Source organism: Dipteris shenzhenensis, chromosome 33 (assembly GCF_047967505.1).
Source record: "Dipteris shenzhenensis isolate YYH24624 ecotype China chromosome 33, Dip_SZ_1.0, whole genome shotgun sequence".
NCBI classification, from domain to species: domain Eukaryota; kingdom Viridiplantae; phylum Streptophyta; class Polypodiopsida; order Gleicheniales; family Dipteridaceae; genus Dipteris; species Dipteris shenzhenensis.
Genome location: NC_141628.1, coordinates 12,282,124 through 12,344,434, shown reverse-complemented (window position 1 = coordinate 12,344,434; position 62,311 = coordinate 12,282,124). Strand labels below are relative to the sequence as shown.

General features: G+C 42.2%; 1 protein-coding gene and 1 non-coding gene across 2 annotated transcripts; one reads left to right on the top strand and one right to left on the bottom strand.

Moving 5' to 3' along the window:
* Window positions 1-10,880: 10,880 nt before the first annotated feature.
* Window positions 10,881-10,960, bottom strand: TRNAL-CAG (transfer RNA leucine (anticodon CAG)). Its single transcript has one exon. It is a non-coding gene; the product is annotated as a tRNA-Leu (tRNA).
* Window positions 10,961-23,329: 12,369 nt separating this feature from the next.
* On the top strand, window positions 23,330-47,298 carry LOC147879701 (uncharacterized). The gene is made up of 3 exons (XM_087372092.1): window positions 23,330-25,345; window positions 25,472-25,509; window positions 45,929-47,298. The coding sequence occupies exons 1-3, from the start codon at window positions 23,458-23,460 to the stop codon at window positions 47,003-47,005; spliced, it is 3,003 nt and encodes a 1,000-aa protein (XP_087228218.1). The 5' UTR covers window positions 23,330-23,457; the 3' UTR covers window positions 47,006-47,298.
* The last annotated feature ends 15,013 nt before the right edge of the window (window positions 47,299-62,311 follow it).

Below are 62,311 nucleotides of genomic sequence, written 5' to 3'. Positions count from 1 at the left end.
GACGGTAAACAAGATATTATCATGCACATTGAAAATTTTAATTAAAGGAATAGAGGTCGACATAGTCTTGCAAGGCATGCAATGTTGTCGTTAGTGGCAATGTTAATCTTGGCAGTTTGTGCACATCATGATTAACTCATGCGATTAACTTCTAACCTCACTACGACTTTTACACATCTACAACCTTATTTTTGACAAGGAACACAGTCCATACAATCCATTTTGTAACCTTACTATGACTTCTGCACGAGTTTACATTCTGGTTGGCCAAGCATCCTAGTTATATAAGCTATGTGTATGCTCTTCCTTCTAAAATGACAAAAAGTATTCATTCCACAGAGATGTCTAAACCCTATGGATAAAGCTGCCTAAGGAAATTCAAGAAAAGCTAAGCTTTAGGAAACCTAAGAGCTTGATGGAAAGTGAGCTAGTCTAAAAATTTGGGCCAAACGCTAAGATAGTAGAGCCAAGCTTACACATTCTTAGCTAAAATTACCTTATATATTTGTGCTTGAAAGCCAGAATGAATATGAAACGTTATTCCTTTATTTAGATGTTGGGATTCCAAATTCTCATCATAGAAAGAGTTCACATTGCAATTGTCTGTGACCAAGTGTCTATATTCTCTTGCTTTGCTTATACCATGGAGTATCCCTAGCATTGTTTTTGTTTTCCCCCTTTTCTTTTTTGTGAAGGTTTTATCTAGCACAAATAGGAGACCATGGATGTTGTTGGCACTGTGTAGTTATTAGAATTGGGAACTTGGTGAGATTGAGTAGATTAGCTGTGGAGAGAGAGAGAGAGAGAGAGTTGCATTTAAAAGCTATTCCAAAGTAGTAACTAATTGAACAAAGATTGCTAAGTAGATTAGTGCTTTAGCGAGCCAATGCTAAAAAGTCTCGTCATACAAAAGATGCATACCTTTTGTTACGGACATTCAAAAGAATCCTAATTGAAATTAAAATCATTTGATGGAGTGTGTATAAAATTTATACAAGTATATCTTGTGTATCACCAAGATTATTACTGTTTTTTTTTTTAAAGTGAGTAATTGTTTAGGAGTTAACAAAGTTTTTATATCAAAGTGATTTATCAAGTCCTACTACTGAATTTTGAATAACAAGCTGTCTTTTAGAGGGTCTATAAAGGGTAGATTATTTAAAAATCAAAGACGACCTTCTATGCACAATTGTTGTGACAATGTAGTTAAGTATATGTGAATATGGAGGTTTAACATAACAAAATTTAGCTTGATTTTCGATGTCTTACAAGAATTTTGTATCTTCATATACATTTTCCTTTGTAATTTATTTGAATGTTTGTCTTTTAGGCAAACTTATAATGACCTATATTTTTCCTTATTTGTCTGTGAGTTTCAAAGCTACATTATATAATGATACAATTTATGTAGATCAAGGGTAAATCCAAGATTGGTATCTCAATGAATTCAAATTTGTTAAATTGGGCACTCTTGACATCATAGTAAGTGTAGAGTGGGCTTCTAGGGCTATCTCATATCTTGAAACATAGCTTCAATCGATTTCTCTTAGCATGCATTGAATACTAGGCGACTCTTCTTATGATTTTTGACAAAATTAAGATCTTGAATTTACAAAGTACTTCTAATAGATATAGCCTCAAATTATTTTTTGAACACATGTACTTTCTTTATTTTTGCATTAGTCGTAAAAAGATGAAAACTTGTGTCATGTGAATATGTGTGTCTAAATTGCATTAGACAATTCTCAACATTTTTTGAGATCGCCATATGGGATTAAAATTGCAATGTAGGAACCGTAAATCTTCCTTGTTAGCACATCAACTTTTGTATCCCGAAGCTATCTTATAACACTAGAACATGTCACTTCTTGGTACACAAGTATTTTTAAAATCTTGCAAATCATAATATCTTACAAAAGAGATGTTCTTATATGTGGTTTATGAGCTTCTACATAAAACAGTTCTAATTGTTATGTCACACCCAAAGAAAACATCTTGCTTGGGATGTAGGCTTAGGTTTTAATCACTATAACCTTCGATAATATGTTTTTCTAACCCAATATGCAATTTTCTTCTTGATGATTTCTTACATGAGCATACAAAATTATGTAAAAATTCTTCGAGTGCCCACATAAAAATAAGTAAATCAAGTTTGGTTTGTTGATAACTATTTAATTTCTTTCACCTTCTATCGTGTTGGTAGATTCTTCTCATTTAGCATTGGCTCTACCTCTTTGTCCCAATAACATTATTTGCATGGGGTACACTACAACTATCTTCCCCAACTAGCTGAAACCCGTACCTTAGGTTGAGTCTGTTCCACATATTAGATCAAGAGGTGATGATGGTCTTAGTAAGCAAAAAAGAGATTCTGGAGAGTAACATCAATAGGTGATGTTTTCCTACTCCCAAGGGCAAGAGTCTTGGGAGGATGTTCTTAGTAATATATCAAAATCTTGATTTAATAATCAAAGGTGTCATAGCTCTATACTAGAAGAATGGGAGTGGATTCCCACATCAAAATTTGTTCAATTATCCAACCTATGAAAATAAAGTAAACTAGGACATGTATAACATAATGTGGAGGAGATTATAGTTTGGCAAGAAAGGCAAGGTTTTCTATTGCTAAAAGATCCCAAATTAACCCCATAGGAAGGGGACTTTAGAATAGGTCCTTTAGACATGGCGTTGTCATCCCACATAGATACCTTGGAGATAGATGCCGACTTTGCCAAGCGAGTTTGCAGGAAAGAGGAAGAGCATGGGTAGAAAAAATGGCTTGCACCCAAGCCATAGGAAGTAGCATTAAGAGACAAATATACATGCCATGCAGATACGTATGCACTGGGATGGATCATTGTTGAAATGATTTAATTTTTGAAGATGGCTGGAGTTACCTTGAGGATGATCGCAAAAGGCCCCCCTTCTCATGTCATTAATGCCATTAAGCATCATGCAAAAGAACAAATGATGGACCGTGCTGATAAAAAAAGGTCCCTTGTAGAGACCAATCTTATCTTAAAGAGAGTAGGATGTGAGGGACAATTGGCTATGAGGCCTATGGATGAGATGAGCCTTGGACCTAGGCTCATGTGTCAAACTTGCTATAATGAAATTCTTATTCAAAAATAAAATTTAAAATTTGCCATTCAACATTTGCCTAGATGCCTACATGCTGTTGTTCATGTACATGAGTTTCAAATGATTGGATGGGTGGAAGATATGACATATGCAACATCACCGTGCCTTTGATACATCACTATGCCTTTGATCCATAAAGCATATGATGAGATCCGAGCCATTGTGGATGGTGGAGCAAGTGTGAATGTCCTATCCAAGGACCTCTATGATGAATAGGGTCTCCCCCCAATGGAAAAGCTAATTTCAACATATTATGTGTAGATGATTCAAGTGCAAATCCCTTGGGAATAGTGAATGGAGTGTATACAAAAGTATCACGAGTCTACTTTACTCTTCAGTACAAAATATTGGATCTCCCCAAGAAATCTTATCAAATCTTGCTTGGACATCCTTGGTTGTGTGAAGCTTCAATCCTCCATGATTGGGGAACTGATAGATTGACAATACGAAATTGTGACACAACAGTAAGAGTCAATGTGGGGATAAATAAAACCCATTGTGCCTAGAGAGTTGGATGAAACCTCTTCAAGGACAATAGGTACATTTTGTTAAATTAAAGTAATTTTGTTATTTTACATAGCATATGTAACAGTTTACATGTTGCATGGGATATGTAACATCTTCATCTTGCATCAAGCATATTACATGTGACATTTTCTTCTTGTGTCCTACAGCAGCTCACAAATGTTGAATTTGATGCATGCAAACCTTGCATACTGTTGTACATCGAGCATCCAAGTGCACTTTGCTCTTTGCACCAACCAATAGTTTCCTGTGAGAATGTCAGAAGGAGAGGAAACTCCTCCCCCACCTAGGGAACCAAAAGGTTCCAAATGAGCAGGCAAGCATTGATTGACGCAAGAGGAGGCTGAAGAGGGGTCTCGATGTGCCGAGCATCAACGCTTGCAATTCAAGTAACTACACAGGGTTGTGAGTGTAGTGCCCAAGCACATGCCTGACACTATTGCACGTGCATCCATATATGCTCAGCTTGAAGGTCTGTATGTTTAATATTACAATTTTTTGAGCTTCTAATTTATCATTTCTTAGGTATTTTGTCACTAATTATCACATATGAACTAGCAACCAACACCATGGGCACTGGTTTTGTAGGCATGCAATGGAAAGAAGTCAATAAGCTAGTCTTGAAACAAGAGCTATTGGCAATCTGGTCCTTAGAGGCCGATGAAGGTGAAGCCTCAGGTAGCCAAGCTAGGAGACGTAGGAGAACAATGGAGGAAGGTGGAAGCACCTCGACCAGAGCTTTGGACTAGCATGGAAGATAGAAGATCACAAATTGTTGAGACGAGCAGATTTGGCAAAATGCCATGCAAACATATATCGAGGTATATGGAAAGCACCGCACCATGATGAAGTGGCAATGTACTTTGCCAAATTCTTGTATGTGCGTTTCATAAACGAAATCTAGGTGGACTTCTCATCTCACAAGGACAAGCGTACGCATGGTCTTCTTGAAGTGACAAGGGCAATGAAGGATGCATGTGGGCCACTGGAGCAACAAGTGGCACAGGTCCGTGAAGAGAACGTATCCTAGTTCGAGCAAGTTCAACGCTTATAAATTGAAAGACCATAGACCAAGCCGGAGCTGCAGAATGAGATTGCTACTCTACGTGCCCAGCGAAGAGCCTCGAGGACCTCAACATATGGTTACGATAAGAGGCCCACGATGCACTTGCATCATTGATTGGAGATACAAGCGTGGAGGTGCAATTAAGTGTTCGTCGGCATCCATCTGCACAACCATATGCCGTGCAACCACTTCCCTTCAATAGCCCAGATAATTGTTCGATAACTCAACTTGCTACTATGCTTTACCTTGTGGCCATAAATTTCATATTTATTGTCTAATAGATTGCTTGCCAACCAAAGCATTATGTTCACTTTGTAAAGGCCAAAGACCGATAGCATTGTACATGGTGTTGGGCTTAGGACAGGTGTATCCAAGAGCATGACTTTGAACTCTTTACAATGTATATGGTCTCTATGATGGATGTATACGATACTATGCAAACTATATGATGTTTCAAGTTTATGTTGATCTATGACTATAATATATGTCCTTTCAAGTTATACTTTAACACTAGTTTATATGGATGGGAAACAATAGTTCTTTCAAGTTATAATTTAATAATTTATATGGATGGGAAATAATAGTTCTTTCAAGTTATATGGTTGCAATTATGAATGAAAATACAACACTAAATCGCAAGAAAATAGCAATTGAAATTTATAGATAATGCAAAATAATGTCAATCAATTTATAGAAGAGAGTAATTTGTAGAACTCCATTCGACTTGCTAAACTAGCAATTCTAAATTAAAATGTAGATTGCAATTCTAAATCAAAATGTGCAACTAAATGGAAAAGCATTTAGCATTTGCAATTAAAGTTTATGGAATAAAGGAAATCCTTACATGTGTATTCCATCCGAATTGGCAAACTATCAATCCTAAAACAATATGTAAGTTGCAATCTTGCATTAAAATGCTAAAATCCAAATGATTTTTTTCTCTATTTTCCATTTAAATTTAAATTTAAGATTTAAAAACAAAGCATTTTCCATAAACGTTGCCATAAAAATTAAAGAACTGACCCAATCATGGATACTTATATGCACTTATATAATAAACACTCTCTCTCTCTCTCTCTCTCTCTCTCTCTCTCTCTCTCTCTCTCTCTCTCTCGTAATTAAAACTAATCTTGAAAGTGAGCCAAATAGAGTGCTACCAAAGGCAAGAAATATCACTTTGCATATGCTTCTTCCTCACACCATTGCATAGGTTTCTATTGCATGTGACAGTGAGTGGCATGCCAGTTGGCGTGCTCTTGAGCAAATAAAGCTAGTCAAGAGCATTGTAATTGGCATTATTACCCAGAGGCCTATGCGATGGCGATAAGGAAGAATCAAATCTTCAAAGCCCGAACCCTAAACACAAGACATTTACAATGCACGATGAGACAACACCATGCTGCCACACTCATGGGTAGCATGGTACTCTCTTCGTGTATGCGTGTTGTGCTTAAGACAATGGTGCTCCAAAATTCTCATTCCACCCTAAACCTACAAACATCAATGAAAAAACAACAAGACATTCAGAATACAATGAGACATTCAAAACCCACTATCATTATCATTGCCATCATTGCCATGATTCACGAGTCACTATCATCATCATGTTCATCATCAATGTCCTCATCTTCAGACCCATGTGGAAGGCGAATATTCTTTCCATCATCTTCATCCGATTCATCCTCTGCATCACTATTCTCTTCAGATGTTGCACCATCAGTCCCTTCCCCATCCTCTTCTTGGGGTACTAGGATTTGCAACGATGGGACTGCTTCAGGTTGGATAGCATCAGGTGGGATATCGTAGGTCCATTTTGGAACTTTCTCCTCATATCCCACATCTCCTAATGTTTTTAGCATTTTATGATTAGCATAGATGTACACTAGCTTCTCAGCCCAATCCTCTAGAAGTCTATTTGGTAAAGTACTATGAATGTAATTATAATGACTCCAGTTTCTTTCTGAGCCCGAGTTTGAGCATGTTTGAGAAAGAACTCTCATTGCAATCAGGTGTAGAAGCTCACACGTGTCACCATTCATCATTCACCATTTCCAAGCAGATGTGCAAACAACCTCTCCTTGCATCGATACTTGGCTAACTCATTACAACACTTTGTAAACTCATGGTTTTGGGGATAATATTATCGCATGACCTTATGAAAGTCATGCATAACAATTGGCATCTCTTTGGGCTTCATATTCCACCACTCACGGTCTAAAAGGTAACCGACATTATGCAAGGGAGTGCAAACTTACTTCCATCAAGGCCAAAATATTTACCATAATTTTTTGCATTTTGTAGAATTAAATGGTCTTCTCTCATTCTCTTGGCTCGGGCAAGTAGGGGGATGCCTCACAATAAGAGCTTGCTCAAGACTCCAAAAGTGCATCCATGCTTTTTCGATTATTGGTCCAAATCCCTAAGCGCATATAATACAGGTTTCATAGCATAAGCAGCATCCTCAAACCATTTCCATAATTAAGGGGATCCCAATGTGTCTTTCAAGTCATGCATCTTCTCCTTTGTTGCCCTATTGATCAACTCTGACATCCATCGTTCAAATGCATCACAATGAAATGTCTCTACAAGAAAACTCCTATTCTTCACCAAGGATTGCAAAGTGTAGAAGTACATGGCAAATCTCAGGGTTGCTGGTAATTGCAACATGGTAGAATCATCACGAGACATAAAGATTGCTTTGAGACGTTGCTTTGATCGTACTAACTTCACAACGTCTTGAGCCTCACAAACAATCTCTTTGAACCATAATACTTGTTTATATACCAATATTTCAATGCAAGATTTAAAGTATGCATACAACACGCAGATGCATATAGATTGGTAGACTCCCTTTGCAATATTCTACCCGCCTTTTTATAACTCTTGGTATTATCCATGACCACTTGCATAATCTTTTCAGGGCCTCTAACTCTCTTATAACCTTTGATAATACACTAGCTATATAGGTCACCAAATTCTTTACATCTGAGGCATTAATTCAAGTGTGGAAGCCCTCCCCATGTAACGATATAACCATCACATTCAATAAAGCATTCTATTTTATGCTTATCCACCCGTATGAGACAATTATACATCCAGTGTTTGCCTAGTCACAACTTGTCTTGAAGGTTGTGGATGAACATTTCTAATTTTAAATATTTTTTATAGTGCATTCGTATTCACAACATGTGTCATGTTTCTGCGCAAATCATTGCCATCTTGTCTTTCCCTTCTCTCCATGCCTTAACTTAAGACTCCTCACTAACAATCACATTCATTGGCACTCATGATCGTGGTCCACAAGTCCCCCAAAACACAAGGAGTTAGAGTATAGACCCCACCCTCAGGAGCACGGAAGAAACACTTGCATTCACTAACACTCGCATTCATGGTCTGCAAATTTTCCAAAATGCAAGGAATCGGATTAGCGAACCACACCCACAAGTATAATGAATATTGACTCAACCTCTCCCACTCAGCCTTACCACTATTCAGATCTAGATCGTGGTTCATCTTTCTATCCCAACTCACCAAAGTGTTTAGCAGGATATGAACCACAATTGGATTGAATAACAAGCCTCTATTGCCCTTTCCACCAATATATAGTGTCAGAAACTATGAATCTACAACCAACAATACCGCCAATACTTAAGCTAATACTGGCGGTAATATGGGAAAAAACTATCGGTAGTATAGTATTACCACCAGTTATAATATTAGAGGTAATAGTTACCATCGGTATTAGTAATATTACCACTGTTAATGTACATATTACCATCAGTTATGTGAATAATACGGTAGTTGTTTCCCGATGATTTTTTTTGGTAAGCAACATGATGACGTTGTTTTCAAGCTACTTTAAAGCGTAATTAACAAAAATTAATAACCCATTAATGCAAATGTGAAAATGTGAACGTAATCCTAGTTAATTAATTTATCGATGGATAATATAATCTTACTCGAGACAAGTCCCTGTGGTAACGAGCTTGATATTGGCTTGGCATTCAAGGTGTTGGACTAGCAAGCTTGGTTGGGAAGGTAATGGTACCTAGGCATTTCGTCTCCTTATAATTTTAGACTAGCTAGATCTTTTCTCCTTGTGTGCTAGTGTTTTGGCTTCTTGTACTTTTGATAAGAAATCACATTGAATGCCTATAATCTCTTTCATTTTGCCTTTTTTTTTTTTTGCAAAAAATTCATTTTGGCTTTTTGTAAATTTAATTGCCTAGATCTCCTCTCCTTGTATGCTTGTATATCAGCTCCTAGCGATTACATTGAAGCCTATAAATAATCTCTTGCAAAATTATACCTAGTGCTCTATGTCGCAAGAGAAATCTATCTTACTCCTTGATTCTATTATGCAACCTCCTCACTAGGTCTCTCAGTTAGAGTGGTTAGCCAAAGCCTTTAGACTTGCCACCATTCTAAACATATTTTGTGTATATTTAGTAATATCATACCCTATTGTATCAGATTTCTTGGGCGAAAATTTAGTATGCCTCTCTTGTCTTTAAAAGCATTACATTGTGTTTTTGGGCCACAATAATATACCCAATCCTATGCTTGAAAGCATGTTTCCTACTCAAATATTATTGTCAAAGGAAAACTAATATTCCCTCTACGATAATTCCAAGTTTTTAAACTTATTCTCAACTAATTATTCAAATGCAAGTGTGAAAACAGGTAAGGGGAGGCCAAAGGAGGCACAATTCGACAAGCACAACGGGCATGGCAATGTCCTTAAGGTTCTCTGCCTATTTTTTTTGCCTTTGCTATCTGCTTACGAACCTTGTCATGCTCCTGCACATAGAACATTATCTCACCCATTTTTGCTTTATTCATCGAATCATTCAAAAGAAGAAAAGTTCGGCCTCCTGTCCCGGGAAGGCAAGCTGTCAGAAACTCAACTACATACTAGAGAAACCTGGATGTTTTTCATCAACATCCTCTCAAGGATGCACTGACGGCCTCAATGATGACCTCGTAAAGCAAAACTATCCCAAAGTTCTTCTTGAAGATCAACTTATTGCGAAATTTCTAGGCAACTTTGTGTGCCTTTGTTCTATTGAACATATTCAACCTTTGCATTTGAGCATCATCAACTATATTTATTGATTACTACCCTCTAGAGAAGTAGTTTGGGAAGTCCCTTATTTTACATATTAGTTGAATGTTGTTTTCCACTAACTTTTATAATCTCTCTCTCTCTCTCTCTCTCTCTCTATATATATATATATATATATATATACCATTTCATGTATGTAGAGTTTTTGTGTACATATCAATTTTCACCCATGAGTTTATTTTTATTGCATAGATTGAAATTCCTCCTAACCCAATAGTGCAACACACCACTTGTAAGTGTAAATGGAATAAACCTTCAAGTTTCTCAATGGATGAAAGGCCAACAATAGCAAGCACAATTAAAATGTCAATTCCTAGAAATATGAAATGAATTGTTTGCAGACCTTAAGGACATTGCCACGCCCATTGTGCTTGTTAAATTGTGCCTAATCCGTGAAACTGAGCTCGATGTGAATGCTTCCAAACATTCATCCGAAGATCAGGAGCCAAAATCCGAGCTCACCAATCTCTTTTCCCATCGACTTCCACACTCAGACACGCTATGCCGCTTCTTTGGGTGTAGAGCCACTCTCCGATCCTCAGTTCTGCGTCGACGCATTGCCTCAAAAGCAAAAACAACACAGTGCCCCTCTATCCCATCTTCTTGCTCAAGATGTTGCACAAATCGAGTCCGAAACTGCCAATTCCACATCATTTCGATCCACTTCCACGTGAGAGCGTTGCGACACCCTCTCACCCCGCTCCTGCTTCCCCTTCGGGCGTATATACGCCCAGGTACGGTCAGTCCGTCGTTTGCTGTGGCTGTGGAATCGCCGCTGCAGAGTGCCGCATCTTGGAATTCTTCGCAAATTCAGTACGCTGCGGAGGCGCAGATACCTCGGAGCCTGCCAAGGGGTTCAAAAGATTACTAAATTTCGCAAGAAGTATTGATAAGTTCTCAGCGTCGACTACATCGGAAGGTAAGGAAAGCAGGACTGGGTGGGCTTCTTACCGCTCGCAAACTAAATTTTGGGTTCTCGAGAAAAATGGACGGGAAAGTGTACCGTTACAGCTCGAAAAATAATGTCAGAAGTGGGATTTGAACCCACGCCCTCTCGGACCAGTACCTGAAACTGGCGCCTTAGACCGCTCGGCCATCCTGACTTGTTCGTTGCCATCAATTTACGCAGTTGATATATTCACATAAATTTTACAGTGGTACCCTCTTTGCTTTCCTTGCCTTATTGTGGGAAGATCCGTGATGCGTTTTTTTTTTCCTCGTTTGGACCAAATTCCACTTCAATATTTCACGGGCGCCCATGCTCAAAGACAGCTAGCAATTTCCAACCTACGAATCAAATTGCATAGTCATAGAATAAGACTATGAAAGGCTAGATCTAGGTTGCAAGATTTGAGTCCAATAGGTCAAAAAGGACGTGTCGATGTGCAATGTTTACAAGAAGGTTGCCCTTGGGTAACAACAATGAGAACACATTACAGGCAATACTACGTTCTGAATAATTTTCATGAATCCGTAAGTCTATAATGATTCAAAAATGGGTTATCTAAATTTGTAAATGCAAAATGGGAAGACTCCGCATTTAAAGTATTTTGCATTATCATTTTCTTGCTAATGATGATTGCAAACTAATCCGTAGAACTGCACTAGACATGTTGGGGTCCAAAAGGATGCATTTTGCAAGGTTTAATTAGGGATGCCTAATTAAATATATGTTTCGCTAAGCTAGATGGTTGGTATTGTGGGTGATTCCATGTTAATACTAATGTCGCTAGCATAATAAGTATGATTCCAAGTGGACATATTTGATGACTATGTGTTACAATGTTCGCATATCCACTACTATAGATCGGTACTATAACGACCCCTCTTTTGATGATAACGCTGACAAAAAAAAAAGTGTAGGTAAACTAGTCGCACTTGGCATGTCATAAAATGATGTGCACAATGATGCTTTTCTATTAAAAAAAAGTATGTGTGTTTAGTGACACTTTTTAATTAAAAAATTGTGTCATTTAACAAGACCCCCCAACAGTGTTTTTTCCCCTTGGGTATGTAAGTGTCTAGCTAGGAATTCTTTCCTTGTGATGTGAATTGCATGATATATTCTACTAGCCATCTTATCCCCATCTCCTATCATCCAATCTCATTCGCATCTCCTTTAGCTATTGAGTGCATTTTTTATCAAGTCATCTTTTTCTTTTAGCTTGTGATAAGTATAAATGATTCACATAGTAGAATACAAATTAAACTACAGTTACACATACATCTATTTTCATGTTAGCAATACAATGAAGAAATTGATGCCATACTAGAAATTGTGGAGGTGCCTTAATAATATTGCATGCATTATGGTAAGTAGTAACTACTTGTAATGGGATTTTACTTCACAAGTGTAGGAAATATGTGGTAAGCAGTCATCAAATAGACAAAATTGTGTGATATTAAAAACCACATGAATTTATTATTCATTCACATACACTGGTAGCATGTATAGACCTTAGCCTTTTCTCTAAATCACCATAGCTTGACATGTGTATTGCCACACAATGTGACCATAGAGACACACCTATTGACCTTTGCACTCACTAAGAGGTAGGACCTTTGCCACACACACACACAAAACAAACCCCCTTTCGGAGCATGAAAACTACTATTTCCTCTTTTAAGCATGCTCGTGCCATCTACAAAGTGTATAAGAGTGAGTGCTACCTCAAAAGAGAGACGTAACCCTTTAAACATGCATAGTATCTATTATCACATACGTATAACTAATACATAGTGGAAGTCTTGGGCTATGTAAACTATCTACATTATTACTAGTGACTTGGATGGGCTTCATAAGTAAGGAAACATGGCCATAGATGGGTTATGTTGTATAGCACTAGCCATCGCCCATAGCACGCCACTGTGGCAAGCTCTTCTACTTTACCTATGTGGCCAGCTACATGGTCACACACGAGACTCTAAACTCAATAAACCCAACATGTAAAGGAGGTACCTACCTTCTAACTCCATCATATGCTGGAATGGAGTGATCTAGCCATGCACACCTCTTGTGCTCACACATACATACACACAGATAGACACAAACACACATATGGACACACACATGAGACTCTAAAATACCCATCAAACATTGTATTTTATTTTTTTGTAAGACTAAAAAATATGCTAGTCCTACATATTAAAAGAAAAATTGTTTTGAAATTTAAATCTTTTTGTTTTATGTACAAGGTTGCGCTTGCAGCATAATATACCTATCTCAAAATATATTGATGTCCCCATCCTTGATCTACTAGTGGTGGCCCCAACCCTTGAACCGCGATCATCACATGAACTAATCCATTATCATCACTCTATTGGCGTTGGTGGAGACGTCACCGTCATCTTGATGTCTTTGCTTAGCTTCTACAACCTTTGCATTTTGGTCATATCCCTCTTCCTCCACCTTCTACATCCTTACCATAAATAGAAAGCTTCAATATATTTACTTAGTTTAGAACATTTTTCACTATTTTGGTGCGTAGGTGGGGGTTGCTAAGATCTATATGTCTTAGCAATGATGGAACCAATAAAATAACATGTATGGTACTATTGGGACAGTTACAACATGTGGTTTCACTATCAATGCATATAATTATCTTTATTAATGCAAAATAGCCATGACCATTCTAGCTATATATATAAGCATGGAAAATCATATACTAGTTCTTGAAAATGTAATCATCGGAGAAACTAATTGATGCAAAGCAATATATAGCACCAAAGTAAAATGGTGATTTGTCTAGATATGATGTGCTTACACCAAAGGCTCCATGTCTCTGTCTCATAAGATCTCTCAAAGAGCAATGTATCATAGTAATTGGCTTGGTTCGTCTCTTTGTTGATTATAATCAACTTTAAATATATTAGTTTTAAATGAATATAAATGATTAGATTGAAGAAGAAACATAAACAATACTTATCCTTACACATTAACCAATGAAGGTGTGACTTCCTCCTTTGCCTAAGTGTGTTACTATTTCCTTTTGAATTCTTTTTTTTCAAATTGGCCATGTCTCCATTTTCCTTAGTATGAGAAAATAGCCAATGACGTTTGAAAAAGCACATCTTTGATGTGTGGGAATAATATGAAATTTCAACATGCATATGTGATATATGAAAAAGCAATGTTATCCAAATTAAACTAGCTATTTAGATCTTATTTATTTTTGAAAGATAGTCCATGATGCTTTTGATATACTCAAAGGTCTCGTGGGATACTCCATACGTGCTTTTTTCTTGCATTTGATCATGTTTGAAAACTTGTAAATTGTTAGGATACAAGATGACTTAGAAGAATATTTTGCAAATAACACATTCACATGTATAACAATCTATTTTTCATGAGGTGTTTCAAATTACATACAAAGTGCCTATATAGACTAGCCTTCTAGTCTTGTGTTACAATAAAGGAATCACTTTAATATGCAAAATTAATTAAGTGAATGTGACACATGAGAAAGCTCAATACATACCTCATCTATCTTATTATCATTTGAATTATGATTTTGAGTTTATGTTGTGACCATAAAAACAAGCATTTTTTTCACATGCATCCTAGGATTGAGTTATCAAATACATCATCGCCACCACCTATACATGTGCCCTTTAGTACCTAATTCACCACCATTATCATCATCATTAATATTGAGGAGAAGAGTACTTGTTGGTGTGTGGATTGTAGAGGCCTACTCTAGCACAAGTTCTAAATATGTTGGGCGCATAAGATGTTTAGAAGAACATGGCCAGATGCTCCTGAAAGGAGCCATGTTGCACTAGTACCCCCATAATATACATATCTGTAACACATTTTATTTTCCCCTTCTTTGAATTTTGGATGCTTTCTTAATTATAAAATATATAAAAATGTATGATATTTTAGTTAAAAATATGAGTTGACCTTTGATCACACTTGAGGAGGAAGGACAATCATCACATGATCATGACGAGGTGCATAGTGGATCTAGTGGGCCCTTGAGTCATTGTAGGCATGCAATTGCATGTCTGAAATAATGAGGTGTTTCTAGAGGTGACTCCTTTTCATCATCTATGAGTATTGTTCATGTTGTGGCTGATATCAGGGAAAATATCCACTTACTTCTTGGTTGAGGGCACTTGTCTGAAGTCTTGACCGTACAACATATGGTGCTTTGCTACAATATAAATTTCCTTGTGGGCATGAGGGTTTCTCTTATTGGGCTCATCAACACTTGATAGATCCATCTACTATCAATGGTGTTGGTTGAGGATTATAACATTTGTAGGACGTTCATGCCTCGAGTGATCATGTTGTCATATTGATGGCATTTTTTGGCAATGAGTAGTCGTGGGGTAATTGGCATCAACTACCTACTTACATCCTCAACTTGGCAACATATGGCATATATATAAATGTTGCATTGCTTTGTGAGGGGGGGAGAGAGAGAGAGAGAGAGAGAGAGAGAGAGAGAGAGAGGGAGGGAGGGAGAGGGAGGCAGGGAGAAGGAGAGAGTGGGAGGGAGGGAGGTAGATAGGGAGGGGGGGAGAGAGGGGGAGAGAGAGAAAGAGACAGAGAGAGAGAGAGAGAGAGAGAGAGAGAGAGAGAGAGAGAGAGAGAGAGGTTGTATCTACTGCATGCCTTATATAGAAGGACACATTGTAGGATTAATATATAGCTCTATGAGAGATCTATAGATAGCACCTCCTCGAAGAAGATGAGAGTTAGTAGGATTTCCCCTAGATGTTCCATTGGGGCATCCTTGAAAAAATCATAAATTTTGTTTGATTTGCATACTCTATATGAATGGTTTTGATTTGTTACCGATGCTTTTCACATGAATGAATTTTTATGATCCTCGGCATGAGTTGCATATTTATTTTTCTCATGTGAAACCTTTTATTGGTACCTAATGTTTTTTATATGAATGCATTTGCATGAGTGGTTATGAACGTGTAGATTGAACATGAAGATAATTGGATGGACTGTAATGCAAATTTTTGTTCATGATCATCAACATGGGCCTCATTATCACAAGAATATGCTAATTTAATTAAACATAAGGCACTTGCACTAAATCAATCTCTAAGGTCTAGTGTGGTAGATCCTAACCCAGTGATGTTTAGTGAAGAGGAGCAAATGTATGATGATGGGATGAATGATTTGTTTAGGGATATTAATCATGCCAATAAAGAGCATGATGCATATGACATTTCCAAGTTGAAGAAAGAATATACAACTCAAATTTATGAAAGTGCAACTCTATCAAGGCTGTTGGCAAGTCTTTTAATCTTGAATCTACTAATAGAATTTGGGTGGAGCAATACGTTTGTATTGACACTCTTCAAGTAAATCAAATACATCATTCCATGGATTTATTGTCCTTAAATATTGTTTTTCCAATCCATGAAGAATATATATGTGTTCCAAGTTCCTTCAATTTTATTTTTAAATTTGTTTTGTTGATTATTGCATATTAAACTTTTGCCACAAAATAATGCTCTCCCTAGAGGCAAGTCATTCATTGACTTCATTAGGGATGGAGTATAAAAACTACCATGCATGTGTCAGGGATTTCATTTTGTATCGAGAAAGCTTTGAAAACAAATAAGTTGTCCCAAATGTGGAGAGTCAGGTTACAAAATCATGGCCAACAATGCTCGATCCTCTACTAATGTACCAAGAAAGATCTTGAGACACTTTTCCAATAATACCATTATTGTGGCACATGTTTCGATTCCAAACACTAGGATAGTATACAAACTCCCATGCAAAGAATTGGAGTACAAATCGGATGTGGATATTCTAGCTAATTGTGTAAAGCATTTCTACATATTGAAAGAACATGGCCAATCTTCAATGATGAGCCTCATAATGTGAAGTTTGGACTTGCTCTTGATGGAGCTAACATGCTCAACAAATTGGTCTACATGGCCAGTTGTGTATGTTAACTACAATATTCTGCCACTTATGGCAATAAAATAAGAGCTTTAAGGCTAATCTATATGTATATGTATATCCTATGAATGCTTTAATACCTATACCTATACATCACATGCATGCTCTCAAGAAAATATCAAGTAAACCTTGGATGTGAACTTGGAGCCCGTAATGCTAGAATTTGAGGCTTTTATGGAATGGAGTTGAAATGTTTGACATTTCTAGATCTCCCACTACTAGTCAAAGGCTTACACTACATGGCATACTAACATGGATGATCCATGATCATCCTAACCTCTCATTATGTTTAGGTATTATGTCATTATAATTTTCAATTAAAATATCTTTTTCAATCGTTAATAAAAATCCTTTAAATTGTAAAACAACTTTTGCAAGCCTCTCAACAACAGGGCATCATGCATGTTTGACATGCAATAATGAATTAAATTTCAGATATAGTAAGAACTTAAGGAAAGTGGTGTATGAAAATTACAAGAAGTTTCTACCAATGAAACATCCCTTTTGCTCAAGGGATCTGCATCATGTTGGTGGTACTAGAGAAACAAAGCCATGCCTACCTAATACAACTCCAAAATGTTGGTATGAGAAGCAAATTTTGTTTCAAAGGTGGAGAAAAAAAACCTAGATATAAAACCAAGGCTATGAAACCTAACATATCCATTTTCTATATCCTTCCATATTGGAGGTCTTGATAGATGCATATGCTCAAGAACAAAGGGGAAGCATTAAGGAAACATATAATAGATGAGAAGGATAAAATAGCTTCAAGAAAAGATCTCCAAATAGCCAATACAAAACCTCACCTATGGCCAAAACAAAATAGTCATGATGATTGGCTTACATGTGAGTTGGATCCATGGATCTTATCTAAGAATGAGTGTCAATTATTGAAGGAAATTATGATAGTCATAAGAACAACTACTCGACATGGAGCATCCTTTAGAGACTTGTTTAGTAATCATGATAGCTAATCTAATTTAAAGAGCCATGATTGACAATCTATTTTAGGCCGGCGTTATAATTTATGAATCATAAGAATATTATTGGGTCACCCCCATAAAGATATTTATCTCACCTAATTTTTGCCTTATTGTGTATGGCATCATATTTTTCCATTGGCCATCCAAGATTACTTGACTAAAGGTTTACTTGAACTAGCACATTAAGTTGACATGAGAACAATTAGAATGACTTTTGCCTCTACCAATGTGCTATAATCATTCTATGAAGTTGGTAAGTTAAGAGGGCAAAGTGTCTAAGGAGGAGGGTTTGGTTGTCCGGGAAGTGTCCCCATAGGGCTGGCTCCACCATCTTCATTGTTTGCAACGCCCTCCATCAACGAAGGTTTAGGGGGTGGGGAGAGGTGCCCCATGAGAACATTAAAGGTATTTGCTATTCCATAAAAAATCTAGCACATTAAGTTGACATGAGAACAATTAGAATGACTTTTTCCTCTACCAATGTGCTACAATAATTCTATGAAGTTGGTAAGTTAAGAGGGCAAGGTGTCTAAGAAGGAGGGTTTGGTTGTCCGGGATGTGTCCCCATAGGGCTGGCTCCACAATCTTCATTGTCTGCAACGCCCTCCATCAACGAAGGTTTAGGGGGTGCAATGGGGAGACGTGCCCCCACACCTCCATCCCAAGATGTGCCAATTAATTGGAGCCGTGCATCGTCAACCCGCCTTTCTTGGGCCACACAAAGTTTGCAGTTAGGTAAAGTTTGCAGGGGAAGGTGACGAAATTTATTGAGAGTCCAATTGCATCACCGCCTGTAGCTAGCCTCTTATATATCCTTTTATCAAACTAATGCTGATTAGGTAGGATTCACAAACGGGCACGGATATCGCAGCAAAAATGACATCCCCGAATAGCATGCTACCATTTCGATTGTCCGCCCTCATATGGGTGAGGACATACTTATGTGACATCCCAATAAAGTTTGGGGGGAGGATTTTTTCTTGGGCGGCAATCCAAGGGTGCAAAAAAAAAAAAAATCGGGAAAGTAGATGACAACCAAGTGGCCACTTCTCATTTGCTTGATTTAATGAATGTGCGTGTGCCCAAGCTCCCCTGACATGTAGGGCCGATGGTTCAGTGTGCCGCCCCTCTTTGTGAAACCTGTTGGGAATCTCTTATGGAAATGTTTAGAAGCTTCTATTCAAAAGGCCTTGTAAAAGCTAACTTGGAAGTTCCTGCTGGGATTCTCAAGGCCTCAGATTGACTGTTGTTGCTTGGCCATGTCAACGAGGCGTGGGCTTATTCGAACATTTTCATGGCCTGCGGGCACCATTTCTTCACTCATCCGAGCCTCATACCCGGCATCTGAGGGCGCTCTTCCAGCTTCCAGGGGATCCCACAGCAGGTCGCTGCTTGTGGATTGTTCGACAGACTGTTCGGTAGCCCCACCGCTTACCTCTTAGTACAATGAATCGATGGAGCTCGTAAAACTGGAAATGTGCTGGCGCAGAGAAAACCATCGCGAGTTTTGTTCAATGAAGCAGCATTTGACGACTTCCGTCTGGTAGTAAATTACTAAATCCTGCGTCGCGACATTCCATGCCCGAAGCACAGTGGTAGTACACTACAGCAACTGCCAGCTGCGAGATGCGCTACCGGACTCCCAAAGTATTTCAAATCTCAAATTTCAATCTTCCGAGGAAGGGTGTAAAAGGACAACAGGTCTGACCTGTACAAGAGGAGGCGGCGGGGTGCAGGAGCAAATCAGATGATCGGATCGTTCAATTCACAACGTGAAAGAAGAAGAGCAGGGCGCATCTGGTCATTTACGTGGTCGCGAGGGAAGCAAGTTGCAGAGTGTTGTTGCGAGATACTCTGAATCTCCACGATAAGACAACGTACACGATGGGAGCGGACGATAAGGCAAGACAGCTCTGCAGGCTGCTTTGAGCCTATTCTGGGTGGCGACGATAAAGGCAGTCAGATGGAGCTACATTTGCAGATGAGGTACACTTGATGCAGATGAGCTACATTTAATGCAGATTAGCTACAGAAGTCAATGACGGAAAATACGCAAAACGGAAAAGCCTGTGTTTGCTATATTTGCTTGTTGTTGCTTGCATATCTCTTTAGTTGCAATACACTCGGAAAAGTGACAACCCTCACGAATGCTCTTATTCAAGACAATTCATATCTATGGAACGACCCTTCTAGGTACTTTGCTTATTGCAGACAAATGCATCTCTCTTGACAGAAACTTCTTGAAAACAAATGCATCTCTCTTGAGAGAACCTTCGGTGGCCGGGAGATTCTTCGAATACTTTCCCGCGTTGTGTAGCCTCCTTTCTCTCTCACCTGCCACAACGGGTCTATTGTCAACATGAAACTTGCAAATGGACTGGTTGCAGCAACAATGGCCTCGAACTGCCCACTGGTGGTAGACTCCATTTTCCTGCCTCCAGTGGTGGGGTGCTGCAATGCCATATCATAATATGGCACATAGATTAATGGGGCGGCTCGTGAGAACAATCTTGCCATGGAGAAAAATCGCCACAAAGTGGCATTTCCAGAACATCTTGTTAGGTGCTTTCCCAGACTGCGATGGCAAGAAGACTACAACTACGATAGTTTGATGGTGACAGATTATCATTTTCGCTCATGGTGCCAGCGACTAGAAATCATTTTCAACCGATTTATTAAATGTTGCTTCAAGCGGCAACCTTCACGATCTTGCATGGCTACTTGCGAAAAGGGTAGATGCAACTATGGAATTGCAGAGGTAAGATTGCATTCCCACTTGAGCATGAGTGGTAGCTCAGGTAATACGGTGTTTGCCTACCCAAGCAGTTGCCCTCGTTCGAATCTAGCTCAGAGCACGACAGCGATGTCCCATGCGTGAGAGAAAAAAGAAGGTGAATGATATTTAATCATTCATAAGGCCTGCCCAAGATTAAAAAAGCAAACAAAAAGCAAATGGTGTGGAGGAGGAGATAAAGAGGGGAGAGAGAGAGAGAGAGAGAGAGAGAGAGAGGGCAGGGGGGAGGCAGAAAAGATGGAGATGGTGTGTAAGAAAACTTGAGGAGATAAAGAAGGGGAGAGAGACAGAGAGAGAGTCAACCACTTTAAAGTCTGCATTCAAGTCCAATGAAGAAGAGTCCCAATAGGAAAAATGCACTTCCAAAAATTTCAAAAATTCTAAAAATGCATAATTTCTGCTTTGCCAAATTTGAAGTGGTGCTAAGACTACCCAGAGGGCAGGCCAAAAAGGAAAAACAAAGAGCTCATTCTCGTGGTGCCCAACTCAAGGTTCGAGGTTTTCCAACCCACACAAGAACGAAACAAATTTTCTACTCTAAAAATGTTATGACAATTGCAACTACATTTGAGGTGAGAGTAAATGTTCTTTATTGGTTGCAATGTTTCAAACCTATTTTCAAGCTTGTTCTCTTCATTTTTGCGATGTTAGATTGGAAAGTTCAATTTATAACTAACCTAAAATTTCAGGACAATGGATTTAGTATCGTGGGAATACAATGGGTTCTCTCGCGGAGCAGAAGAGAAAAGTGGAGAGATGTTGCCATGTTCTCCAAGTTGCGAGATCCTTGTAGCAAATCCATGCACACACATAATAGCGATCAGAATGGATGCTTGATGGCTACATTCCCGAAACTCATAACCTTAATTTGTTCTCCATAAAAATCTGTAAGTGAACTCCTACAATGCCCAACTCCATGCTGGAGATTTTTGAAAGCTGTGTGAGAGTGCATTCTCATGCATTGAGAACCTATTTAGAGTTGCGCTATTGCGGGTTTGCTCGACGCTAATTGCAAAGATAGGGAGAGCTTGATTTTCGAGCATCTCCAAGTGCTCTCTTGCAAATTGGCTTTGTTAGAATCAGGGCAATCTCAAACTTGGCCGACTTGAGGGAACTGGTTGCAAACGATGCAATCGGTGTGATTGTCAAAACACTGAACAATGAAAAACCAATGTCGATAAGTGTGGTAGGGTGACTACCTTAACATTCATCAGTGACATCATGATGCGAGAATGCGCTGTGAGAATGAAACAATTGAAAAGCTCTTCATTTTTTCGCACAATTGCGATCAAACTCCACATTTTTTAGTATCTGCAATGTTGGGAAAATGAAGGACACCCTATCTCATCATGCTTCTTCTCTTCGTTTTTGTGATGTTAATAGGAGCTCCTAGAATGATTGTGCTCAGTACTCCAAAATCACGAAATGGGTCAATGTTAGTGGTGCTTATAGAAAAGCTATGCATCCATGTCAAACCCCCCATTTCTCCATCTCCCTCTTGACACCTCTCTGTTGAGACTACTTTCTTAGAAAGGTGAGAACATTGTGTCCACATAACAAGCCTTTTTTCAAGGCTATGTTAGCCCCCCCATTCTCCATCTCCCTCATGACACATCTATGTTGAGGCTACGCTCGGTGCCCCATTTAGCAAGCCTTTTTGAAGGCTACTTAGCCGTGGAGGTTCATCCCTATGTTAGAATATGTTGAGAGTATGGTTTGAGGAGAGAAAGCCTTAACTTAACATCCACTTGTCAAAATTTCAATTGAATTGGAGTCAATAAAGAAAACTAGTCACTTATAATTTAAATCATTTTTCTAAACACACATATGGCCATCTGTAAGGGCTTACGATCTACGTCGACAGGTAGTAAGGGGGCTTCTTGAGGGAATCAAACATGAGGTGTGCGAATGCCTAATTGCTTGGATTAACAATTTAAGAATTTTTAGTTATCTTGCTAGTCAATTTTCGGTTGGAATTTTGGTTTGATTGCTGATTGATTGGTTGAGCATTTTTGTTTCTTGACATTTGGGAAGGTCATAAGGAAAGCGTGTAGGAAGGCTTGCCATCGACCGGTGGTAGTTGGGAGTCAGTTAGGCTAACCTATGGACTTTCTTGAGTGTCAAGGGGCAAGCAGCAGCCACCACCACCAACACCACCAGACGGCAAAAAGTCGGGGAGAGAATAGGAATCGATGGAGTATGCAGGTCGTCCCACGAGTTTCCGAGGGATGCTGTGTGTGTGTAATTCCGATGAGATCCCAATGTGGTGGTGCCAAACTGAGCAAAACTAAAACTAGGTTGATTGGCAAGGTAAAGGTTGGACACGTGTGCGAAAATCTTGCAAACAACAAATTACATCGGTCGGCGGAGGATCAATGTCCACCGTCCGATCAAAGGGCGTTCCGGATCCAACTCAGATAAGGAGGTTGTCGGGAAAGTGAAATTGACGGGGTGAAGCGATATCCAATTGACACATCAGCATGCTGGAAAATTGAAAAGGACAAAGGAAGCAATTGCAGGTTACCAACGCAACGATCTGACAACGCGAATGATGTGGATTTTTACCGTACAGTGTTTGCCGTGCGGGGCACAGTCACCACCTCAGGAAAGCGGCCGCCAATAAAAGCCCTCCCGGCGGCCCGTGACGGCCGGGAAAGTGCTCGGAAAAGTGGCTGGAGGTGGCAGGAAAGTGCTCCGGGAGGACTTTCCCTCCAACCTTATTATTGTTGTGTCAACTCCATGATCGTCTTCTTCGTTCACCTCCATGCCTCCATCTCCACGCCTCTCTTCGATCTCTCCCATCATCTCATTCCGACGGACATCGAGCTCTTTTCCCTCTCCAGAATCTCACCCTTCCAGTTCCTTGCCTTACGCTTTCCTCCCTCCATGGCTTATCGCCATCTCCCCGACTTATCGACCTCCCTTTCTAGCTCCGCTTCCCCTCCGCTTGGCTTCCCCCCCCCTACGAGTCAGTCCCCTCTCTTGCCTTCCATTGCTTCGGATGCCTCCACTTCGTCTTCTCGAATCTTGAAGTCGTATGCCACTGTCGAGGGTTCCCACACCGCGTCTGCTCTTCATTCGTCGTGGATTCAGCGCCTCATCCCCTCGCCTGTCTCCTGCGGGGTGCATCAGCTGCCAACTGCGGACGTTCTTAGAGCGGGAACCCATGCCTCGAGCTACGCCGGGAATCCTACCGGCAGGCTTGCCTCGACGACTGAAGGTCTTGTTCCCGAGAGCAGCCATGCAAGGAACCTTGGCCTTACTGATGACCAATGTAAGCATTTGTATCGCAGCCAGAGAAACGGGGGAAGCGCCGGCACTGATGCCGGTGATAGCCACTATGGAGCTTTCGAGAAACGAGAAGGTTTCCAGCCCGAAACGCATGTGTGTCCAAAACCGCTTCCAATCGTGGAATCTTTACTTCCTGGTCGTGAGGGGGGGGGAGATTTTCTTGCATCTACGGAGAGACGTGTCGCTGCAAGGTTTCATAGTCCGTCGAAAGCTTCGAATGGCGGATGTTACTCGAATGAAAAACAAACAGGTCCGTTTCCAAGTCATGTGAAACCAAGAGAACACAGCAGCTTGAGTGAGAGCTACCACTCTTCTGGCTTCAAATCCTTATGGGTAGTTAAGGCCCCTTCCAATCTATCGGAGTCCATGCGTGACTCTTTCATTGACACTGCTGCCCGTAAGTCTGCGTCAAGCAAGGCTCCTTCGGGGCTTCCTTTTGGTGGCAGGGAGTGCTATATCACGAGTAGGGGAAGATCGGATCTTCCAGAGACAGGGCCTGTTGTTTCACGGACTGAAAGCCCTAACGACTCCGATAATGAACGAAGGCAGGCTACTTTGAGTGCAGAGTGTATTTCTTCTACAAGTAAGTTTGAATCTGTAAACTCCAGGCTGCCTTGTGAAACATTGGGAGAGCTCCATACAGAAAGTAGAGGTAAATTGCTGTATTCTGATGGGGGGGATAGAGAATTTATAGCCTCGAAGACAAGAGGCGGAAAATTCTCTGTACAGAGTCCTGATTTGGTGAAGAATCTGGAAGCATCGGGAAGCAAGAAAGACTATTTGCATACGTGGAAACGCCATTTTTCTGAACACAAGACTTACTTCAAACCAGAAGCCTATGCGTTCGGTAAAAGGCGAAGTGCATCTAATATTGAGAGGCTAGGGGCAAAGCAAGCACCTGAATGTGATATAGACTCTTCTCCTCTTAATTATGGTAATAAGTGTGCAAAACGGGAATTAGGCTCTACTACACCTAGTGGAGAAGCTCATCTGGATTTAAGTTTCTCTCATGGATTCCAGCATGAACGGCCTGGGACTTCTGCTTCATTCAGCTTCAACCTTGAAAACGTGCCCTTGGATAAAGGGTCAGGTGCAGAGACAATGGGTGTTGAATGGCCATTTCCTTTGACATCAGAAAAGAGCAGAATTTCCTGTGAATCATCTGGAACTGCCAGCCTTCCTCGAGAAGTTTGTGCAGCCTTGCTACAAGACAATGAATTAACGAACATACACCTCTCCTCCGAAAGAAGAAATGGAGGTACTACATTCACACAGCAGTGTTCATGGCCCTTTGAGATCAGAGGCTTGTCGAGCCCTTTGCCCTTGAGTCAGGTGCTGCTCAAGGATGATGGACCTGACAAGACTACCTGCAATTATCCTAGAGATGCATTTTCTGTTATTGAGGGTCACAATGTCCATGGTTGTGCAGCAAAACAAGCTATTTGCAACAAATTGCAAGAACCAAAAAATAAGCTTATTTCAGGTAATTTATTGCCCCACTGCAGACATGTGCTTTTGCTCATTTGGTCTTTGTTAGTAATTGTTTGGTACAGAGTGGCTCCCAAATTCAGTTTGACTCTAAATTATATGATATTGTAATGTTTTGTAGGAGTAGCTGCTCGGTGCTCAGGACTGGAGGGGATTAAGGTAAATGGTCAATTGCATTACTATTCTACATTCATTCTCAAAGTTGCTAGCGCATGCCCCCCAAACAAACCCTTGCACACAGGCATTGCCCAAACCAACCCTTTTAGCGTACGTGAGCAGAGGGAAGGGGGGAGAGAGAGAGAGAGAGAGGGGGGGGGGTGCCAAACTCATTATGCAAAATAAACAGTGCCGTTATGATTCACCATGTATAGCAGGGAATGTCAATGAATTCTCTGCTCACATCATCAGTGCCCATCATTGGATCCAGGTAAACATCGAGTTCCGCTCATATCTTTGGTGGTATAGGGGAAGACTTACTTATGAAGGCTAACACTTGACGTGAAGAAATACAGTCCACATCATGTCATCCAAGCTACAATTGCTTGTAACTACAGGGTTTGACTAGAGCAATGTGAGCATTTGCAATCGTAGTTTGTTAAAATGTACCTGGAGACAATACATCTGTTATTGAGAATGTCCATTTTCTTGGGCATTACTTGCCATGTGTATGATGCCATCTATCCATCACCCCACTAGAGGACTTCTTTAGATAATAGCCCCTTTTTTCAAGCTGGTCAAGCTGGAAAACTTCTTTCAAAATTATAATCCTTAAGGTCCTTAAAAAGTAGAGAAGAACGCTGTGGTAAGAGGTTTATGCTACCTCTTGACTAGTATTGAAACGCAAGAAGGATTGGTTCTAGAAATGATTCTATAGCTGCAAACTGCAATTACAACGGAACAAAAACTCTTCGATAAGAGTAAGCAATCAAAAAAGCAAGTTCATACTGTCCAAGTGTCGCCGATTCCATAATTTTGTCTAAAGTAAATTACAAACTCCCTTCTTTCCATTGTTCTATAAAAATTCTAATTTGTAAGATTGGATATATTCGAGTGTTGTGAAGGTGTATATATACAAGTGTTGCGGATTCCTCAACATTCTCACTATATGGAAGCAAAAGTCTTCCATGAGGATGAAACACATGCTTGCTTTGTTCATGTGGCAGTCCACATTTGGCCCCCATAACTTTGTAATGATGCATGCGATTCTTAATGGGAAGAGGGTTAGAGTTATGATGGATGATAGTGCCACTCATAACTTTTTGAACTACTCGTTTATTATGAAATGTAAATTTACTAAGAGTCCCATTGTACAAGTATGTGATCTCGTTGGTCAAAGGCTAAGATGAGAGAAAATCTGCAACACGATGGTTCATATGCAAATTCTGAATTTCAAGGATATAAAGAAACTCTTATGCATCTTTATAGGGTTGATGTAGTCTTGGGTGGGAAATGGTTCATGGGTTGGGTCATACCCCACAGAGGAGTTATTGAAATAACTCTATTACTTTTGAGAAGGAAGAACAATTGATCCGCCTTTATGGTAAAGATTATGTCATCCGAGCTACAATTGCTTGTAAATACAGGGTTTGACTAGAGCCATGTGAGCATTGGCAATTGTAGTTTGTTTAAATGTAGCTGGAGACAATACATCTGTTATTGAGGATGTCCATTTTCTTGGGCATTACTTGCCCTGTGTATGACACCATCTATCCATCACCCACGAGAGGACTTCTTTAGATAACATCACTTTGTTTGAGACAAAATGTTTTTCAAGCTTGTCAAGCTGGAAAACTTTCTTTCAAAATTATAATCCTTAAGGTCCTCTTAAAGTAGAGAAGAACTCCGAGTATTGAAAGGCAAGAAGGATTGGTTTTAGAAATGATTCTATAGCCGCAGACTGACCTAATTAATTACAACGGAACAAAAACTCTTTTGATATGATCAAGCAATCAATGAAGCAAGTGCGTATTGTACGATTGTTGCCGATTCCATAATTTTGTCTAAAGTAAATTACAAACTCCCATCTTTCCTTCGTTCTTTTGCTTGTTCTATAACAATTAGATTGGATATATTCTAGTCTTGTGAAGGTATATGTATACAAGTGTTGTGGATTCCTCAATATTCTCACTATATGGAAGGACAAGTCTTCCATGAGGATGAAACACATGCTTGCTTTGTTCATGCGGCAATCCACATTTGGTCCCCATAACTTTGTAATAATGCATGGGATTCTTAATGGGAAGAGTGTTAGAGTTATGATGGATGATAGTGCCACTCATAACTACGTGTTCATTACAAAATGTAAACTAACTAAGAGTCCCATTGTACAAGTCTATGATCGGCTAAGACAACAGAAAGTCTGCAACACGATGGTTCATATGCAAATTCTGAAATTCAGGGTGGGAAATGGTTTATGGGTTGGGTCATACCCCAAAGAGGAGTTACTGAAATAACTCTATTACTTTTGAGAAGGATCAACAAGTGATCCGCCTTCATGGTCAACATGGTTCTCTCATTAGTTGTATGCAGCTGGAGCACTCGTTCGTGCATGAGAATGCCAAGGGATTTCTTTGTGATGTTCTTTTTGTTGGTCAAAACAAACAATGAAAGGTTCAAATTTTTGTTGCATGAGTTTTGTTGATGTTTTTCATGAGTAACTTCTTGATGGTTTACCTCGAGTGTATAGTAGATCATCTTTGTACCCTTGGATGTCTAGCACTTAGACTGTCATGTGATTCAAACAAGATACACCATCTCTATCTCTCATCCCAGGTACACAAACCTTACCCTTTCGGAAAAGCAGGTTTCTCGTAATTTGTTACCAAGAGGGACATTCCTAGCTTGTACTTTATCCCAGACACCTTTGAAGAGTTCATCTCCAGGAGAAATTCTAATGAGAGTGTCATACAGCTCTGAATGGATCTCTGTGAAGCAAAGTTGATTCACCCTACTAATTCTGCTCAAGGCATCAGCTACCTTGCTGGTAGATCTTTCTTGATAACGAATCTTGAAGTCAAACTCATGCATTGATTCCGACCACTAGGCTTTTCTGCCCCTTAGATCAGTGGAGTTGCACAAATACTTTGGAGAAGCATGACAAAATATGAAGAGGGGAGAGGAGAAGAGTGGAGATGAGGAGAGAGGGCACAGCTAGAGAGCACACCACAAATGACTAACTGTACACTAGAATTAGTTGAAAAAATAGAATATATACAAACCCTTTTAGGGTTAGGGTTAGGGGATCTAACCCTTTCCTTTATAGCACTCTATAAGGTTAGTGCTATGCACATATGATCACGTGATGGTGCTATGCACACATGATCACATGATGTTGAGCGTGAACTCTCAACACCTTCCCTCAAGATCAACATCATGAAGTAGGCCTTCCCTCAAGATGATGATTCTGGGGAATCGAAGAAGGACTGAGCATTACATTCCATCACACCCCTTTAATGGGAATGTCCTTCCTCTGCATCAAACCAAGAGCTAGTCGGTGTTTCTCGAATAGCTCTTTACCGAGTGGTTTGGTAAAGATGTCTGCAACATTTTCTTTGCTATCACAATGCTGCAGTGTGATGTCACCAAGTAACACTCTTTCTCTGATGAAGTGCTCTCTGACATCAATGTGCTTTGTTCTGGAGTGATATACTGGATTTTTGGCCAATGCTTGAGCCGATTGATTATCACAGTATATTGTTGTTGGCTTTGACTCATCAAAGTAATCTGTTTCTGACAATAGTCTTCTGAGCCATATAGCCTCACATGCACCTGTAGTGAGTGCTCTATATTCTGCTTCAGTTGAAGACAAAGAAACAGTTGGCTGTTTGTTTGACAACCATGATATAGCACCTTGACCAAGGAAAAATGCATATCCCTGTGTCGATCTCCTGGTGTCATGATCTCCAGCATAGTCACTGTCACAGTATCCATGCAACCGTGGATGACTTCCTCTGTATTCTATCCCAAACTGTCTTGTACCTCTGATGTATCTTAAGACTCTTTTGGCTGCATTCCAGTGAGACTGTTTTGGATTTGCCATAAACTGTGCTAGTGAGCTTACTGCATAACAAATATCTGGCCGTGTGATTGTCAGATATATAAGAGATCCAATGAGTTGCCTGTAGTATCTGTCATTGACTGTAGGCTTTTCTGAATCTTTAGTAAGTTTCAAACTCTGTTCCATGGGAGTGGCTGCAATCTTGCAATCTGCCATATGAAACTTCTTCAGGAGACTGTCAACATATTTGAGTTGACTCATGAATGTACTATCTGAATCTCTCCAGAACTCAATTCCAAGACAATAGTGCATAAGTCCAAGATCTTTCATATCGAACTCTGCAGATAAGTCTTGTTTTAGTTTTCTGATGAAGCTATCCTTGCTTCCTGTCACAATCAGATCATCTACGTACAAAAGTGCAATAGTAATATCTTCCCCTTGAACTTTGTAGTAGAGAGTATGATCTGCATTGGACTTTATGTATCCCAGATCAGCAAAATACTTGTCAATTCTGCTGTACCAACTTCTGGGTGCTTGCTTTAAGCCGTAGAGACTTTTGTTGAGATGGCAAACCTTGTTCTCTTTTCCTGGTTCAACATAACCGGCTGGTTGTTGCATGTAGACTTCCTCGTCTAGGTAACCATTGAGAAATGCATTCTTGACATCGAGCTGATACACATTCCATTTACTGAGTGTCGCTAGTGATATCAAGAACCGTATGGAATCCATCTTTGCTACTGGAGCATAAGTCTCATCATAATCTTGGCCATATTGTTGTGCAAATCCTTTTGCAACTAATCTGGCTTTGTATCTCTGAATACTGCCATCTGGATTGTACTTCACTTTGTATACCCATTTGTTGGCTATGGCCTTCTTTCCTGGTGGAAGGTCGCATAATTCCCAAGTGTTATTTTTATACAAAGCATCCATTTCTTCATTCATTGCAGTTTGCCATTCTGGCTTATCTACTGCGTCTTCGAAGTACACTGGCTCTTCTGTAGCCATGATGGTAGTCATAAGAGCATAGTTGGTGGTTTCCACCTGAATTGCTTTGCCTTTCTGAGCATATGTCAATCTGGCTGGTGGTCTGCTTTCCCTAGTAGACCGTCTGAGCTGCTGTGACGCTGATTGGGGTGTTGCTGGCAATTCTTGCTCTTCTTCATCAACCTGTTCTGTAGATGACTGTGAAGTCGATGCTTCTATCTCCTGTGTAGGTGAGGTTTTCCATTCTGATTCCTCATCGAAGATTACATCTCTGGAGATAATGACTTTGCGGTTGATGGGATCATACAATTTGTATGCTTTGCTTTCTTCACTGTAGCCAACCATGATGCATTTGCGTGACTTCGCATCCAATTTCCTGCGATGATCATCATGTATGTGGGCATATGCTATGCAACCAAATATGCGGAGATGCCCAATGCGTGGCTTGTGTCCAGTGAATGCTTCATAAGGAGTCATATCTTGTATCGGTTCGGTAGGAAGCCGATTAAGCTAGTAGTTAGCTGTAGCTATTGCTTCTGCCCAATACTGATTTGGAAGATGCTTTTCACTAAGCATTGCTCTAGCACTGTCTGCTAAAGTCCCATTCTTCCTTTCAGCTATTGCATTTTGTTGAGGAGTATCTGCACATGTGAATTGTCTTCGAATACCGTGAGTTTTGCAAAAGTTGATGAAGGCTGAAGACATGTATTCACCTCCTCTGTCTGATCTCATGACCTTGATCTTTCTGCCTGTCTGGTTTTCTACCATGGCTTTGAATTCTTGAAATCTGGCAAACACTTCAGATTTCTCTTTCAGAAAGTAGACCCAACAATATCTGCTGTAGTCGTCGATGAAGGTCAAGTAATAAAGTGAACCATTGATGCTGCGGGTCTGGGCATAACCCCATACATCTGTATGAATTAAATCAAGAATACCTCGTGCACGAGAGGTACTTCTGACAAAGTTGGTTCGCTTTTGTTTGCCGAAGCAGCATGCTTCACAAACCTTTCCAAGAAACTGTAGCTTCGGAATCCCAATTGCCATATTTTGATTCCTTAGATCTAACAAGTACTTGAAGTTGACATGACCATATCTCTTGTGCCATTTTGCAGATAGTGGCATCTGTTGCATTTGAGCTGACATGGCATGTTGATCTGGTACTGTAGCTAGCATCCTGTATAAGCGTCCTTCCTTGACACCTTTTGCTACTAGCTGACCTCTTTTGGATTTGTCTCTGATAGTGCATTCATCACCGTCGAAGATGACTTTGTAGTTGTGTTCCGTCATTTGACCTACTGACAAAAGGTTCTTGCTGAGCTTCGGAACATAGAGCACATCTTTGACTAATCCTTTTGTACCAGTGAAATTGTTCATAGGGATAACACCTGTCCCTTGAACCGGATTCGGTGTATTGTCTGCTGTGTAGATGACATTCTTTTGACCTTCTAATGGCTTCATTTCTGTGAACCATTCCTGGTGATTTGTCATATGAGATGATGCACCGCTGTCGATGTACCAAGGATCCTGTTCCACTTGGTCGACTTGATAATTGAAATCCTCTTTGGGATTGAAATCAGTGTCTAGGTGCATTGTATCAGTCTGATGCAATTCCTCACTTGCAAGAAACATATTGCCATGTTCATTTGCAAAATGGCTGTGACTAGAGTGTCCACCACGATGATTTCCTCTTCCTCGGGAATTCCCTCGATTACTGCTGTGGATTGATTGCCTTGGTCATACTGCTTCTTGTGGCAATCTCTTTCATAGTGTCCAAACTTGTGACAATAGTTGCATTGAATGTTTGACACATTGGTGGATGCATTTCCTCGTCCTTGAAATCTTCCTCGGTTGGAATGATTTCCTCTTTGCTGATTCTGATGTTGCTGAGGATGATGCTAATTCTGATGCTGATTCTGACTTTGTTGATGATGACCACTTTTCTGATATGATCTACCTCTGTTTTTGCCTTTGCCTCTGCTTCTGTCTGAAGCTGTGAATGCTTGATCATTAGAATGACCTTTATGTGCTTGAATGGCCTGAGTCCTGAGTTCTTCACCAAGTAGAACTGACTGAAGTTCTTCCAGTGTTGGAATTTGCCGTTGGATGGCAATACTCTGGACTAGATTCTCATATCCTTCTCCTAGTCCATTCAGGATTACTTGAACCATTTCTGCGGGATTCATAGTCTCTCCTGCTGCTGCAAGTTGATTGTTGTAGTCTTTGATGCGGAGTACATAAGCATGACCAGTTTCATTGCTATTGCGGAAACTCTGGTTGATCTGGTTTCTCAGGGTGAGAATCCTGGATGTGTTCTTGGACTCGTAGAGAGCTGCGAACATATCCCATGCTTCTTTTGATGTCTTGACTGTGTTGAGCTATCCTAGCATGACATCTTGCACTAATCCGTCATTTGACCTACTGTTCTTGCTGAGCTTCGGAACATAGAGCACATCTTTGACTAATCCTTTTGTACCAGTGAAATTGTTCATAGGGATAACACCTGTCCCTTGAACCGGATTCGGTGTATTGTCTGCTGTATAGATAACATTCTTTTGACCTTCTAATGGCTTCATTTCTGTGAACCATTCCTGATGATTTGTCATATGAGATGATGCACCGCTGTCGATGTACCAAGGATCCTGTTCCACTTGGTCGACTTGATAACTGAAATCTTCTTTGGAATTGAAATCAGTGTCTAGGTGCATTGTATCAGTCTGATGCAATTCCTCACTTGCAAGAAACATATTGCCATGTTCATTTGCAAAATGACTGTGACTAGAATGTCCACCACGATGATTTCCTCTTCCTCGAGAATTCCCTCTATTACTGTTGGATTGACCGCCTTGGTCATATTGCTTCTTGCGGCAATCTCTTTCATAGTGTCCAAACTTGTGACAATAGTTGCATTGAATGTTTGACACATTGGTGGATGCATTCCCTCGTCCTTGGAATCTTCCTCTGTTGGAATGATTTCCTCTTTGCTGATTTTGATGTTGCTGAGGATGCTGCTGATGCTGATGCTGATTCTGACTTTGATTTTGACCACTTTTCTGATATGATCTACCTCTGTTTCTGCCTTTGCCTCTGCTTCTGTTTGAAGCGGTGAATGCCTGATCATTAGAATGACCTTTACGTGCTTGAATGGCCTGAGTCCTGAGTTCTTCACCAAGTAGAACTGACTGAAGTTCTTCAAGTGTTGGAATTTGCCGTTGGATGGCAATACTCTGGACTAGATTCTCATATCCTTCTCCTAGTACATTCAGGATTACTTGAACCATTTCTGCGGGATTCATAGTTTCTCTTGCTGCTGCAAGTTGATTGTTGTAGTCTTTGATGCGGAGTACATAAGCATGACCGGTTTCATTGCTATTGCGGAAACTCTGGTTGATCTGGTTTCTCAAGGTGAGAATCCTGGATGTGTTCTTGGACTCGTAGAGAGCTGCGAACATATCCCATGCTTCTTTTGATGTCTTGACTGTGTTGAGCTGTCCTAGCATGACATCTTGCACATTCTGCTTGATCAGGTGATAGGCATACTTGTCTTTCTTATCCCATTCTGCTTGAGCTCGGGCAATGGCAGGATCGCTACTGATGCGGAAACTGTTTGTGTAGATGTAGATCCCGTTGCTGGTGCTGTGACATCAGATGGAGTAGAGCTACTGGTGGCTGGATCGGCCAATGGTCTAGGTATGGATCCATCAACATACTCCCATTTGTCCTGAAGCACAAGAATGGTCTCCATTCGGTATTTCCATGTACCGTAATTGGAGTTGTCTAACTTAGCAGATGCCTCCAGATTGAGGTTGCTAGTCGACATGGTGCAAACAATGTACTCAAGAAGTGTCCTGGAAAACTCTGTATGAATCAACTGCAAATACACTGAAGATGCCAAGTGAAATCTCTGTACCGTCGGTGAAGATAGAACTGCAGTAAATAAGATCTGACCTGTGTTACAAGGCTTGTGGCAATGATGCCGGGAATAGCCAAGAGGCTTTACAAGGCTGAAAAATGATGTGCACGATGCCGTGAGATAGCCAAATAGGCTTTACAATGGTGGCATGTGTGTGTGAAATCAAGTGCTATCTGCCCACTGAATCAATCTGCAATGCCTCTGAACTCTGAAGTCTGCTCACTGAACTGATGAACGTATGGTTTCAGGTAATGCAATGATGTGAAATCGGATGTGAGCGTATGGACTGACTCCGAGTAGGTACTAGTCGGGAATTTCGGGCATGGCTTAGATTGGCAACTTGGGGAATTCAAAGCGTCCCCTCTATGGCGATCTAGTCTACTCTGATCTAGATCTAAACCAACCGTCGATCGATGAAAGAACAGCAAATAATTCCTTTTCCTTTGTTCTTTTTAAGTGCTGGGTCAGATGCGTCGATGTAGAGGCAAATGTGCGTGAAGGAAGTGGTTTTGTCGGCGAGGCTTAAATGTGAGTGTAACTTGCGCCGAAATGTGCGCGTGATGTAACGAGCGCGTAGAGCACGAAAAATCGAGCGACTTTCCTTTTTGGAGCACCCTCAAATTCTTCCTGGATCAAGAGATATGACTTGATCTAGGTGGAGGGGCAAAAGGAGTGCAAATGGTGCTCAATGATGATGTGTCACTGTGAGTCACATGCAGTGATGATGTGGCACTGTGCTTAGCAAGAGGTGTGCCAGTGAAGCTCTGTGCTGAGGTGGCAGTGCTGAGGTGTCACTCATGACGTGGCACTGATGACGTGGCACAGATGACGTGGCACAGATGACGTGGCCAGATGACGTGGCCAGATGACGTGGCCAGATGACGTGGCCTGATGACGTGGCACAAGTGGCGTGGCAGATGACGTGGCCTGATGACGTGGCACAAGTGACGTGGCAGATGACGTGGCACAGATGACGTGGCAGATGACGTGGCCTGATGACGTGGCACAGATGACGTGGCTTGATGACGTGGCACAAGTGACGTGGCAGATGACGTGGATAAGGCTAACCAATCCTGGGAGGATAACCCAACCTCTGGTTATAGTAAGCTAACCCAAGTGAAAGGCTATCTGCCACGTGTCAGTTAGTGGTGAGGTGAGAGAATGTAGAGAGAGAATAGTTATGGCTCTCTGACGTCCACGGCGAGAAGGCGACTCCGTCGGTCGTTCGTAGGAGTCTGTCGTTGCGGAGCTGCAGTCAATTTCTCCGCATGGCTTTAGAACTTCTTCTTCGCAACGAACTGGGTGCCGCGGCTCCTCGAAGCTCTGGGTAGTTCGATGAGAGGGCAGGCTTGCAGGAACCAGTCCTTTGGAAAGGAGCGCGCCTTGAAAGAGTCGGTTTCGGAGACAGGCTGTTGAAGCCGTTGAAGGAGCGTCGCTTGGAAGACGGGAGCTGCTGGCTAACCGTGAGCCTTCAATGCCAGAGCTTTGAAGCTGTACCTCAGAAGCTTTCGGTCGCCATGCTTTCGGTCGCCTTGGAGGCTGTCGGTTACGTTGATGGAGGAGCTAGTATTGAGTAAGGAGCTTTGCTTTGGAGCTTGGGAGCCTGTGAGCTTGAAGGCATGGAGGTAGATGGCGACTGCAAGGGTCGCCTTAGTTGTAGCTGCTCGTTGGTCGAGTAGCTGCACGGGCTCTGGCGGAGAGGCGAATAGAGGCGAATGGCTTGCGAGGGGCTCGTTGGCGGAGCTTGGAGTTCATTTGCAAGCTTAGACTGTCGAGAAAGTCTATCCTCTCGGCTCACGACTCTAGCCCTGCATGCAGCGACTATGACAATGCACACAGCATGCTTCGAGACAAAGCCTACGGCTTCCAGTTACCTCTTCAACAGTGGCAAAGCGTGCGCAAGGCTTGCTTCATGGGGTTGCGCAAAGCCTGCTGCAGAAGAAAGGCTGTAAAAGATCGTATGGAGTAGCCTGCTTGCGTTGAAGATGCAGCTACGTCGACTGGAGCCAGTTGTTGAGGTCGTCCAAGCGTTGCTTGTGCATCAAGATAGGAGTCGGCTCCTTATCTCACATAATTTCTCACACAAAAAAAGTCTCTCACTCGATTCTTTTTCTCTCAAAAGAATAGATCTCTCCTATATCTCTCTCAATGAAGGAGTGAACGGAAACAGAATTCTTCCACTAGAAGAATTTCGATACAATCTCACACTTACAAGAATGAAATCTATCTCTCTTTCTCACTTGAAACTATCATAAGCACTCAAGCAATGAACGAAAATATGAACGGAAAAATCTCTCACATGAACAAAAAATTTCTCTCGACGGAAGTGAAGGGAAGGATCTCACAATCACTCAAGAGAACTCTCAATCTCACAATCTCTCTCACACTCTCAAGAAACTCAATGTCTCAACGGAAGACAAGGGAGCTCTGATACCATGACAAAATATGAAGAGGGGAGAGGAGAAGAGTGGAGATGAGGAGAGAGGGCACAGCTAGAGAGCACACCACAAATGACTAACTGTACACTAGAATTAGTTGAAAAAATAGAATATATACAAACCCTTTTAGGGTTAGGGTTAGGGGATCTAACCCTTTCCTTTATAGCACTCTATAAGGTTAGTGCTATGCACATATGATCACGTGATGGTGCTATGCACACATGATCACATGATGTTGAGCGTGAACTCTCAACAAGCATTATCAACGTAGACCACTAAGTTGAGCTATACAATAACGTCTCCACTTTTTTAACGCATGAATAATAGCATATAGTTCCTTTTTAGTCATACAAATGATCTTCTCCACCTTTTTCACCTGTGAATAATAGGATACAACTCCTTTTAATGTGTCGGCCTCTTATACTATGGCTTGGTTAGCTTTTTACTCTCAAAAGATACTGGTCTACCATCCTTGAGCAAGGCTGCTCAAACAACATAGTCATTGGCATCCATTTCAACGATGAAGGGTTTACTCGGATGATGATGTAACATAGGAGCTGTTGTAACATCATGTTTTCATTGCTTAAAACATGCAGGATCAAACCTGGGGTAATCGAGAAATCATAGGACATGAATAAGGAGTACAAAACATGTACAATGATCTCCTTAATGAATGAAAAAATGGGAGAAGTCAATACATAAAGCTGTAGAAAACTGAAGAAAAAGTAATCAGCAGCCCTTGGTGAACATCAGGTGAAAAGGGACACATAGGCAAAAGTTCTCTGGAATTGTTATTCTGGCACCAACCTATTTCTTAGACTCTGAAACACATAGCTCACATTAGAAATGGTTAGCGTTTTCAACTTAAATGAGGTTTGAACTTCAGAAATCGAAGGGAGCATGTTCAATATAAATAAAATCAGGTTTAGAAAGCCCTATGAGTGAAAAGAAATCTGGAAATCACTTTCTGGTAGCGTGGAAGACAAAAAACGGAACTGAATTCGAGAAAAACAGCACGTAAAAGAAAGCGTAGTGATTGATAGAAGTGAAGTACACGAAACATACTTGCCCTGTGACTCATCTTGGGTGTTGGAAAGGAAGAAACGTAGACTGAAGCACGGAACTGAAAACAGCGCGTAAAAGAAAGCATAGTGATTGATAGAAGTGAAATACACGAAACATACTTGCCCTGTGACTCATCTTGGGTGTTGGAAAGGAAGAAACGAAGACTGAAGCACAAATTCCGGCGTTGGACAACAGAAGTGCGTAGAGTTGATCTCAAACTTCTTATAGACCTGGGGTGAAAACAAAAAGCTATAGAAAGCACAAAAACAGGCTCAAAAAGCTGTAAAATTGATTTCTAACATCTTATTTTCTAATTGTAGTATTTGATTGGTTATTCTAGGTTAGAACAGTTTTTGAGAAATTAATTTAATTCTTGTATATATATATGTGTGTGTGTGTGTGTGTGTGTGTGTGTGTGTGTGTGTGTGTTACACACACACACACACACACACACATATACACACACACTTTTTTTTCCTAGTGAAAACTTTTGATTGATTATATTACAAGAGTAGCAACCTCAAAACGAGGCGCGCGCGCACACACACACATGTATACACACACATATATGTGTGTGTGTGTGTACATACATATACATATACATAGATATACATATATATACATATATATACATATATATGTGTGTGTGTGTGTACATACATATACATATACATAGATATACATATATATACATATATATATATATATGTATATATATGTATATACGCGCGCACACACACACACACACACACATATATGTGTGTGTGTGTGTGTGTGTGTGTGTGTGTGTGATGTGCATGGTGTACCTAGGGTTGGATATCAAGTGAACATGGGTTACGGGATAGCATAGGGCTGGATGGCTATTTTTAGCCGAGACTGCTATATATAGAGGTTGATTCATATATAGTGCTCGCTTTATATGGAGGGAGCTATTCATAGCATTGTGCTATCTATAGCGGGTTTCCTTCTATATAGAGGAAGGGCCAGTGCTATTGTGTAGATCAGTTGAGCGCTCCTCAACTGATGGATGGGACTTGGACCCAAGCCAGGACTCTGGCCATCTACATGGCGAATCATAGGTGGTGTATCGAAGGTCCTCTGGACGGGCTCAGGTGGTATGGGACGCTTGGGTTAGATATGGGCCTATGGATGAGTCGAGCTGCAGCCCACGTGCTCGGGGGTGGTCGGGAGGATCGAGGCGCCTGCGCTATGATTCTGGTTGGATTGAGGACGGGTTAGATCCTGCGGGGTCGAGTCATTTGGTATCAGAGCCGTCCTATCACAATTGAATTCAACGCGAGGTATGTAGAAAAGATGTCTTCTAGGTACGCTTTTCGAGATTGCTCTTGCAAATTTGAATTTCTGCTCATGTATGGGCTGAATCGTTGGCTGATGATGTGCGCTCATGATTGAGCGAGTTGTGGAAGAAATAGAAGTCCATAGGCTGTGTGCTCTCTCTCCGTTGCTACGTGTTTGGAAATCGAGATTCCTTGAGAAGGGTGATGTTTCAGCAAGAGATATGAGTATGTGTTGTTTCTGACCTATAACTGCCCACACTTGGGTTGTTGATGTGATTGGCTGTGTGGGGACGCGTGAGAGTGGGCTGGTTAGGGAAAGAATTCGTTCTAGGTTCTCAAGGATGAGATTCCTACCCTAGAGACCTAGATTTGTTGCAGTTGAGAAGTAGGAGGAAAGAGAGGGTGTACGTAAGCCAGAGAACGGCTTGTCTAGGAAATTCGGGCATCAGAGATAGAGGCGATATGATTGGGGGCAGGCGCTTGGCTTTGGGAAGGAGCGTATGGCCTGATTTTAGCGCGTTACTGTTTTTGGTTAAAAAAAGCAGGTTGCTTTTTCGTTTTTCTCTAGCAAGGAGAACACTTGCTCTAAATCAAGCACCCACCCTAAATTCGCCTAGCTTTTGATGGCTCTTCTTGGCTAATTATATACCCGGGATTCCTCTCTCTCTCTCTCACTTCAGCACTTCAGCGCATGAAGGCGAATTCCCCACCCTCTTTTTGTCTGAGATCAGCCTATCAGATTTCGCCATCTTTCTTGTTGTCCTCTACTTGCCTTCTTCCTTGATTCCACACAGCACCAGATTCTCTCTTGGGAAGAGCATGTGTTTGGACGCAGCTGCTTTTCTTCTAGTCCCTCTCCCGTGCGAGATATTTTCCAGCCATGGAAGGACATCAAAGTAATGAGACACCTACATTGGATTACTGCTTTATTGAGATGGAGGACGAGGCTACATTGGAGATTATTCCTCGTAGACCTCATGACTTGCTACGAGAGATGGATTCCTTGATGGATGAACTCTGGGAAACTCTTCACTACTATAAAACTCCTCAGTACTAGAAATATATTGAAGAAGGCTCATGCTGTTTCAAATGTAGACAGCTTGTTTTAAAGTCTTTATACCGCTTCCGTGCTATTGAGAAGCGATGAAGAGGTTGACATCCTCAGTTTTGACCGACACCCAATTATTTTTGGATCGACTGGATCTTTTGAACCACTCTTGGTTCAAGAAGTTCCCCAATTTTGTATGAATTATGTTCTAAATTGTCTTGTTATTAGTTTTGGTTAATTTGGTTATGATTTGTAACTTGTGGCATCTATAATTTGATGGGCTTTTTTTCAAATTATATAACGTGTACTTTTGTTCCATATATCTTGATGTTTTTTAGGTATATGGTACATTGAAGATGCTTGAGATTTTGTTACATCTTAAACTGGACTTAACTAAGACAATTGGATTTTCCTTTCTCGAATCTTGGTGCGTAGATTCCTGTTTGGTTTCTATTTGAAGTTTTGATCTCGATGTGATTGTGAGTTATGGCGTTTCTTCGAGTTATGGTTTGGACATATGAAGGCTCTTATTGATTAGACCAGGATGAGTCTTGTTGGATACCTTCTTTGAATCATGTCTAAAGGCGGGGTCATTCTGATTCTCTCTTTTTTAGCCCGAGGTCATGGATAGTCAGGATTCAAGAGTTGGTAGGGATGCTACCTACTGGTTTTCTTCTTTGACCTATTGGTTGGGGTATTGTAACACAAGGGGGTGATATAATCACATTAAGAAAAGGATTGAGAATGGATTTGCCACCCTAACTCAATCTGGGATCATTTGAGTTGAAGAGGGATTAGCTACCTGATTCACTCATATTGTCCTCCGAGTTTTTTATTTGCAGTATACTTTGGTGGTATGGGACACTAAGGTATGTTACATTAAAGATTCTCTGATGTGGTGGTATAATCCAGCGTGAAATAATACCCAAGGATCTCTAGGGTGAAGTACAAGTAGGCTGAATTGAATTGGGGGCAACCCGATTAGATTTTTTTAAACGAGGGCTGACTAAGATTCTTTACCCTGAGAGAAGCCATGTATTTTTTGGGTTCAACCCTGGAGCTCCATAGTCTAGACTCAATCTTAGGGAGGGTTACCGCATATCTTCTGATGATGGTATGTCAGTGCCTTGTTTGGAACTTGATGTTCCTAGATAAGAGATCCTAAGAACTGGATGATCTTGTGATCGGAGCGGTTTATTGTGCACAAGTTCATACAGGATATTCGGTAGTGGATCTTGTTTTAAGAGATTTCGAATTGTATGTTTCCGTAGTCTTTGGATCACATAGGATGTTATTCCTATGATGGTTGACTATATTCATGTCTAGAACAGTACCATTGACTGGATATAGCCAACTGAATTTTTCTGATTATCCTCATGTAGGGGCATTCCGAGGATAGATCAGGGGGACCATATCTTTGGTCATGATTTTGCCCATTGATACCTCCATGAAGATTCTTCCATCATGAGTTATGAACGGATACCTAATTATTGTGCGATGGAAAGTCTGTCATGTATTTCAACCCAAGAATTCGAATTACAAGGGTATTCTGTTGAGGGATTTTCTGAATACTAAGTAATTTAGGACATTAGGGTTGATAGAAATTGCAACTCAAAAATTGACCTCGAGGAGTTCAATTGATGGGGTTGTTCGAACAATGATTCATCGATCTCAACCTAAGATTTTGAGTTCAAGGATACTCAATAGATAAGGTTGATAGAATCATTTACCTTCAGGTACAGATTTAACCATGCTTGTGTATGGGATATGTCAACGGAACTAACTCTGTGGATTCTGGTGTTACTGGATTTCTCGAGGAGAATATATGTAACCTTGTTCAGATTGAGAGATTTACTTTTCTTGGGTTGGTTATCAAAGATTGTGGCCTTGGCCTGACATTTTCTTTGATTTGAATCTCATGGAAAGTATAGCACACTCAAACTGATAGTCAGAGTATAGTTATTGGCATGGACTCATCTTCACAGAGAGTTTCCGGGCTTTCTGGTGAACCCAGGAGTGAGTTCTTAGAGGAAGGGGAGTATGTCATGTGCATGGTGTACCTAGGGTTGGATATTAGGTGAACATGGGTTACGGGATAGCATAGGGCTGGATGGCTATTTTTAGCTGAGATTGCTATATATAGAGATTGATTCATATATAGTGCTCGCTTTATATGGAGGGAGCTATTCATAGCATTGTGCTATCTATAGCGGGTTTCCTTCTATATAGAGGGAGGGCCAGTGCTATTGTGTAGATCAGTTGAGCCTACTCAGTTGAGCGCTCCTCAACTGATGGATGGGACTTGGACCCTAGCCAGGACTCTGGCCATCTACATGGCGGATCATAGGTGGTGTATCGAAGGTCCTCTGGATGGGCTCAGGTGGTATGGGACGCTTGGGTTAGATACGGGCCTATGGATGAGTCGAGCTGTAGCCCACGTGCTCGGGGGTGGTCGAGAGGATCGAGGCGCCTGCGCTATGATTTTGGTTGGATTGAGGACGAGATTCTAGGTCAGTGATAGGATTAGATCCTGCGGGGTCGAGTCTGTGTGTGTGTATATATATGTGTGTGTGCACACACACAACACACACATATAAAATGGCTCTGTTGCGAAGCCTTTTCACGCACACATACACACACATGTATGTGTGTGTATATAAAACGGCTCCGTTGCGAAGCCTCTTCATCAACCTCTCTCTCAAGCTTCTACATCCACATTTTCCGGTGTGTTGCAGACATCATCAAGTGCTATTACAGAAGCATTTACACCTGTCTACTTAATTGGGCTTCTTTATTTCTTTGCATTGTGTTTGCTTGCCTGTGGGACAGCCTTGTCTGCCAGATTGGGACTTTCTTGCAGGAAGCTAGCTACATTTGGGCTTCCTTTCTCCTGTGACAATTTAGCATGGCAGATGGAGATGAGGGGTCACTACATGACTGTGATGAGGCTGCGTAACAAGAGCATGCACCTTCCACAGTGGATGCTCTGGTGGTATTGATGTTCCTATTACTCAGCCTCTCTCTCCTACATCTCAAGCTGTGCAGACACAATTTCTTGAGGCCTTCTTGATGGTACATTTCTCCAGTTGGGGCAAACAGGTTGGTTAGCAAATTTCTTAGCAGATTGGCTAGCAGCCCATCCAAATCTTGGCACACCCAGCATAGGACAAAGGCAAGCAGCCTATATCCTAGCATGGGATCAGTCGGACAGCCAGGGTGCATCCTCCACGCCACGCATTGGTTTTCTGGTAGATGCTCGACCCACAGTAGGATTTCAGCCTTTCAGTTTGCTTCAGTTTGAGCAACCTGCTTCCCAGTAGGGGGTTTATTGTGGTGTTGAAGGCACACATTCTTTGCACCCCTGACCCTTTTGCCGGACTTGAGGACGTCCTGCTGTTGACAGCTCTCTGCACCTTTGTAGATGGAGCCATCCCTCTTGGGCCAACCCACTGGTGTGCATTGGATGAGTGCTCCTATGAAGCATTGTCAGTCCCTTCACCACATCAGCCAGCATGCTTGGAGTTGTCTTGGGTTCATAGGGCAGTCCATGACAGTAGCAGTGCGGTCAATCTTCCTCTCAGCCTTTGGCATGCAGTCCTTGCATCGAGATGCATGTGATAGGAGCACACAGCCTGGGGTTCATACTCCATTTGCTCCGCTGATGAGTACCTACAGCGATACACAGTCTGTGCATTAGACGGATGCCTCTACATTCATCAGATGGGCACCAGCCCGGGATTGATGATATGCTATCCAAGGCATTACACTCTTACCGTGCTTTACTTGTGGCCATCCTTGAGGAGATGCAATTCCATTATTACGTGGACCTTGAGCTTGATGATTTGGGAGTAAACAACACATGAAATTATGCAGCAAAAGATGTCAAGGATAAGCTCATTGTGCACAAGTTCAAGGGTGACACACAAACTCTCAATGAGATGGAAGAATGGCTCATGAAGCTGGAAGACTACTTTCACTTTTATCCGAAACACGACAAGGAACGCATTATATTTGCTGGCATGCATTTATGGTTATGTTCACACTTGGTGGTGGTACATGAGGGACCGTCCACAAAGGGGCAGAGTTAAAAAAGCTGATGGCCTCTACATTTGTATCCCTGTTGATACTAGAGTAGTACTTGGCCGAATTTATGCACCATTTCAGCTGGCGAGCACAGTCCAAGAGTATTTGCAGAAGTTTTGGAGGCTCTCTCTTATTGTGCATGACATTTCCAAGAAGGGAAAGTTGCTGCGGTTCATTCATGGCTTGCACCCTGCCTTGGCCTCCGATGTGAGAGCTCTCGACTCTCAAACCATTGAGCAAGCTGCCAAGCTCGCAGAGGTATTCGATCCCAAGTATGCCTACAGGTACAAGAATGCTATAGGCAGCCTACATGGGACTGCATTTGAGCATGAATAGAAACCCCCGGATGCTTGAATGGCATGATTGGAAGGCTGTAGCAGCAGGTTTCCTACAATATCAGGCAGTAAAATGCCATACGCAAAGCCTTATAGGCACTCCGATAGGAATCAAGAGGAAAGCCACATGCTTTATCGGAAAAATCAGATATAAAACAGCATACACGAGCCATCATGGACAGCAGGCAGAGAGCAAACCAATGCTTTAAGTGTGGCGAGAAATGGACTTCTGAACACAGGGAAGTATCGAAATGCGAAATATGGGGAGAGCCAAATTGAGCATGATTGTTGAGCTCTCCGATGATGAGGAGGAGATGGTAGATGCTCCTGAGACCCTTAATGTGCTCATGAGGAGACAGATGGTGCACACGAGACATGACACTCTAGATGCCAGAGTCGGGAGTGGTTCTTGATCCTACTGGTACTACTAAGCGCCTAGAGTCTCTTTGGTGGAGCATCATGCTGATGTATCATTCCAAGCACGGAATGATGCTAATGGGAATACCCCTATGGATGATGAGGATCGAGACTATCCTCATTTCCATCCTTATCAGACTCTCGTACATAAATCAAATAGGCACAAACTGATTTCTTATGATGCCAAAGGCTTGCTCACCATCGGTATAAGGCTGCCCGAAACTCCGGTTTGAATTGTGATGTCTTGTCCCACCTGTTGAACCATCACCGTCGTCTTCCTGTAGTCGTAACGGGGCTGCATCTTATAGTGCCACGGTCGTCCTAATATTATGTCCATGTTTGCTATCCGCTCGACCTAGAAGTCTATGCGGTCTAAGTATCCTTGAATATGCACTCTTAGTTTGCTGCCAACGTTGGAATGAGCATCAGAAAACTTTTTTTTTTCCCCTGATTTTTCTTTTCTTAAGAATTTCATTTCTATCTTTCTTTTCTTTGCTGAGTGTCCACTCTCTTCTCTTACAATGAAGAACTTCCCCATCTAAATGAGCTCGTCCCCCACTTCCATGGGAGAACTTAAAGCAGTGAGGTATTTTTTTAAAAGAATGATACAGCAATTCTCCATGTCAACTTGAAAGAACACAATTTGGCAAAATAAATTTGGAATGCAGTCTTTATTTTGAACCTTCATATCCTCTTTGCATTCTTTTATTCTTGGTTTATTTGTTTGTTATTAGTGTTTCTCCTCTTTTTTTGGGCATTTTTTCATCTTGTGGACAGATATGTAGACTACCTTGATGCCTCTATTTCATAGCTCTGTGCTTGATCTCTGGCTTTGTTAAGAAACTCATTTTCATTTCTGAAACCTGTTCTTCTCTAGCAAACCATCAACTGCCACATTGTTGGTGACTTGAATGAATAATATTTTATGCATTTACAAAGAGGGTTGATTTTTGGTGTATCTAAAGGTTTATAATTGTACCCTGATGATATTTAGCCATTGCAGGATGAAGAAGAGGGACACGATATTACTTGGGGAAGTCCGGCAAAGCACAGCAAGGTGGTAGCATTTCCACATTGGAAGTCCTCTGCGAGGGGTGGTGAAAGCAGTCTCCTTGTCAAGAGGTGGGTGGAGTCAGCTTCTCCTGTGGATGCAGATTTGCAGAAGGTAGGTGCTGATCCTTATCCGTTTTCCACCAGCACTGGAAGCCTGATGGAATCATGTGCACTTCCTGCTCCCCCAACTCCAACTCAAGCACAGATACTTGTAAGCAGGCATCCAAGTATTATAAGTGATGTACTACGTTCTTCAATTCATGGGAAGCGATGTCAGGTTGAAACCAGCCGGCCTGCTGGAGCTACCTTCCATGTTGCTTCTGATGGGATGGGTTCTGGTGCTGGAGGGTGGGAAGGGCGTATCAGCAACTCGAAAATGTGGATACAGCGCTGGTGCAGTGGTACTTCTACGAAAAAGTCACAAGATTTTTCAATCTTGGGTAAAGAGTTGAGAGTGTCTGTTGCAAACAATGGTGTATCACAGGATCATCGATTGCTTAGAGGTTACAGAGATGCTCTATATCGAGATAGCAGAGGCAATATCCAGTGGAGAACAAGGAGCCCGGAGAACTTGGATTTTAGACACAGAAACACAGAGTGCCGTGACAGTGGGGCTGTTTCTGGTCTTGGTCTGGAAAATGGAAGGAGACGAGTGCATGCAAATGGAATGACTCATCATTTTATGGAGCGATTTCTCACTCCTAGTGCAGCTGCAATGGCAATCATTGGCACTACTGCTAGACAAGTTCATGCAACACAACCAACACAGAATGGTCTCTTTGCTGTTTGGTCGTCACTAGAGCATCCTGTGGTTAAAACGTCAGGAACTCAGGATGAAGCAATGGGACAGAAGAAGGATCTCTTCTGTGTCTGGCCATCGACGAAGGGTCCCATTGTGGAAACTTCAGAAACTCAAAATTGCAAAGATCTGGGCACAGATTCTAAACACAAGAAACAAATCACACAAGTGTCTGCAGAATATCCAGCGTGTAATATGCAGGATACCTGGTTTTGTACCCCAGGCTAGGACAGAGAAGAGCATACAGATTGCTCTGAGTCCTGTCTTATTACTCATGTTATATGTTCAGCTTACAAGGAAAAAAGCTTGTTTCAAGAAGTCCTCTCTTTCATGCCACCTGATCATTTACCAAATTTATTTTCCCCATGGCTTGTAATATTGTTGTAACATAAAGTAAGGGCCATTTTTCCATTAACATTGCACACATCCTATAGAGTTTTTATGCTTTATTTATAGTGAGTCGTTGTTCTTTAGTTTGAGCAGGCTGCAGCACAATGCAGCATTGTGGGTTAACAAATATATGCTGGATGGTGATTGATTGGACGTCATTGTTATTGTGGAATCTCAAGAAGTAAATACTGCATTGATTTTTCTCTCCTTCAGTGTCATGCTGGGATTCCTGCTTGCAAAATATTTGCAACAGCCATGAGTGTGCAAGTTTGAACATTTAAATAGTGTGTGATTTTCCAGGTTTATGTACAATGAAACTAAAGAACTGTAGGACACTCTCCCTTACCCATCTGTGTTAATGTGCTTAGGAAGGTTGCCGTCTCTGTTTTCTTTTCAAAGGTCAATGTAATATGTGGGTGCTATTAAGGAGATGTCCATCAGATATGTGTCAGAGAATGCCTATGATTACATCATGGGATGTTAGAGAGAAGACTCTGCTAACTCTCTTATATAGTTCAGGCCTTGTCGATTCCAAATCACAGTTTGTAGCTACCTGGTTCCATGTCATTAGCGCATAGTCCTGCCACTTCTTTTTTCAGTGTTCTGACCCTTACAAATGTCCAAAGTAGATGAAAACTTTCGTTTTTTATGGCCTTGAAAAACTACCTATATTAATGTACTCCACCATCTTCGAAGGTTTACAAAAGTTAAGTCAATGCCTTGCAGACTGCAGTACAGGTAGAAATGGTCAATGTCCTACCTGTGTGTTCCATGAGGACAATGTCAGGATGGAGTAGGAGAACCGATGCCCATCTAGGGCTGTGTATCTCAGTCCATTATGGATTGTCTTTTAGTCAAGTCAAGGACCGCTCTAATCACTCCATATGGGATTGTTTTGAGGTGTGTCTAGGGCTTTTTTGACCTAAAAAAGAAATGGCACTGAAGGGCTAGTGGCAAGGGAAGCGATGTAGGCTGTGAAGGGGACTACATCATTTTGTAGTAGTTCACCTATGGCCTAAGTTTCCAGCCCTTATGGCTGAGTGTTGTAGGCAGCACATGTGGAGCGGTTTTTGTGCCTTCAGCCTATGCTTTTGGTGGAGCAATAATGAGGTCCTTTTGGGAAGTTTTGGCTGCTCTATCTGATGTGTGTTCACAGTTTTCCTACTTGGTGCATGTGAGTTGTGTAATGGGAGAGCCCAAAGTTTTAGCTTCACGGATGGAGAAACTGGTTTCAGTTAAGTGCGCTTTTGTCCAGTTTGGTGCATTGTTTACATCAGTTTCAGATTCCAGTCTGTCTCTCAAGCTATGGCCCATATGCCCGACTTTGGTGAAGGGAGGAAGTTGCATGGTACCAACTGTTACTTTGGAAGGTGAAGATTCAAAGCCCCATGATTGCAAGATTATGTAGTCAGCACTGATATAGACACAAGACACAGCCCCGAGACTGTTATTGGGAAGGATGTGACACCTATGACATACGAGTGGCAGGAGGACAAAGGCGTTGAATCTGTTTTCCTTATCTTAGGAATGATGATAGTCTCAGCGATTCGTCATATCTAGCTTGCGAAAGCATCCTTCTAAAGGTGGGCCACCAACTCGACGCAAGTGCTCAATCTCTAGAATCAATTAATACAATGAGGATGTGGAGAGGTGATATGCTGCATCAACACAGCCTGAAGTTTAAAGTTGTTCTGCACCATTTCGTAGTAGTTGGTCAGAAGATGGCCACCAATGTGCACGCCTTGCTCCTATTGAACATACTTTCATGAAGGCTCAAGGCATATATAATGAGCTTCACATTGTCAAAACATACGAGGCTACTCACCTTAAGGGATGTTAGAACATGTAAACTGCACTGTAGCTGCATGTGTCCCATGTGGACTATACTGTGTGGTGCACTAAGGGAGGACCTAACCATATCTATGTGCGTATGAGAAATGACTAGTACCTTTTGCACCAAACAATGCAGATGAAGTCAAGGAAAAACAAATTTAATGGGATAAAAGAGCAGAATTGGCATCGAGTTTGAGTGACTCCAATGTCGCACTATGATCTTTTTTTTTAATAGAGAAAAGGAACTTCTATTAATGCTTAAAATCCAACCATACAGATTGGCAAACCGGAAGGTGCCAATCATGGCCAAAAACAAAACGGGCTGAAAGAAAACCTACCTATTGCCAGAGATCCCAGCTCATTGCCTAGGGATTCTTTGTAACAGGGGCTAACAACCACGGTGGTGGACTATACAGCTAGCGAATCCCTTGCGGCATGAAATCATAAAATACACCTGCAGGCCAAGCCTTGCAGAAATGTGCTCGCCTATCGTTGGTAGCTCCAAAACTTGGAATGCCGCGCTCTCAAATGGATCGCAGTGTATAAATGATATCCTGCCAAATGGCAACCAGCGTAGCCGTCGGAGGAACATTGTGCTGGCCTATGATCCAGTTGCAACGGGCCACCCAGATGTTCCAAGCCGTGATGCTGGCCACCGTCTCCCAGACACAATCCTCTCTCGACTGAGGGGGATGGTGAAAAGGGGGGGGAGTAGCCAAGTGAAGCTTAATGTTGTGAATGCTTCGATCCTATATCTGATAAGCTAGCGAGGTCGTGTCTATGGAGAAGGCGTGCCCTCCCTCTGAAGCCAAGTTGCCATACCCCACGTGAAATCCTCCTGCGTGCTCTGAAGCTGTGCCACAATCCGAAGCGCTCCGAGCCAGATCCTCTAAGTTGTTGGGCAGCTCCATGAGTAGTGAGGAATAGTCTCCATAGCTCCGACTGTACATCTGTGGCAGTTGCCATCCACCCGCATCTGCTCAAGCCACGGGCCCATTGGGAGACCACTGTGCGACCATAGAAGAAATAGGAGATCTTCCGTGGACACAGGCTAGACCATAGGCGGGCCCAAAATCTGGATCTAACCTCTTCGAGCACCTGCTGCGCACTTTAGTGTCTCTCCTGTGAAGGGGTCCAGGCCATTGCGTCCATCTGGATGCGACGTCCTATTCGCGTGGTGTACGAGAAGAAAGGCACCTCCTCCATTCTCTCTGAGAGACCTGCTTTGATCGGCCATAACTACTCTCCGAGGTCCCACTGTATCTCGCTAAGAGGGCATCCTTCCCATAACCATAGTCTCCAGTGGGAGGCATCTAGGTGTGATGCAAGAAGGGTCGATTGACCACTCCTTGCCCAAACATCCCACTACTCTAACCCTTTGCCAACCCACCTGGCCTAGCACCCCGTCCATCTCCTGATCCCCTGTGATCCAGGGTTGTAGTAGTCCGCTTGGTCCCACCTCATAGAATCGCGCACTCGTGGGGGCTGGCGACTGCGGGCACAACTGAATTCTCAGAGGTACACCTATCCTAGAGAACTGTCCTAGCCAGTGAGCCAGAGTGAAGACCTGCAATCCCTCCCTCCAAGAATCCGGAATAGTTGCCTCTATCTCCACCATCCTCTGGCCGGCCCTTCTCAAATGAGAAAGGACCTCCAAACGTGCCTCTGCCTCTGTTGGGAGTCTAGACCATGTCCGTAGGGAGCGAGCCGGACTGCTATCCCAATGTGCCCAGCCAATGTGTAGCCACTGCCCTAGCATCAAACCATCCTGGTCTCTGACCTCCGGGTGCCAGATAAGCAGTTCGCGTGCAAACTCCGTCGCATACCGGGGGCTGACTCGGATGAGACCTTTTGAGATCCGCTGCCAAACCCTCAAGAGACTCCTCACAATCAGGGGTGATCCCTTCCCCGTGAGAGGGGCCTCCGAAAAGATCCACCTGTGGGATGGCTACCACTGACCACCTGTGCGGGGGGTGTTCCTCAAGAGACCGCGCTACAGGAGAAGTTTCCAGGGCTCCATGCCTGGAGTGAGGACCTTTGACTATCAACCTGCCCAACAGGGCTCTACTCTGCATCTCTGGATCTATAATACCCATGCCTCCCTATGCCTGTGGTAGTATCACTGTCTGCCACACAACTCTAGCTCTGGTGTCGCGAGTGTCATTTGATCCTGCCCAAAGGAAGTTACGCACCAAGCGTCTCAACTGTCCCATGCAACCCCTATGAAAGCACAAGCAAGAGGCTACCAGAGAGAGTTTGGTTGAGCTCTAGTAAAAAAGCTTGCGCCTCACGCTCTCAAGGATCGAGGCTATCTGCTGCTCTGCGGAGATGTCAATGTCCACATGGCATCCCAAGTACCTCGCCGACTGGCCACTCAGGATCCATCTGAAGCCTACCAATGCGTCCCACCGAAGAATCTCTTGGGACTACTTAGTCACTGAAAGAAAACCGACTAATTCGCCCCAATTGATCCTTGCCCCTGAGGTGGTGCAATAAACCTCAAGAGCTCCCCTGACCGCATCCAAGCTCTCCTCCGAACCCTCCACATACAAGGCCGTATCATCTGCGAACTTCGAGTCCAGAAGCCCCTCCTCCTGTCTGATCGGTAGCCTCATCCCTCTGAGGCCAACCGTCTGCGACCTCAGGAAATAGCCCAACGCCTCCGCGACAAAGAGAAAGAGGAAGGGAGCCAGTGGGCAGCCCTGTCTCATGGAGCAGGTGAGTGGGAAGGCCTCCCTGGTGAACCCACCAATCAACATCTGACTCGAACTCCTTGCATACAAGGCGGAGACCCCTCTGATGCACCTGTCCGAGAAGCCTAATCTCTACATCGTGCCCTCCAAGAAGGACCACTCTCCTCGATCTTAGGCCTCAAAATCCACCAGTAGGATCACAAGGGGATACGCCTCCTCCCTGGCCCAATCTAGCGCCTTCCAAAGGGTGAAGATGTTGTCGAGGATGCTACGCTCCTGGATAAAACCTTTCTGCGTGTCGTGGATAATGTCGACTAGATGGGGTCGTAGCCGCAAACTCAAGACCTTGGCTAAGATCTTGTATGCGGTGTTTAGCAGAGTGATCGATCTCCAATGCTGAATGTCCGAGCTATCCCCTCCCTTTAGGATCAAACAAATCCAGCCTCTGTTCAGGGATGGTGGGAGTGCTCTTGAGTCAAATATCTCCTGAAAGGCCAGTCGAAGGGGGGTGTGCACAAAGGGCCAAAAGCTCTTGAAGAAGACCGGGGATGACCCATGCTCCCCTGGGCACACTTTTGTGTCGAAAGTGCCCTGAGAGCTTCCCGAAGCTCGTCATCTATGAAGCGAGAATCCAACGGGCTGATGATGCCTTGAGAGACCACAGTTGGGACATGCTCCCATACCGCCTCGCAGGCCTCCCGCACCTTGGGGGGGGACTCCTCAGCCTGAAAAAGGTGTCGATAGAAATCCAAAGCCAACTCCAAATTCTCATGAGGGTCCGAAACCTCCCTGCTGCTAGCGTCTCTCAGTCTCTGCAACTGGGCACCTGTTGACCTAGGCCTCGTGGCCTAAAAGAACTGGCGGCTCATCCTATCCCCCTGCTGTACCCAATGAGCACGAGTGGAATGGTAAGAATACTCAGCCCTCCTGAAGTCCGTGTCCTGAAGCTCTAGACATGCACACTCATATCTGTCAGCAAGCCACTGGGACTCCGTGTCCTGCTCCCTGAGATGCTCAATGGAGGCTAAGTCACACCTCAAAGCTCTCTCTCTCTCTCCTGAAGGTAAAAACGACGACGGAGAGCCTAGGTGCGGAGCTCCTCACTGCTCCTCTGAATTGCCTTGACTGTCCAGGATGCCCAGCCACCCTCTGAAGTGTCCTCTGGCTATTGCCAAATCTTCGATATGACCTACTGCACCACCTCCTCCTGCATCAACACATCTGGGATGCGGACCCCCCTTTGTGGGAGCCCTCGACGGGGTTGCTCCAAATGAAGCACAATCAGCGAGTGGTCTGAGAGGTAGTCCCTGCAAGAATGCCCGTGGAACCACCTCTATGCATGGCCCAATCTCCAACGTAGAACCTATCTAGCCTCTCAAGCAATCCATCATGCTGGCGCTGGCCGAAGGAGAAACTAAGACTGCTAGGGGTCCTAGAGAACTCAGCCTCCCTCCAGGGGTCCCCACCGTAGACCGAAAAGATAAATTGCTCCCAAGTACTCTTCTCCGCCACGGGCGTCTCGGAGAAAGAAGCACCCCCTTGTTTGTCTTCTCTCCAAACTCAAGATTGTTGAAGTCCCCTCCGGGAGACAATCGTTCAAGCACCTCCAGAGGGCCGGACGCTGCTGTCTACAAGCTGGGGCATACACGTTTAGGATCCCAATCCTGGAGCTCCCCCTGGTCATACACCTCGGATGCAACCGCCTGCAAGACTGAAATGCAAACCCCTCCATGCCTTCCCACTACGGGAGACCAGATCTTTGGGCCTCTCCCAGGAAGGAGGTGGCGTCTACATCTGATGTCCGAGGTAGAAAACATATGCTCGTGTACCAAAAGGAAATCTACTGCCCTGCCAACTACTACTCTCTGTAACTCTTGGCGAAGCAACAAGTGTTGGGGTTGCTGACGTGCCCGATCGTGGAGTCCGTGCACGTTCCAACTCACCATAGTCCAACTCATGTGGAGGCAGGGGGGTGGAAAACAAGGCTCTTCTGTGCAAAGGAGCGTGCACTACAACCTCTAACTTCTATGACTTCGTCGATGGTTTGGAGGGGGAGTAGTCCAAATCCACTTGGCGTCGAACTAGTGGCGTAACTGGCTCGATGCTTGATGGCCCACTGCATCAAGAAGGCCTCCACTCCAAGCCTTTCTGTGCACTACTGTAGCGTGTAGTATGGTGCTTGCTTAAGTTGAACCTCAGGATCTAGGCAAAGCACACAAATAGGTGCTCCCAAGTCCTGTCTATCTGCAGAAAAACCCAACTGAAAAGTGCACTCTTCCAAACTATAGCATAAGCCCACACTTTCCTAGTTGCATCATCAATGAATGTCACATAGTATTCATCCTTGCCTAATGACCCTGTAGGCATGGCACCACATACGTCTGAATGCACCAAATCAAGCTTTTCAAGCTCTTTCTTTTCCCTTCTTTTACGGGCTGATTTAGTCTGCTTCCCATAGAGACAATGCTCACAAAATTCAAAGTAAAAAAAACTCAAATGTAGTACATAACCCAAACGGCATAAGAGTTTCATTCCATTTTGGCTCTTGTGATACATGTAAGGGATACAATGTCCCACACATGGCACCCCTTGCCAAAACCACAGAGCCCTTCTAAATTTTCCAACTGTGAAAGCTAAAGGTGGTCTAAAAACTAGCATCATCTAGCTGACCCACTGAAATGAGACTATTGGTCAGCTTAGGCACATATCTCACATTTTTCAAAACAAATGCACACCCATTTGCAAAAGGAAACTTTATGTCACCTCCTCCCACTATGTCACATGCATAGTTATTTCCAAGATGCACACAACCTTTCTTTCCACTGTCATAAGCAAAGAATCATTCCCTATGGGGAGTAACATGGAATGGAGCACCAGAATCCAAAATCCAATCCTGGGAATATGCATCATCTGAAGTGGTAAGCAAGTCTGCAGGTAGACTAGACATGAAGAGAACGTCATTGTCACTATTATCAGTGAGACTGCATTAATCTCCTCGATCATCATTTTTCCTTTGTCCTCCCTGGGACTCTCTTCCTTCTTATTTGTACCCCTGGGGAGTCAGCTCCCTTTAGTAATAACACCTATTAAAATCTTGAGTATGAGGTGAATTTAATAATATTCAATGAGTAAAAAGTAGTCAAATTAATATGGTTGCTTTCTACACTAAGAGAGCTTCAAATATATCTTTACACCTTGAAATTTGGATAACTCATAAAAAAGTTATATGATTTTAAAAGGAGGTTGGTTTTCATATTTAAGTGTATTTTATGTTTTACCCCCCCCCCCCCCGGGTCCAAAATACCCCCCCCTTGCGTCTAACATATTATGAAAAATATGTACAAATCTTAAAATCTTGCATATTTTTCAAGGTATATTCCTTATCATCTATGGGATAGGGAACTTGAGATTTTCATATTTTTCCCTTGCATACTTAAAATTTTTGTAAAAAGTCCATGCATATTTTATATGGATCCTATCCCCCCCCCATACCCTAAAATTTGGACGAGGGTAGTAACATAATAGATATTGACTTGGCACCCTACGTTTGTACCCCAATTTACATTCTTTCTCTTATCCTTTTGATCTCTTTTCAGCTTGTAGCAATCCTTTTTCATGTGGCCCTTCTTGCCACATTGGTAACACAGTTCCATGCCTTGGATTTGCTACGAGACTTCCCTCTTTCTTGGGACTTCCCCATGAACTATGATCTACCCGTTTGCATATTTAAGGCTGCATCTTGCTTGTGGCCATCCATAGACTTTCATATAATCTCCTTGTCTAACAAGCTACCAACAACATCATCAAAATTTAGTACTCCACTAAGTGTAGAGTTACTGCTGACAGCTATACGGAAGGTATCCCATGAGGATGGCAATGAATACAAGAGGAATATTGCCTTTGTCTCCACATCAAAATTCAACTTATGAGCCTAAAGCTCTGGCTGAAAATAATATTGGATTCATTCAAGTGAGAAGCAATGGATTCCCGTTCCTTCATTTATAGCTCAAACAACCTCTTCATGAGGTAAAATTTATTAGAGGTAGTTTACTTCTCATAAGTGGCACATAATTTTTTCCACAAATCTTTCATAGTCTGCTCATTTACTACTGTGAAATAAATTGACTCTGCAAGATTAAGTCTAAGAGTAGACTTTGCTAATACATCCAACTCATTCCAATCATCCTCAGACATATATGCAGACTATCCCTACCAAGGGTTTAATTTGCTTCTTTCGAATATGCACATCCCTTATTTGTTCTTTCCACAAATGTCATCCATATATATGTGTGCTTGAGTATTATACATAACCCGGGTTAAGGTACAGTGGCCTTTAACCCCCACACCTCCCTGTAAGGAGGAGACATATTCCCCTTGCCAAGCAATTTAAATAATTGGGAAAACGGCTTTGGTATAGAAATAAAGGATAATCTTGGCCCAAGTGGTTTGACAGCGGAAGAAAAAGGGAAGTAGAAGATAGATGAAAACCAGCTTTTTGTGTCACCAATATATCTAGAAGAGCCTGAAGTGATGCCAATTAGAAGGGGAAACAAAAAGAGGGGGATTCTGGTATAAAAAGAAGTCAAGACCACAAAGTTACTTACAAACAGGGGATTTACCACTTGGGCGAGAACTCAAGAGAACTACACTTTGTAGAAGGATTTGATGAACAAGAAGGTGGACATTTCATATGGTCAATTAATGGAACTTTGCCCTCAACTAAGGAGAGAATGGAAAAGACTAGTTAACCCACCCAAGCAAGAGAAGAAGAAGACCGTAAAGGTTCAATCTTTGGAAGAATTTCCTAACATATGCCCTGTGATTGATGCCTGGCATAGAGGGTCAATAGGTGAAGTCTATGTTGATGTCCGATGAGTACAAAAACCCTTGTAGGAGGAGACATCATGATCTCTACTCTCCAGATGTCTGCGGAGCTCAGGTGTGTATAATTATGCAATCTCATGTTGAAAGGCTAGGCTTTGAGCTAAGTGGAGTTTCAGGCTACAGGATCCGGCTAGCAAACCATGCAAGGTAAAATCTTTGGGGGTTCTGAATAAACTAGATGTGAGGCTAAAGATTGATTGTCATGTTATGCCAACTAGGTTGTGAGCCTTTTCACTCATTCTGGGTAGGCCATGGTTGAGACTGGTAAAAGCAGTACAGGATTGGGGGAAGGGAACTTTCACTCTCCTAGATAAAAGAGGGTTAAGGAAAAAGTAAACCAAGGAAAATATACTCCTATTTTGAAGCATTTTTAAAGTCCTACTAGTCCTTGTGCAACAATTTCTAGTAGTTCTTGGAGCTATTTTAGTTCCAAGATAAGGAAAACATAGTTCTATTTTAATTCTATTTTAGTCCTTTTGCAATAATTGCTTGTGCAGCAATTGCACCGGTTGCACCGGTTGCATTAATTCCTAAATGAGGGCATTTGTGAACCATTTTCACCACAGTAACAACAGTTTTTTCAATAGTAACAACAATTTTTCAAAAGTTTCTTGTGCAATGATCCCTATGGTTGCAATAAAATATAAACGAGGGCAAAAATATGCCATTTGTGCTTCTTTAGAGTCACTTTCACTACCAAAGTAACATCAACAATAGTTTTTGTGATAATAGTACTACATTGAAATTGAAACAAAACAAATTACATCTGATAGATTTTGGGATAATAGTATTACATCAAAATTGAAACAAAAGAAATTACATCCAAAGCAAACATTTAACAAAAGAGATTACATCCAAAGATGCTAGCACTTTGTCTTTATGACACTCCTTTAAACACTTTTAGCACTTGTTAACACCACCACTGTGGTACCTGGTGTTACTTTTTGCCCTTGTTAGCAACTTTCTTACACTTTTGATCTGGTGCCTCATATGTAGGGGACAATATAAGCACCTCATAGTTAGGAATTTCTTACAATTTTGACCAAGAACTCCTCGTATGTAGGGGACAATACGAGCACCTCGTAATTGAACATAACCTTCTTCATAGCAACTTCCTTCAAGGCACTGGGAGAGAGAACTCAACTTGGTGGTGAGCTCCCTATAATCAAGCACAACCTTTGACAATGGATAGGAAAACTCAATCTGGTGGTGAGCTCCAGCACATTGATGCTCTCAATGCATTAAAGCTCATCACCAAGTTGAGTTCTCCTTCCCCAGTGCCGAAGGTTGTGCTCAATTATGAGAGGCTCATCACCAAGTTGAGTTCTCTCCCACTACCTGACAGAACAATGATGACAGACATATGTAGCCGAGAATAGGATCAAATGCGACGAACCTAAAATTTGTTCTACAATTTTTCCCTTAAGACCCGTTTCCCTTGACTCCCCATCCTACAACTCCCTTAGTCATGGCTATGGTTGGTGGAGTGTTGTAGGATGTAGTGCCAAGGCAAACAATGATCCCATGACTTGGGTAGCATTATGAAGGGGCATCGAGGTTGCAGCAGAAGATTCATCACAGGGGTGGAAAGGGGGCCTTGGAGAGCATAGAAGGGGGTAGGAGAGGGATTTTCTTGGGTGCAGTGAATTGTTTCTTAACCCTTAAGGCCTTTATATAGCTAGACTTGTCGCCCTCCCACTCTTTTCCCCTTCGTTTCTTATGTTATTTTGTGCAACTCTGGGTGCCTATCACTGCTAAGAGCACACAATCTACCCATTGGATTTTGCTGGTAGCCTAGCATAGCGTAGGTGGTCATATGCATCATCGTCTAGCCATGATGTGCAATCAAATGGTTGCCATGAGAGAATTTCTCAATCATCGGAGCCAAGATCATAATAATTCAATGGGATGAGGGGGGAGGAGCGGTGGCACATGCACCCATCTTACTGGTAGCCTAGCCTAGCGTAGGTGGTCATATACATCATCATCTAGCCATGACGTGTGTTCTTACAATCTAACTCCAATTTAATGCTAACCTGAGCATGCAAATTAGATGGTCCCTCATGCAATGTCATTGTTATTACAATCTGATTCCGGATCAATGCTAATCTAAGCCTGTGAACTAGATGATCCCTCATACAAAGTCATTGTTATTATAGTCAACTGCCTTGAAGGAAGGCAAGATCAAAACAAGACGTCAAATTACAATTCATCAGACTGTTGTGCCTAAGCTGACCAAGAGTCTTCTTTCAGTGGGTCAGCTAGATGATGCTGGTTTTCACACCACTTTTGGCTTTCAAAGTTGGAAAATTCAAAAGGGCTCTATGCTTTTGGCTAGGGGTGCCAAGTGTGGGACTTTGTATCCCTTACATGTATCAGGGGTATTTGATCATGTTGTTGCAATAACCGAGCAGCCAAGCACTTCTTTGTGGCATTGCAGGTTGGGGCACATGAGCCAGAATGGAATGAAACTCTTATGCCGTTTGGGTTATGTACCACATTTGAGTTTCTCTAATTTTGAATTTTGTGAGCACTGTCTCTATGGGAAGCAGACTAAATCAGCCCATAAAAGAAGGGGAAAGAAAGAGTTTGAAATGCTTGATTTGGTGCATTCAGATGTATGTGGTCCCATGCCTACACGGTCATTAGGCGGGGCTGAATACTATGTGACATTCATTGATGATGCAACTAGGAAAGTGTGGGCTTATGCTATAGCTCGGAAAAGTGATGTGTTCCAGGTATTTCAGAAATGGCTGGCCTTGGTTGAGAATCAGTCAGGTAGAACGCTTAAATGCCTACAGACTGACAATGGTGGAGAGTATCTCTCTCATGACTTTCAGCATTTCTGTGATACTCGTGGGATTAAGAGGGAGCTTACATCCCCTTGTACTCCAGAGCAAAATCCAGATGTAGAAAAGATGAACCGTACCATTCAAGAAAGGTTGCAATGCATGCTTTCCAATGCAAGTCTTTCTGGTGGTTTTTGAGCTGAGGCAATGAAGACTGCAGTGCATGTGATCAATAGATCACCTAGTAAGAGTTTGGATGGTGGTATTCCTGAAGAGGCATGGAGTGGAAAGAAGCCCTCTTACTCTCATTTGCGTATATTTGGGTGTGAGGCATATGCACATGTGCCAAAAGAGCTTCGAAAGAAGCTAGATCCTAAGTCTAGGAAATGCATCTTTCTATGTTATGGTGAAAGTGGAGAGATGGGCTATCGTCTCTGGGATCCAGAAGCAAAGAAGATCATACGCAGCCATGATGTGGTCTTCAATGAGAAGAAGATGCATAAGGCACCCATGAGGGATGTGGAAATGAGGAGAATCACTTTCCAGGATGTGAATCCACCTGCATATGTTGATAGACAGCAAGCTGTACATGCACCAAATGTGCAAGAAATGGTACCACCAAGTACTCCCACAGGTATACAATCAAGGGTAGATGATGGATCATCTATTGGTGGAAATGATGAGCCAAATGTGGCTGATATGCAAGTGGGACAGCAAGCTGAAATGCCCTTGAGAAGATCATCTAGAGTGTCTAGACCGCCTGATAGGTTTGTTCCAGGGGTAGACTATGTGATGCTTACTGATTGCGGGGAGCCTTCTTGCTATAGAGAGGCTATGATGCGTGAGGATCAACGCAAGTGGGAGTATGCTATGCAATCAGAGGTGAGTTCACTTATGAAGAATAAGACTTGGGACTTGGTTTCTTTGCCACATGGAAAGAAAGCATTGCCATGTAAATGGGTCTACAAAATGAAGGTCACAGGTGATGATGTGCCCAAGTACAAGGCCCGTTTGGTTGCTAAAGGGTTCAGGCAAGAGAAGGGTGTGGACTTTGATGATATATTCTCTCCGGTTGTGAAGATGACCACACTTAGATGCATGCTTGGACTAGTGGCATCAGAGGATATGGAGCTTATGCAAATGGATGTCAAAATAGCTTTCTTGCATGGGGATTTGCATGAGGAAATTTACATGGTGCAGCCGGAAGGCTTTGAAGAAAAGGGCAAAGAGCATTTAGTTTGCAAGCTGAAGAAGAGTCTCTATGGTCTTAAGCAAGCACCTAGAGAATGGTATCAAAAGTTTGATGCTTTCATTCGGTCCCAGGGTTTTAGAAGGAGTGAAATTGATCACTGCCTCTACACTAAAAGGGCTAAGAATAGTAGCCTGATAATCCTGACACTATATGTGGATGATATGCTATTGGCTAGCAAGAATACTTATGAGCTAGATGCATTAAAGGCCAAGTTGCATGAGGCCTTTGATATGAAGGATTTGGGATTTGCAGGTCATATTCTTGGTATGCGCATCACGCGTGATCGGAGTAGGAAACTCCTTTGGCTTTCACAAAAAGAGTATGTTACAAAAGTATTACAACGTTTCAATATGGAGGGGGGGAAGGCAGTGAGTACTCCATTGCCTCCATATGTGAAACTGAGTCATACAGATAGTCCCAAATCAGATGAGGAGAGGGCCATGATGGCCAAGGTTCCTTATGCATCAGCAGTTGGGAGTCTTATGTATGCTATGATAGCTACTAGACCAGACATTGCATTTGCAGTGGGAGTTGTTAGCTGGTATATGGCTAATCCAGGAAAGAGGCATTGGGAGGCAGTTAAGTGCATCATGAGGTACATGAAGGGTACCAAGGAGATGTGCATTTGCTTTGGTAAAGGAGACATGCGTGTACTTGGGTACACAGATTCAGACTATGCAGGGCATGTGGATATAGTAGGAGATCCACTTCCGGTTATGTGTTCACCTTTGCAGGTGGTGCAGTGTCGTGGATGTCTCGTGCACAGAAGTGCATTGCTTTGTCTACCACAGAGGCTGAGTATGTTGCAGCCACAGAGGGTTGCAAGGAGGCTATATGGCTTGATCGGCTAGTGGGAGATTTGGGGATTCATACAGGTGTACCGACATTGCATAGTGATTCCATGAGTGCTATTCAGCTAGCACGGAATCCGGTCTTTCATGCAAAGACCAAACACATTGAGGTCAGGTACCATTTCATCAGGGAGGTACTTGAGGACAAGCGCATAGAGCTTGTCAAGGTTCATACAGATGATAACCCTGCAGATATGCTGACGAAGAGTCTACCTAGTCAGCGGTTTGAGTATTGTCGTGTATTGATGGGCATTGGATAGTATGCTCACTGGTTGTTCTCCCTTAAAGGCACATTGTCCTTTAAGTGGGAGGTTGTGGGGGTTAAAGGTCACTGTGCCTTAACCCCAGTTATGTACAATACTCAAACACATATATAAATGAATGAAAAAGAAGATTAGGGTGGTTCTGCACCCACCAAACTTGTGTGGCTCTCTATCTCTCTCTCTCTCCTTCTTCCGTTCTTGCTTCCGTTGAGAGCACTCTCAGATTGTTGTAGATGAGATTGATTACTTGGAGGAAGCACATAGAGTTCCCAAGAGTGTCATTCACAAGATGGTCATATTGCAAGAGGAACTATGGGAAGGCCTTCAGTATTATAAGAACCCACAATTTGTGAAGTTTTCTAATATTTCACCAGCTCGGTGGTTGAAATTTGACGATAGTTAAAGAGAACCAGCCTATTTGTGGAAGCTATTTTCCTTGTGTGCATCTTAGGAAAATGCAATTGGATCCCATGACGTGCGATTAGATGACTAAAAACAAGCACGGTGGTTACTTGGGATATACCAAAAACAAGCGTGGGGTTAATCTATCATTTGGAATTTACAAAAACAAGCGCGGTG

Coding starts and splice junctions, on each gene's coding strand:
- LOC147879701 (XM_087372092.1), top strand. CDS start 23,458: ATGGCTTATCGCCATCTCCCCGACTTATCGACCTCCCTTTCTAGCTCC. Junction 25,346..25,471: donor AAAAAATAAGCTTATTTCAG/GTAATTTATTGC, acceptor AATGTTTTGTAG/GAGTAGCTGCTCGGTGCTCA. Junction 25,510..45,928: donor CAGGACTGGAGGGGATTAAG/GTAAATGGTCAA, acceptor TAGCCATTGCAG/GATGAAGAAGAGGGACACGA.